General features: G+C 37.0%; 2 non-coding genes and 2 gene segments (V, D, J or C); 2 read left to right on the top strand and 2 right to left on the bottom strand.

Annotated features, from left to right (window-relative positions):
* Nucleotides 1-69: 69 nt before the first annotated feature.
* trnas-gcu (transfer RNA serine (anticodon GCU)) lies at nucleotides 70-151 on the bottom strand. The gene has a single exon. It is a non-coding gene; the product is annotated as a tRNA-Ser (tRNA).
* A 615-nt stretch (nucleotides 152-766) lies between these two features.
* On the bottom strand, nucleotides 767-848 carry trnal-uag (transfer RNA leucine (anticodon UAG)). Its single transcript has one exon. It is a non-coding gene; the product is annotated as a tRNA-Leu (tRNA).
* A 23514-nt stretch (nucleotides 849-24362) lies between these two features.
* On the top strand, nucleotides 24363-24905 carry LOC131350593 (T cell receptor alpha variable 19-like; the record flags this gene model as incomplete). The annotated part of the segment is given in 2 exon segments: nucleotides 24363-24429; nucleotides 24607-24905. Coding segments are annotated over 2 exon segments (366 nt in total), but the record flags the coding sequence as incomplete, so codon positions are not given.
* Nucleotides 24906-42604: 17699 nt separating this feature from the next.
* Nucleotides 42605-43177, top strand: LOC131350600 (T cell receptor alpha variable 12-2-like; the record flags this gene model as incomplete). The annotated part of the segment is given in 2 exon segments: nucleotides 42605-42644; nucleotides 42894-43177. Coding segments are annotated over 2 exon segments (324 nt in total), but the record flags the coding sequence as incomplete, so codon positions are not given.
* Nucleotides 43178-72089: the final 28912 nt, after the last annotated feature.

Genomic DNA, 72089 nt, shown 5'->3' with positions numbered 1-72089 from the left:
CCCCTCTAGCACTCCGAAGCATTCCGTACGCATGAGTTGTGGAAAAGACGAGGTTAAAGGGCACACAAGCGACGAGGATGGGATTCGAACCCACGCGTGCAAAGCACAATGGATTAGCAGTCCATCGCCTTAACCTCTCGGCCACCTCGTCAGACGCAGGTGTGGCACCCACGACCAAATGTCCACAGAGACCGCAACAATTCCGTAGCGGCGCGCCATAACTCAACGCGTTTAAACAAGCCTGTTCCCAAAGCAACTGGAGCCCATCCCACGTGCATTAGCAGTCTGTTTCCTTAACCTCTTGGCATCCTAGGTCACCCACATGACCTTACACCTCAGTGCACCTGGCACTTGCACTCCATTGCCCAAACCTCTTGGCCACCACTTCTTATGTCGATTTTTTATTCTTGGTTGAATTGTTGTTTTGTTGGTAGCTCGTAACCATGGTAAGGGCACGACTGATGCGGCTCACACACGCGGAAACCGTGATTTGCGTACCGTTCTGTGGTTGTTTGGACTTGCTGTTTGAAAAAGCGAGGTGTGAAACGAAGCAGCCAGCATTGACACCAGTTGCCGAAACCTGGGAGCTATTTCAGAACCTGGGTCTGGGGGCTCCGGTACCATGTGAGCTCGTTTTTTTTTTTTGCAGCCAGGCAGCCAGCTAATGGCAACTCTTAAGCACATTTGCAGAAGGCACAGGAGCCAACACCCCTGTAAAGCCTTTGGGGTGCCAGAGCCCACAACCACTGCCTTGAAAAGGCTCAGCTGGCAGCGGCGGGATTTGAACCCACGCCTCCGAAGAGACTGGAGTCTAAATCCAGCACCTTAGACCACTCGGCCACGCTACCCAAGGGCTCAGCATTTATAGACCTCTGTGGAGAGCACACTGACATACTGTCTGGGTGTGTGGTACACAGGCTGCACAGATGAGGACAGACAAACTGTGCAGAGGGTGAAAAACAGCTCAAAAAATCATCAGCTGCCCTCTGCCCTCCCTGGATGACATGTCCAGGTCCTGCTGCCTCAGCAAAATCAAGGCCATCACAGGAGACTCCTCACATCCTGCTCATCACTTGTTTGACCTGTTGCCATCTGGGTGGCACTTCAGGTCAACAAAGTCTCACACCACCAGACTTACAAACAGCTTCTTCCCCTGGGTCATTCGGACTGCAAACAATCACTGAACACACACACACACACATTCTACCTAATAAAATGTGCAATTCTACTGTGCACTTTAATCTGTCTGTGAATTGAGTACAAGTTATAACTTAATATTGGCTTTGCACAAATTAGATTTCAAGGAAATATATAATTGGGAACATTTTGTTGCAGCTTTATGAATGTTCTGCTTATATTACAGTAGCCCTTTAAAAAAGGGTACAAGTATGCATATGTATGAAAGGAGAGTCCATAACCTGAGGTACTGAGATATTGAGAAGGGTTCAGTAAATTAATTCTATTTTTACATATGTTTCTTTATTGACATGCACAACCAATTATTACAACATTATTACAACAATACTAATTCTAACAAAGTCCTGAATATGTACAATATGGCTATATTTGTGGACACCTAACCATCACACCAGTATGTGGGCATTCTCCAACCTGCTGCACAATTGTATAGGATGTGTTTATATTCTTACAAAAACATGTTCCAGCTCAATGAAGATGTTTATTACAAGTTTGGTGTGGAATAAATTGAGTGACCTGCACACAGCCCTGAACTCAAACCCACTCAACACTTTGGGATGAATTAGAATTCTGACTGCACCCCAAGCCACACATGCCTGATGTTTTAGGGCTGTATGGACACATGGACATACAGTATCTCACAAAAGTGAGTACACCCCTCACGGTTTTGTAAATATTTTATTATATCTTTTCATGTGACAACACTGAAGAAACGACACTCTGCTACAATGTAAAGTAGTGAGTGTACAGCCTGTATAACAGTGTAAATTTGCTGTCCCCTCAAAATAACTCAACACACAGCCATTAATGTCTAAACCATTAGCAACAAAAGTGAATACACCCCTAAGTGGAAATGTCCAAATTGGGCCCAAAGTGTCAATATTTTGTGTGGCCACCATTATTTTCCAGCTTTGCCTTAACCCTCTTGGGCATGGAGTTCACCAGAGCTACAGGTTGCCATATATTTACAAAAATGTGAGGGGTGTACTCACTTTTGTGAGATACTGTATATTGCCACTTACTGAACAATCATCTAATTTTTAATATTATTAGTGTATATTTTGCAACAAGTTTGAAGTAATATCTAAATAAAGCTAGTCTAAGTAGATTGATTGATAATGTTAAATTGCCCCTAGGTGTGAATGGGTGAGCAAATGGCTGTGTGTGTGTGTGTTTGTGTGTGTGAAAGAGAGAGAGAGAGAGAGAGAGAGATAAACAATTATTTTTTTTTTTCAATTATATTTCTGCACATATTTGGTAAGTTCAAAAACAATTTTTTTTGGTGTTAAGGTTTTTCTCTTCAGTGAACACAAGATGGCGCAGTCACTTATCTTAATCTTGGTCTAGAACTAGAGCACCACACAACCTGCTCACATTCTCTGAGACATAGAGTATACTTGTTCTTCTATCATACATACTGCTGATATAATATCCTAACCCCTGCCCTGGTTACTCTTAGTGCCTAAGCTAATTTCAGAGATACCATTCTGATTAAACAACACAACTGTCCACTTAACACTAAACTGTCATAAGAATAAATTCTCATCTAATGTCATTTCTTTGGCACCTGCTGTGTCAGAAACATTAAAAACTAGAAACTTATATGTGAATGTGCCTTTATTCTTCTTTCTCTTCTTCTGATGCTACTGTGAGTACAGGAAAGTTTTATTTTTCAGATTTAACTGTTAGAGCTGAGAAATAAGGGATTAATTCAACCTTAATTACCAAGGGAAAATACTCATTTCTTCCTCATTCTTAAATAAATCATATTCTCTTCCACTTAGTGTTTCTAACATTAATCTGCCTGCTGGTGTTTACACAAACTTTCTCTAATTTAGAGATATCACTAACATATGTAAAATAACATAAATACATTAATTTCCTACTTTCAGTATGTGTTTACTTAAATGTCCTCTGGACAGGTTCCCCATATGAGGCTGAATGTAAAGCCAGGATGTTTCAGTAAGAATCAACAATCTGACAACAACATTGGTGACACTGTCATGTGATGCTGTGGGGTGGAGCAATTTTGAAGCTTTATGGTGTTAACATATTAGATTACAGAAAGATCTCCACTATTTTCACTGAGCTAAGACCAGTCATCATGTTCACTGTTATATTCATGTATCTGTGGCTTTCACTAGGTGAGTTAACATTGACTTTTTGTTATTACAGAAATATTAACTATATTATATTAAATATTAGTCTGTGTGGTGATGCAGTGTGAAAATGCAGAGTGTGGGTCTGACTTAAGTATTTCCTGTTGATTATTTAAAGATTAAAAACATTATGTTCTCTTCTCTATGACAGGTGACTCCATGGCAGATTCAATAGAGCCACATTTCACTCCTGAAGCTGTAGATGAAGGTGACAATGTTACTCTGTCCTGCAAAACAAGTCGTACATCAGACTACCTGCACTGGTACAGACAATATCCAAAATCTACACCTGAGTTCCTTCTTATTGTTAACCAAAAAGGAAATCTAATTTCCAACACTGACCCAAGAATGTCTGCTAAAGTTGATGATAAAACTAAACAAGTGGATCTGATCATCTCCTCTGCTGCTGTATCAGACTCTGCTCTATACTACTGTGCTCTGACGCCCACAGTGACAGGAAATCCAGCTGCACTGTACAAAAACTTTCACACAGTTTTGTTATATTGAAAGAAGTTTTGCCAATGCTTTAGAGAAAGTTACATGTCCTTTTGGGGGATTCTCTCTTTCTCTCTACTGATCAGGGTCGTGGTTGATATGGAGTTTGTCTCACACATGAGGTAGGAAACACCCTGAATGGGATGTCAGTCCTTTGCAGAGCTCCATACACAAACCCTTTCACATACTTATTTACACATAGTGAATTTATTAGTAAATTTATTACTGTCATGTTTTTTGGAGGTGATGCAAAACTGCACACAAACTGACAGTAACCTGAACTCATCATCAAACTGGAGATCCTGAAGCTGTGATGCAGCAACACTACCTGCTGTGTCACTGTGCTATCACACTGTTAAAATCCTTCTGCTTAAAGTGTGTTCTTGTAGTGTGGTGTTGTGTCATTGTTATTATAAAGAACAATTACTTATTTTAAGTATTATGTATTTTGACAGCCCAACTTTAACAAGCCATAAACATATTTCACCAAGCAATGTTTAAATCTTTTACTTACTTTATAATCCTGCATAGGCTGTTGTCACTGAACCTTTCATACTACACAATTGTAATTGCATGTGATAAGTTTATTGGTGTAATAGGGGTGTGTTCATGAAAATGTGTGTGTGTCTGTGTGTGTGTGTGTGTGTGAAAGAGAGAGAGAGAGAGAGAGAGAGAGAGAGAGAGAGAGAGAGATTTTAAATTGCTAAATTATAAAACTATTTATTAGTGTGTTATGTTTTTCTCTTCAGTGAACACAAGATGGCGCAGTCACTTATCTTATTGTGGGTCTAGAACTAGAGCACCACACAACCTGCTCACCTTCTCTGAGATGATGTTGCTACTTTTCACAGTAAACAATTGTGACATAGAGTTTACTTGTTATTCTACTAAATAGTTTATTTATATTCTTCTTTATAATGGGCAGTTTAGCAGATTAAATTGGGCTGACCGATGAAGATGCCAACATTGTCAGAAAAGATACAGACTCTGTTATTCTAAAATGTTCATACGAGTCAGGCAGTGATTACACTGAGCTTTACTCTTCTTTTCCTTTTACCAACTTAAGAGCCATGCTTTTCTCACAAGATGGAGATATTTACACTTTTACATTCACTTCATCATCATCCTTTCACATTAACCATCATTTAACCATCAAATGTAGTAAGAGTCTAATGTTGTATTGTTTGTAGAATAAAGCCCAAATTGCACTTCACTAACAACTCCTCATACAGCTAGTTTGTTGTGTAACTGGTTATTATTGCATGGACCCAGTGGACACTGTGGATCAGAAACCCAGTAAACGCTCTGTTCTGGACATTCTTGTACCATTAAAGTTAGAATATTAATGCTACATTTGATTTATTTGGTTTATTCTAGATGGAATCTGAAAAATACATGCAAACAACATGACTATGTCAAATGGATTAGTTTTAAATGTTTGTTTTCTATAGAAACTAGTTTGGAGTTAAATGGAATATTGGTTCCAGATGTAGATGCAGACACCACTAATTTAATGTGTAATTAAATAACTTTAATTACTTTATTTACTGTAAGAGGAATAACTAATAAACTAAGGTGCAGAAATAGAAAAAAGATCAAAAAGAGAGCAAAAGGTAAATAAAATATCCAAAAATATCCAAAACAAATCACACAGAAAGTTGATCAGCAACAGTGGAATAGTTCTGTGTTGTATTAGTGACTCAGTTCACTGTCACTGATACTGTGAAGTGATGATCTGTGTAAAATTATGCTCCAACAGCATCACTTCCTGGGTGTGGCCTTCTAGAGACGTGTAAAGTTCAGCACATACAGCACTATTATACAGAATCCTCACAGAGCTGTGTTCAGAAATGGATCAACTATACAACTTACTGTACATAGTGAGATACATACCACTGATTCTCACTCTAGTTACAGGTCATTTATTTTTCATCTGTTATAATAATTATTACAATGATATTTAATCAGTTAATAAATTATATTGATTAATTACCATATTTGTATTAATCTAGTCATTTTTTTTATTTTTTATTATATGATTTGCAAAAAATACTTCACTGATATATTTCTTTATGTTCTTCTTACACCAGGCAGTTTTGCAGATAAAATTGGACCAACGGATGAAGATGCCAACATTGTCAGGAAAGAAACAGAGACTGTTACTCTGAAATGTTCATATGAGGCAAGCAGTGAATACATTTGGCTTTACTGGTACAAACAATATCCTAACAGCGCACCACAGTTTTTACTGTATAAAGGTGCAAGGTCACATAGTGCTTATGAAAGCACTCCTGATGATCATCGATTAGAGTCGAAAACCAGCAGAGACTCTACTGAACTTACTATCAGAGGTCTAAAGCTCTCAGATTCTGCACTCTATCTTTGTGCTCTTAGAGTAGCAGCACAGTGATACAGAGTCACTGAAAGGCTTTACAAAAACATAACAATGGAATATCTAAATTTATAAAGCCACAGAAGCCCCTTTACCAACATATCAGTTAACCACAGACAAACAACATTTGTGGTAACACTTGCAGCTGGTGGGGAAAAAATGAAAAGAGATTAAAATAACACCTACACAAGAATCATAGTATATTCACAAACATCATGCTATTTTAATGACAATAACAGAATTGTTTTATCAGATGTTACTGGGGCATAGTATGGGCAATTAAAAAATGTACATTTTCCTTTGCTTTAAACTATACTCTTAAATACCTCATGTTAAGTGTATATTTGTTTGTTTGCTGCATGTTTACTGTTATATTATGTCTACTATTAGTCTTATTGTCATATTCTGTTCTTCTTTATTATGGCACTATTATGTCTCATGTCTATTTTGTCTATTTTACATGCTGCTGCTGTAACAAGTTCCCTTTAGGAGATTAATAAAGTGTCATATTATCATGACCTAACACTGTGCCTGACTGTGTGCCCTGACCATGTCACTGTGTCTGGAACCATCACTATACCCTGACCTGACACTGAGCCTGGATCTGTCACTGGATTTTAGACCTCTAGCTTTCTTAGGTTTTGCATGTAGAGAGTCTCAAAAACACACAAAGAATGTACTTAGATTTAATGTTTGATTGATAAATGAAAAGGTGGCTGGTTTAATGTGATGAATACTCACTGGATGTGAACATTTCCCTGCTCAGAGGTACACTCCACTGGACTGGACAAGGCTGGATTTTCAGACACTGAAACATGTAAATGACCCTGTAACTACTGTCAGGCTGTTTATAGGTAAGAAATCATGAACATATTTAATAAATGAAGTGATCAATAATCATAAACAATTGAATTTTCATTAGGTCCATTTCATTAGGTGGTCATGGGTTTGAAAGTTCAGAGGCTGGCTCAATCTGAACTTTCACACCCATGACTACTGGCATTGCTAGCACCTTCATCTACCAGTTTGACTACAGGAACACATTTCCACTGTAATTATCTATGACATTATTACAGTCTATAATGGGGGACTCTTCTAAAGTTAATTAAAATGGAAAGAAGACTAAACTTAACCTTTAAGATTATCTCTAATGTTAGCTCACCACGTTAATTAGATGATGTTTATTCAGTTGCTTCTGCTAACATTATGAATAATAGCATATCATATTTTCTTATGCTATAGCAGTTTTCAAGATTAATGTCCTGTTAGCTTTTCATGCTAAATATAACTGAAACCATTGTTTAGCTAATGTTAACTAGTTACCATGAGGAGACAATTATACTAGCTGAGATGATAATGCTGACTAGCCAGAGCAGGTTAATGTTGGTGTACCAAAACTTTAAAACTTAGAAATTTCGTAAATGTAACATTATCTTATATTCTTGTTTTCAAATGTTCTTAAAACTTTGATGCCTTTTTCAAAAAATTGTGCTTTTTTTTGTAAGACTTCCAGTTAGCATTTTCCAGTTATTTTTGCTAGCTAGCTTGTATTCCTCAAGGCATATATTGCAACTGTTATTTAATATCTCATTTGTAACGGTAAACGTTATGTATTCATTTATTTGAGGAATTGTTTGTTCTCTGATATAACTGTGAGAATATAGCTTGCAAGCTAACATTAGCTATGTCTGTTTATAACAGTAGCTTGCAGAATCAAATGCTGCACTCATACAGTAGTTCAGAATTATCAGCTAACAAAAACACAAAACCTCTTGTTACCTATACAGCCTGAATACAAGTATAGCTTTTCTATTCCAATTTCTGAGTTAATGATCATTTATTAGGACAGTAAGCAGCTGTTTATATTATTTATAAGGTATAGTTGGTGTGATCATGCAATGTGTCTCATAGCAAACAAAAACCTAGTAAATCCTAGCAAACCTATTAACAAAAACCTGCATTATGACCAAAGCCTCTGATGCTAATTAATGAAGCTAGTGAACATGTAACACCAGCCATACAACATCATCCATGATTGTTCATTAAGTTTGACAAAAGTGGATCTGTTCATCTCCTCTGCAGCAGTGACAGACTCTAAACTGTACTACTCTGGTGCACACAGTGACAGGAAACCCAACTAGACTGTAGACAATGTACTACACATGATTCATTCATTCTGTGGAAATGCTTTCTTTATATTATGTTGGTAGATGCAGCTCAGGCTCTTTTGGTGAAAGCAGGAAAAAGAGCAGAGAGAGAAGAGGGACAGAGTGATAGCAAAGCTAACAGAGAAAAAGATTCTCCTTTCCATTTTCTTACTCATTAATATGTTAGTGCTGTGCATTTTGTATAGTACATGACCAACAAAAACTACATACTGTGCTAATGAACTGATGTTAAACAAAATAGCCTCACAGCTCTACATTTATTGAGTGTATACACCGACCAGGCATAACATTATGACCAGTGACATAACACTGATGACTCCTCATCATGGCACCTGTTAGTGGGTGGGATATATTAGACAGCAAGTGAACATTTTGTCCTTAAAGTTGATGTGTTAGAAGCAGGAAAAATGGACATGTGTAAGGATTTGAGTGAGTTTGAGAAGGGCCAGATTTTGATGGTTAGATGACTGGATCAGAGCGTCTCCAAAACTGCAGCACTTGTGGGGTGTTCCCGGTCTGCAGTGGTCAGTATCTATCAAAAGTGGTCCAGGGAAGGAACAGTGGTTGGAGCGAAGGCTGGCCCATGTGGTCCAATCTGATAAACAAGCTACAGTTGCTCAAATTGCTGAAGAAGTTAATGTGAGTTCTGATAGAAAGGTGTCAGAATACACAGTGAATGACGGGTCAGGGCCGCTTTAGCAGGGAAAGGGGGACCAACATGATATTAGGCAGGTGGTCATAATGTTATGCCTGATTAGTGTAACATTCTGCTCATTCAGCCACTCAGAATAAACTGTTTAATGAAGTCACACAGGACATCTTTAAGTAGCAAAACATAACTATTAGATAAATACAAAATGAATTTATATGAGTTTCTGGTTGTCAGTGAAATGTGGTTATAGTGAGAATGTTCTTTTAACTGAGAAAAGTTTGTGTCTCCAATCCACTTACTGTCGTGTTTTTAGAAGGTGATAGGAAACTGGATAACCTGGAGAAAACACACACAGGACTCAGGAAACTAACTGGTGCTAGTGGCTCCTTTCTTCACAAGAAGGCAAAGTCAGTTAGTTTATCATGGGCTAAGTACAATACTAGTACTAGTTCCTACTCACATACCCCAGAGATGTAGATTTATTTGATTATGAATAACACAATGATATAGGCTATACCTTTTCTTCAATCATACACACATAGTACTTTCAGATATCATGCATTGCATAAAAATAGATTGTATATGATTTGTAATTTTATTGCAGTCTTAAGCAACTAAAGAAAGCTTTCCATTATGTGTGACAGAATGAATAGAAAATGATGATATGGACACCCATAATTTTATATCATACACCAATAATCAATTCCAATCCTTCTTTTCTCTTGAGTGAACAAAGTTATCTTGTCCACCATGTAATCCTTTGGACACAGTGGTTTAAAGAGATATTTTGAGTTTAAAGTGAAATAAAAATATTTGTAAAAATATGCTTCAAGTGTCCTGTATTGATCATTTATTTTTCATATAAAACCTCAGATGGAGTGGTGAGTGAGCCTGTCGGTCACATTAGGTGTTTTCAGGGTAAAATAATGAATAAAGCCTGCTACTGCTTTCAGGTCAGCTGTGTTGAGCAAAGCTATCACCCCACTCAAAATACATGCTGCTCTTTAATCTTATTCTGTTAATACTTCTTCTAGGTATGTTCGTTTTAATAGAATAATTACATTTTTTAATATTTCATTTAGTTTTTACATTTTTCTTTTCTCTTTTTTCCACAGGGAGCACATCAATGTAAATGACTGAGCATCTTATAGCAGAAGAGCATGTCTTGGAAGATAATTATGTCATTCTGTCCTCCAATTTCACTGCTACTGCAGGTGATTATATACCAGAGTTTCGTGTCTCCATCTATGTATTTGATTCTGGAAAGCAGTCAAAGCTGAGAGATTGTGATTTTTTTTTTGACATTGATATTTTTTAAATAAATAACGTACTTGTAAACATATTCTGTATTTTAATTTTGTTATTCAGTGTAAAGAATGTAAACTCACTTTTATGCCGATGTATGCCAGGCAGCTGTGGAATTGTGTAAATAATACCTTACTTTGGATAAAATTAAAGGAAAGTTGAATAAAAGAAAACTGCAGTTTACCAATGCATGAGTTATGGTGTAGTATATGTACTACATGTGTAGCTTCTGAGAAAATCCATCAGATATTACTGTGAATAAACTCTGGAAAACACTCAAACATTATGAAAAAGATTGTGCTTGATAAAGACCCATATTAACAAATCTAGTAGTAAATGCAATCAGTCTGCCTAAAGATGTCTAAAACCTGGTTAGTTATGCTTCATTTCAGTAAAGACTTTATCCTGATCAGGGTCACGGTGGCTCCAGAATCTATCATGGACACACTAGGCACAAGGAGGAAACACACCATATCACAGGAGTGGAAAAAGTACTGAGAATCAAGCACATGGACACTAACACACATCATGAAGCCTTGTACATTGTTACTCTTTGTGTACGCCTATTTTTTATGCTGGCTACTGGAACCAGTGCTAGTCTATAGCATTAATGATGAAAAGAAACTTGTAATCAGTTATTTGTTAGCTGAATTTCTACATATTGTAAGACTTTTTCAAATTTAGATGGTGTTCATACCTTCTGAGACAAATGGGACTCATTTAGTCAAGTATTTGTTTACTCCAGCATAGTGAAACATTTTATTTAGGGAGTGCTTTATCAAGGGGAGGCTCATAGCATTAATTACATTGTGTAGCATGTAGCACTACAGAATAACTTAAATTAATTTAAATATATGGTTGAATGCAGTTATTAAATATAGACACAACATGAGATTAATAAAGGGTGTCTTATTCTAGTGAACTGCTTAAAATTATCATTAAATTTAGCAAAAATCAGCCTTAACAGATTTAAACATGACATAAAATATATTATGAAAATTCATTGCTTGTTTCAGTCAATTAACTTAAACAATGGATTTATTACATATGATACCAGAACTAACATGACTATGAGTAAAAGTGGGTGGAGCTAGATGTGGTAAGATACAGTTTAGAAAGTTTCACAGAGATCCTGCCATTTATACCTACTGCAAGAGAGACACAACAGTCATGTTACTCTTCTTTATTTTCATAGTTGTTAAAAACATTGGTAAGTCATTTATATTATACACAAACTTTAGGTGAATGCTGGAAATGAGCTGATACCTAAACATGATTAATTAACTTACACAATGAAAGTAGAAATGTTTATGTTGTTGTAATGTTTTACAGCAGGTGCTGTTGACAGCAGCATTACACCAGACCAAACCATCATATCTTCAAGTGAAGGCAGCAACATCACACTGACCTGCACATATGATGACTCAGCTAACTCTCTCCACTGGTATCGACAAAAACCTCAATCAGGACCCGAATATCTCCTGCAGATTCATAAATCCACAGATAGTGTCACTAAATCTGAACATGACCCACGACTATCCACCAAAGTTCGTAAAAAGGACAAGAAAGTAGATCTGGAGATCTTTCCTGCTGCAGTATCAGACTCTGCACTGTACTACTGCACCATGGAGCCCACAGTGACACAAAACTCAAACAGACTGTACAAAAAGTCAAGCTGCATTTGTTTTTTTTCTCAGCAGGGGGAGATGTTTACCTGTTTCATTCAAATACACTTTTCTTTCTTAATTCTCAGACTTTGACGTTCATTTGCTTGAATATCAACAATGATCGTCTTGGATATGTTGCTAATGATTATTGGTTGAATAACCAGAGAAGAATAGATCCGTTAAAAATAAATGTTAATATTTAATAAAAAAGATATTTTTGCTAATGCTCATGGTGTTATTTTGTTATTCTCCTGATGTAATAAAATATAACACAAGGTTTACTAACAATATGTATTTAAGTATTTTAAGGTGCTGATTTTTAATGTAACACTAGTGAACTGAAGACTTCACTCTTCATTATTTGGCAGATTATAAAATAGCACTTGAAATCACAAGTTGTGGTTGAAATGGAAATGGTTGCTCCACTCCAGACTCTCACTGTGCTGCCACATGTTCACTCAGTCTCCACAGCACTAAGTGCAGTTCTCATAGCCAGTGGTGGCAGCTTTATTAATATTAATTCTAAAATATGAATTCTTTGATGAACAGTTATTTCTTTGTTTATTGTGCTTGAGATCTGATGTGTTCAACATATGTTCCTGTGCAGGTTTACTTTGGTCTTGAGTCTTGAATAATAAGAATGTCCACAAGTTTGATTTCCCAGTGTGCTTTTGACATTGATTGAAATACTTCAGCACTTAATTGTTGTGGGTTTTGGGAATATGTCTGTTACCCTCTGAGACCCTGCATCTGCAGAACTTGTAAAAAAAAAAACCTGTCTGTTTAGGAAACTCAGTCAGATTTTTGTTTCAGGCCCCAAGTCACAGATGATCTTAATTATATTTGATAATAAATCTGTACTACTGTTAATAATTAGGGGTGAATCAATACTTTTCTGTGAACTGCAAAGTGCAGCTGCTGTGCCTGGATCCATCAGCTAAACTAATTTTTTCACAGTGGCTTTATTAAGCAGATGTCTATATCAATTACATTAAAATCAAAGTCAGATCAGAGTCAAATGACATTCTTAATGGCCAATTCAGTGGAGTTGAGTTTTATAGCTGCTTTCAAACATGAAAATGACAAATTCAGCAGTATTTAAAGAGAAATATATGGGGGTTATGAAGACATACTTTTGTGTGAATATTTCTTCTGTATTCTCAAATAAACCTTATTCTTTTAATGGTTCTAACAATAAGCCACCTTCTGCTGCACAAATGACACACAGAGGAAGGTAAATACACAAAACAGATTTCTACACACAAAACCAATAAATACCACTGCTAAGTACATTTAATCCAGTAAAACTGTCTTAGATAGAATTTCACAGAACAATTAGGCAATAGAACAATCTGTAAAATTAGTAATGGAAAGTAGCACTATGCAAAACACTGTGATAACCGTGTGACCCAGTGATGGGTTTAGTTTACACACCACCAAAACCAGTGTCACACAGTGCAGTCACAAACACCACCTACTAAAGAAAGGACTTTACTGAATGTCCATCTCATTTTATTAATGAGAGAGAGAGAGAGAGAGAGGCAGAGAGAGGGAGAGAGAGAGAGAGAGATCCAAAAACAAGTGATGTAACTAACAATGTCAAAATATCACAGGAAAATTGAATAAATGGTACGAGTGAATCCATGGCTTAGGACCTTAATACAAAAACATTTGTACAGATTTATATAAACAGTATACAGTATAGAACAGTTATCATGAATATACATAAATACAAGTAGGTGGAGCTAGAGGTGGAGATGTACATCAAATAGTAACACTGACATTCATTTCTAAAGCTAGAGGTTTGAACTAAACACTCAGGAAAACAATGTTGTTCCTCTTCGTGGTGTTTTTCACTCTTGCTGATGTTGGTAAGTCATATACACTGCACACAAAATATTATTTTTTCTAAATAAGAAGACACAATTTTTCATGTGAAATGTGTCATTTATGATTAAAATAATCAAAATATTGTTGTAATGTTTTTATAGCAGAGGCTGCTGACAATAACATTAAACCAGATCAAACCAATGTATTTTCAATGGAAGGCAGCAACATCTCACTGTCCTGCACATATACTGGATCAGTTAACAGACTCCACTGGTATCGACAAAAACCTGGATCAAGACCCGAGTTTCTGCTGCTGATTGATGAAAGCAGTGAATATGTCACTGAGGCTCAACCACCTCATCCACGATTGTCCATAAAACTTAACAAAGAGCAAGATAAAACGAGTAAGAAAGTGGATCTGATCATCTCCTCTGCTGCTGTATCAGACTCTGCTCTATACTACTGTGCTCTGGAGCCCACAGTGACAGGAAATCCAGCTGCACTGTACAAAAACTCTGACACAGTTTTGTTATACTGAAAGAAGTTCTCCCAATGCTTTAGAGAAAGTTACATGTCCTTTTGGGGGATTCTGTCATGGTCATGGTTGATATGGTATGAACTTTGTTCACATGAGGTAGGAAAACACCCTTTGGAGAGCTCCATATACAAACCATATACTTACCCTTTCACACACTCATTCATACAAAAGCATTATTTCTCCTAGAAAAATGTCCTACTGTCATGTTTTTGGAGATGATGTAAAACTGCACACAAACTGACAGTAACCTGAACTCCTGCTTTCAGTATGTGTTTACTTAAATGTGCTCTGGACAGGTTCCCCATATGAGGCTGAATGTAAAGCCAGGATGTTTCAGTACGAATCAACAATCTGACAACAACATTGGTGACACTGTCATGTGATGCTGTGGGGTGGAGCAATTTTGAAGCTTTATGGTGTTAACATATTAGATTACAGAAAGATCTCCACTATTTTCACTGAGCTAAGACCAGTCATCATGTTCACTGTTATATTCATGTATCTGTGCCTTTCACTAGGTGAGTTAACATTGACTTTTTATTATTACAAAATATTAACTATATTATATTAAATATTAGTCTGTGTGGTGATGCAGTGTGAAAATGCAGAGTGTGGGTCTGACTTAAGTATTTCCTGTTGATTATTTCAAGGTTAAATGCTTTATGTTCTCTTCTCTATGACAGGTGACTCCATGGCAGATTCAATAGAACCACGTTTCACTCACAAAGCTGTAGATGAAGGTGATGATGTTACTCTGTCCTGCACACACAAACCCAGCACAAGTTCAGCAAACAACTACCTCCACTGGTACAGGCAATATTCAAAATCTAAACCTGAGTTCCTTCTGTAAATTCACCAAAGAGGAACACCAATCAGTCCCAACAATCCATCAAGAATGTCTGTTAAAGTTGATGATAAACAAGTGGATCTGATCATCTCCTCTGCTGCTGTATCAGACTCTGCTCTATACTACTGTGCTCTGAGGGCCACAGTGACAGGAAATCCAGCTGAACTGTACAAAAACACTGACACAGTTTTGTTATATTGAAAGTAGATCTACTAATAATTTTGCATTACCATGGCATTTTGAGAAATTACTCCTCTGCTGGTCTGAGGTATGGGGGTGCAAATCACCTAGGATCTTTTCTGGGCCAGAAAATCCCAAAAGCGATTCAATTTCCTGCAGAGACAGAACAACAGACATCTCCCTCAGTCTCTGAGTCCCCGAGTCTCAGAGCACAAGTACCTACAGCAGAACAAAAAAACACTAGAAACATCAGGGTCTCTCTGACGTTTAAGATAAATATCGTAATGAGTAATGCAAACCTTTTAACCGGTAAACAAACCTTTCCTTTATTTTACTCAAGCTGTTTTTACTGTAAGGAACGTGACAGAATGTTAGATGTGTTATTATGAAACTGCGATGAGAAGAAGCACTTATGATGGGGCGGCGGGAGGAAATGTACAGTACATCATCTTTTTTGGAGAACAGGACATGTTTAGGCTTACATCCTGCTTCGTGTTAAGGTGTAAATTAAGTAGCCATCTAGAACACCATAAGTGAATTACAGAGATTTTTTTTGTTTTCTTTATGTTTTAACAAGATGCGGTTGGCGTACAGCTGGCCTCCGTGGCTCCGATTCGGTTCCTTGAAAGATTCGTTCATTTTGAATGAATCCGTTAATATGACTCGGGAGAGATTCATTTTTTATTGACCGCGCATGCGCAAGATCCTATCTGGTTCTGTGCGGGGAAACTTGCTCGTCACGTGACAGCCTCATAGACTTCGGCTCTGCAGTCAGTACCGTCTTCGGGTCTGGTTCGTTCGTTCGTTCATCATGTGACCACTTCCTGACTCAGTATCTGACAGTCAATATTACTAATGTAATGTTGTATGATATTTAGGAATGATCATAAAATTATCAAAACTTCCGCGGATTTCTGCAGCACTTGAAGAGCTGGACACTGGGTGAGATCGCCTGTGCTGCGGGTCTGTCAGTGTGTGTGTGTGTGTGTGTGTCTAAATAGTGCCCTTTGCACTAACCCATTTGTTTTGGGTTTTCTGTTTGTTAATGTATTAGTTATCACAGTATGCATTTGGGGCTGCTATTTTATTTTATTTCATTTTTAATTGGACGGGTTTTAAGCTGTAGCTGGGCTGGAAATCTTAGGTCCAATCCGGAAATCACTGGTTACTATGGTTACCGCGCCCTGCGGGGAGAAAGAGCTCCTTCTGACAACACTCAGCCCCTCACCTCAACATGGTGAATTTACAAAGATGGGTAAATTGTGTCCTTGAAGGGATGCTCTTGGATAGCAAAGATGCTCAAATAGGCTTTGGATTTCAAGGGGCGATTGATTTGTGTTAAGGTGCCCAGAGTCTGCTATGAACAAATTCCACACACTCTGCACCAACAAGGACTGTCTTCGCAATATATTGCCCTGATCATTATGCCACGTCTACCAGCAGGGACTGTTTTCATTGTAACAAATAATTCCCACACCAGTAGACCACCTAGACCAGTTGACACTCTTTTCATTGGGACCAAGCAGAGTGCATGTTATAGAATTTTATTGTGGCTCAGAAGGCCCCCTGGATGAATCCGTGTACCCCTGCCTGACTCCGCTGATTCAGGTATCCTTAACTGGTTAACAGTTTACAACATTAAAAGTCGTCTGGAAATGACCCAGCCTACAAATGATATCATGTATAGATAATCCCATGGCAGTAGGAAACTGCGGATTGACTTTTAATCTATGAATCCTTGGTCCAATATTAAAATGACATCCATTTAGAACACACCTGTTGTCAGTTGCTAGTGTTTACTTGTGGGGGTATAGCTCAGTGGTAGAGCATTTGACTGCAGATCAAGCGGTCCCTGGTTCAAATCCCTGTTGAGCTTGCTTTGCAGTACCTTTAACCCTCTGGGGTTTGAGACCTTTTTGAAGACCTGCAGTGAATCTGGGCTCTTCTTAAATTTGTGTAAATTTCAAATCTTTACCAATGTAGTATCTAATACATTTCAACTTTACATAGAGCACAAACTGGGCTTTCATAATATGGCGGATGTAAGTATGTTAGATTCATATGTGACTTTTAAGCTTATGTCAAATTACATATACACGAAAATAGAATTTTGAACTCTAGCAGAAAAAACAGTGAAAATGGAGAATAAACAAACCTTGCAGATTGTTTTGAACACAGGACTGAGTTCATGAAAGTCTTGGGTGTGGGCCCATAGAAAAACAGCTAAATTATAACACTCAGAAAGACCTTTTATTTGGGGTAAAGTGACTGATGTGCCTAACTTTTTTCAACAGAGCCTCTGTTTCACTGAATAATCAATGACTATTTATGAATATGTAACGGCTAGTGACACATGGCTCAGCTGACACCGGTTTCCCCAGGACTCCTATTGATGTCTCAGCTGTTTGCACCTATACATTCAGATTCCTCCTACAAAAACAGGGTACACTGAGGCCAGGTTTTGTTGAGAGAAACAAAAAATAAAGCATGGTTTCTGAAATTTTCATTGAAATGCAATTCTTTTAGAACATTTGCTAAAAGGCATATTCACAACCACATTGAAGCCATTCACACACAACTATGTTGGTTTTTCTGGGATACTATTATATTATTTGTTTTACATTTTGTCTGCTTAGCAAAAGTTTCCACTGTTTATGACTGAAATAAAGCTGTTCATATCGTGCTATTTTTTTGGGTGATCTGAGTATATGATGACTGGAATACAGCTGCTCACATCGGCGCATGCTTTCACTTTTATTTAGCATTTATTTAGCAAGTATATATTTGTGCTATGTTGTTTTTCTGTGGTACTATTATTGATTTTACATTTCGTCTGCTTAGCAAAAGTTGACTGAAATAAAGCTGTTCACATCGGTGCACGCTTTCTGACTTTCTGACAGCTTTATTTCAGTCATTATATACTCAGATCACAAAGAGTGGAAACTTTTGCAAAGCAGACGAAATGTAACATCATAATAAAATCATGGTAGGGGAGAGCAGGGACGGTTGCAACATGGGGCAGTTGCAACAAGGCTTATTTCTCCAATCAGGAATGAGCTAGAGTGACAATACTCATACTGCACATGCTCAGTGAGCCCCTCCCCCCATCTGCAAGAAATCAGCCATGTGTGACCATTCCTTCTAGAAAAAGCAAAATTCAAGGTAAAAAAGTATTTTTTTTTAATGCTCAGAATTTTTCTCATACTGTCTAAACTGTTTTTGTGAAGCATTATTCATTCATATAATTTAAATCAGTGTTTTCTTAGCTTCTAATAGGCATAGCTAGGAAGTGTCAAAGTTGTTGTGTCTAGCTAGAATAGCAAGTTTTATCATGGCTGTCAGAGTAGGGACAGTTGCAACAAGGTGTTGCAACCGTCCCAGCTTGCTGTTGCAACCAATTTCATGCAAAAGATGTGTGGAACATGGATGAAACAGGGGTAACAACTGTACAAAACCCAGAAAATATTGTTGCCAGGCGTGGCGGTAGACAGTTTGGGTCATCCACATCAGCAGAAAGAGGGACACTTGTGACCCTTGCTTGTGCAGTCAGTGCACTGGGGAATATGATCCCACCTCACTTTGTATTCCCTCGTGTCCATTTCAAAGAACATTTTATCCGTGATGGCCCACCTGGGTGGATGCTGGAAGAAGACTTTATCGTGTTTCTGAAGCATTTCCAACAATACACTAAGTCCTCAGTGGATGCTAAAGTCCTGCTTATACTGGACAACCACTCATCCCATTTGTCTCTGACAGGAATAAATTAATGTAGAGACAATGGAATTGTCTTGCTTTCCTTTCCACCTCACTGCTCTCACAAACTACAGCCACTGGATCGTACTGCTTATGGTCCTCTAAAATGAGCTGTGAACTCCTTCTGTGACTCATGGATGAAGAGCCACCCAGGGCTGACAATGTCAATTTATGACATTAATGGGATTGTTAGGTTGGCCCACCCTTTGGCAGCAACACCAGCAAATGTGCAGTCAGGTTTTAGGTGCACTGGCATTTGGCCATTTAATCGGGAGGTCTTCCAAGATGTTGACTTTTCACCATCTTTTGTGACAGACCATCCTCCTCCACCCACTGCAGCTACACCAGTTCCATCTGCCCTGCCTACACCTCCTGCAGATCCTGTCTCCAGCTGCTGTTGCTCAACCACTGCCACCTGCTGGAACTGCCCAAGAGACACCTTCCCGTATCGATTTCTCACCTGAGACCCTATGACCTCAACCTATGACCTCTGTTATTTTATTACTCTTTGTCTTTATCAGTTTAACCAATTTAACCCTGTCTGTTCACAAATAAAATAAAGAAATTGCAGTATGATGTTATATAATGTATTTTTAATTACATTTTAATGAATGTTGCAACTGTCCCTGTGGACTGTTGCAACCGTCCCCTGTTAGGGGGTCAGTTGCAAAATTTCACTTTGTCTGTTAAAGTTTATATTGTTCATATATTATTACACTTATGGATGTTACAACAATGTGGGTGAGTATCTGACAGATTTAAGTGTAATATATTAAAATTTTGGCTTTCTACTAAAAACGGTCACTGAGAAACTGAAGAAAATACAAAAAGTGTTTCAACCGTCGCCGCTCTCCCCTACTCTAGAAAAACAACATAGCACAAATACATACTCGCTATATAAACTCTGCCTTTTGCAAAGTGAAAGCATGCACCGATGTGAGCAGCTTTATTTCAGTCATAAATTCACAACCACATTCCAGATATTCACGGTCAAATAATTATTCGATGCTGGACACAAACAACGATATGGAAGATTTTTTTTTGGTTTGTTTCTTCATTCAAGCCCTTTTTTTCTGTTAGACATGGGCATGCATTAGCACATCACTCCCCCCAAACAACACAGCAATTAGCATTTACTTCCATCTGAATAGAATCGTTTACATAAATCCTGCATGTGAATGGAGCGCTAAGTGCGGGGGCGGGGCTCCGGTGAGTGTGGAGACGAGAATTTGACATACCTTTGCTTTTTATTTTTAACATTAATTTAATAACAAACATTTATTTGGCAATAACCTTTTTGGAAAGACAACCGTCTACCGTTTGTGTGCATATTTTTTCTGGGTTGCTACAATATAATTTCATTTACAAAAACACTTTCAAAGAGAAAAAAAGTGATTGGCATCGTCTTCAATGCCGTCGACCCCAGAGGGTTAAATCGCTCGACCTGTCCGTCTGACTGAGGTCAGAAAGGTGTTTTGTCAATGTATAGCAACTCACACATGCTCTGGAAGACCTCTGATTCAAAATTGGTGCCTTGGTCACTATGGAGTGTAAGTGGTGCCCCATAATGGCAGACCCATGTGCATGTGCGACACCAAAGTGAAACATCTTCTTGCATTTGGTACCAACAATACCTGGTCCACAACCGAGACAGTGTTCGCTCCACACCGAAATGTCCACCCACTGGCTCCTCGTGCATCTGGCACATTACATCTTCCCAGAAAACTCGCGGCAGGATTATCTGGGGATAAAACTCAGGGCCCTCATTCAGGTACAGTCTTTGCCATTGGCTTCAGTAAGCTTTTGTTGCTGGGCCATAGGGGGACACATTCTCCCAGGAAGGTCATTCATTGCCTTCCTCCATCCACCTCTTGATGGGAGTAATTTCTGGATTGGCTGTCTGAGCAGAACGCAGTTCGTCGGTAGTCCACCCAGAGAATGGAAGGGTACTGGCAGTAATGGCAGGTTGTACTACCCCCACTGGACAAGACTCCGGGGTAATGGCTGCAGGTTCATCATGTATAGGTTTGCCATCAAGGTCACACTGGACCGCTTGGTGACAGAGCTGAGGGCTACTCAAGGTGGGATTCTTAAGGTTACATGGGCAAGTTGAACAGCATGGCCTCAGAGAAAGCACATCAGCATTTTTGTGACAGTGCCCCGGGCGATGAACAACTTTGAAGTCATACTACCCAAGCTTCTCGAGCCAGAAGCCTCTCTGGCCAAATGTCCCTCTGGTTCTCTCATCCTCAGGAGCCAGTGTAAGGTACTATGGTCTGTGTGTACAGTGAAGGATCTGCCCAGCAGGTACTGATGAAAATGTGCTGTGAACTCCACCACAGCTAAAAGTTCTCTACGCGTTGTGCACTAATTCTGCTCAGTTGGCGTCAGACTCTGACTCCCATATGCTAGTACATGTTCTTCCCCTTGCTGTAATTGAGAAAGCACAGTTCTGATTCCGAAATTGCTAGCATCTGTGTCCAGAACAAGATCACCACTGTCCATAGGGTAGCCAAGGATGGGGGTGGTAGTGAGCAGCTTCTTTAACTCATCAAATGCCTGTTGGCTCTCAGGGGTCCAGTGAAATCGGGCATGTTTCCTCAACAGGTTGTGAAGTTGCTTTGCAACTGCAGCAAAATCTTTGACAAACCACCTGTAGTAGGATGCGAGACCCACAAACTGTGGCCATTCTCGAATTTTCTGCACCTTCTCTGGGTCGGCGGCTATACCATGCTCTGAGACGACGTGGCCAAGGTAGACTACCTGGTGGCAGAAGAGACAAAATTTGGCGGGTTTCAGCTTCAGGTTCGCTTGGCACAGCCTTTTGAAGACCTGTGCCAGCCGCTGGAGCATTTCCTTTACATTCCTGCCCAGGACGATGATGTCGTCTACGTATACCAGGCAGATTTCCCACTGCATTCCAGCCAAGACACGGTCCATTAATCACTGGAACGTCGCAGGAGCATTGCAAAGGCCAAACGGCGTGATGTTCCACTCAAACAGTTCCTTCCTGCTGTAGAATGCTGCCTGTCTCACCTGTGGGGTCAACTCCACTTGCCAGTACCCGGAAGCAAGGTCCAATGTGCTAAACCATTTTGCCGTGGACAGTGTGTCTAGTGTGTCTTGGATTCTTGGGAGTGGATAGATGTCTTTTAGAGTGCGCTCGTTTAGTGCCCTGTAGTCTACACATAGTCGGTACGTTTGATCTTTCTTTCGTACCATTACAATGGGTGAAGCCCAGCGGCTATTACTTTGGGAGGCTAAACCAGCATCTAGACTCTGTTGGATCTGCTCATCTGCACTTTGTTGTTTTTCAAATGCCATTCAATGCGGTTGCTGTTTCACAAGCGAACCAGGCTGGATTTTAATGTCATGTTGGTACATGCCATCTTCAGTGTATATTGCAATGAAAAGACTACTGATGGCTCAGTAACAATGAGGAAATCTCCAGAACTAAGGACTGAGTTTTAGGCTTTGCAGGATATAAGAATTAGACTCACATGCTTTGTCACTTCTGTTGTGATGGAGTATATCTGTGTAATTTAACACTGCATTGTTTTGTCGCTTCATTTTATATGCCATGTATACTTTCATTTGTTTGTATTAAAGCTTTACACAGGAAACCTGCTCTCCACATAACATTATCTCTACAGATGGTATAACCACTACAGACCAGTCACTAGAACTGCCTTATTTATCAGTGCATCATTTGTTTTCTGCTCTTGTGCCCAGTGTTCAGTGGGAGAAAGTTCAATTCAATTCAGTTTTCTTTATTTAATTCTCTGATATGACAGAAAGTATATCATGTGAATTGATAGATTTTTTAAATCCAATGCAGTTTAAATGTTGAGATTTATGGCTGTTTTCAACAATTGTTTCCTGTTTGGTTTTACTTTTTTTACAGTTACTATTGAATAAATTATTGCTTTTCATTTAGAAATGTTATTGTTTTTATATAAAAAATACAAAAACAACTGTGCAGCATTTCAGATAGAAATACATTGGGAATTATAAATCCATCACACACTACTGTAAATATTAGATCTAATATAAAACAATTAATACAGAACATCTGTGTGGATGTCTAGAAAATAATGAACCATGTCAAGTGTATATACATGTATACATATGAATATATTAAGGGATGTAATTTCTTTACAGTTTATATGATTTATTGTAACAAATGTTTATTTATCTATTTAGACAGTCATTATGCATGTAAACACAACTGCATGTTACTTTGCTGCATGTGAGCTAAGGCAATGTCCTTTTACAAAACACTGAGTCATGATTGAGTATGATTGTATAAACAGATGAAATGGATGAAAAAGAAAACTCTCAGTGGAATTTGCTTTCCGTTTGTTTTATGATCATATTTGACCTGATTATAATACTAGTACTCGTGCTTTATTGACAACATATTTTCATCAGCCAACATTTTTTAGGCTGCAGTTGGAGGACACTAAGCAGCTTCTTATATTGTTTATGGGGTAGAGAGGGTTTGTATGTACTTATACATGATTATACATACATAGCTATAACTGATGTTAGTAGGTCATTTATATTATTCATTACTTTATTTTCATATTAAATTAAATGTTTCTTTGCAACAGTGAATGTAGATATAAATCTGTCATTTATATAAGAGAGCTCTGAACTGACAAAACAATGCTACTTATCCACCCTGTTATAACAGCTGTTATTAATATCAATAAGTCCATATTAACATGACATACTAATTTCCATTTGAATGTTTTTAAGTGATTCATATCGTATGTGTATATTCATGTGTAAACAAGATACAGACCAATACATCTGAAATGTATTTATGTGTTTAAACAGTTTAATAAGAGAAGCTCTGTGGAAGCATACTACAGAATATATGAGCACAAGGAATTGTGTGTAATAGAGAAAATGTATTCAGTCATGGCTGTTGTGTACATTCACATTGTATTATCTGACTGCAAATGAGTGAGAAAAGATCAAAAATAACTGTGATTATTCAGCTATAGTGGAATAATGTTGTATTGTGTTGGTGTCTCAGTTCACCAGTGTTGTGTTGATCTGTATAAAGTTATGCTCCAACAGCATCACTTCCTGGGTGTGTCCTTCTAGAGACGTGTAAAGTTCAGCACATACAGCACTATTATACAGAATCCTCACAGAGCTGTGTTCAGAAATGGATCAACTATACAACTTACTGTACATAGTGAGATACATACCACTGATTCTCACTCTAGTTACAGGTAATTTTCATCAATTCATCAATTTACTATTGGAATTAACTAAATTCATGATCTATAGAATTAATGTAATTTAATGTCTTGCATTATTTTTGGGGTATGTTGGGTATTACACAAAAATATTTTTAGAATGTTTTGATATCTGTATTATATCTTTATCAATATTCTCCTGTATAACAGGCAGTTTTGCAGATAAAATTTGGCCGAAAGATGAAGATGCCAATATTGTCATGAAGGAAACAGACACTGTTACTCTGAGATGTTCATATCAATCAAGCAGTGATAACATTTGGCTTTACTGGTACAAACAATATCCCAACAGTGCACCACAGTTTTTACTGCTTAAAGGAGCGAGGTCAAGAGATAATGAAGAGCACAACCCCTCTGGCTCTCGATTCAATGCAGAAACATCCCGAGACTCTACTAAACTTACTATCAAACATCTGCAGATCTCAGATTCTGCACTCTATCACTGTGCTCTTAGAGTAGTAGCACAGTGATACAGAGTCACTGAGAGACTGTACAAAAACCTATGAAATAATTCATTTGAAGTTTAACGTTTAATATCAAAGATACTTCCTTTACCAACTTATCAGTTAACCACAGACAAAAAAGACATTTGTGGTAACATATGCAGCTGAAGAAAGAGAAAATAATAAAGAGGCACTGTGTCACTTGTTGCTGGTGTGTACTGTTTTATATTCATTGTACTTTGCTGGCCAGTTTGTCCCATGTTTCATTTAAATTATATATATTATATTTATTTACATGTATAAAAACAAACAAAGATTTGTCGTCAACAATTCACAACATTCAGAAGTGTCTAAATCAAGAGGTGTAGTATAATCTAGTGAAGAAGAATATTTTTTATATTTTAAGTTATCATAAAATAACATTGTCAATCGCTTCAGTGTGATGCAGTAATTACAACTAAAACATTACATCTAAAATAAACCCTGGTGTCCCTCTGCCCCCTGGTGAGACATATTCTGATCAACAGTGTCAGCTGCAGGAAGTGTGGAGCTCCACAGGCTATGACAGTAAACTCCTTCAGCTTTATCTTTCAGCAGATTACCATCTCTATCATGCTGCTCTTTAATCTTTTACTGTTAATGCTTCTTCTAGGTATGTTCATCTTAATATTAGTTCTTATGACCAAGTTGGGACATGAAGTGTGAGAAATAGCACAGGTTTATATACACTATATTGCCAAAAGTATTCGCTCACCCATCCAAATAATCAGAATCAGGTGTTCCAATCACTTCCATGGCCACAGGTGTATAACATCAAGCACCTAGGCATGCAGACTGTTTTACAAACATTTGTGAAAGAATGGGTCGCTCTCAGGAGCTCAGTGAATTCCAGCATGGAACTATGATAGGATGCCACCTGTGCAACAAATCCAGTCGTGAAATTTCCTCGCTCCTAAATATTCCACAGTCAACTGTCAGCTGTATTATAAGAATGTGGAAGTGTTTGGGAAAGACAGCAACTCAGCCACAAAGTGGTAGGCCACGTAAACTGACGGAGCGGGGTCAGCGGTTGCTGAGGCGCATAGTGTGAAGAGGTCGCCAACTTTCTGCAGAGTCAATCGCTACAGACCTCCAAACTTCATGTGGCCTTCAGATTAGCTCAAGAACAGTGCGCAGAGAGCTTCATGGAATGGGTTTCCATGGCCGAGCAGCTGCATCCAAGCCATACATCACCAAGTGCAATGCAAAGCGCCGGATGCAGTGGTGTAAAGCACGCCGCCACTGGACTCTAGAGCAGTGGAGACGCGTTCTCTGGAGTGACGAATTGCGCTTCTCCATCTGGCAATCTGATGGACGAAGTCTGGGTTTGGCGGTTGCCAGGAGAACGGTACTTGTCTGACTGCATTGTGCCAAGTGTAAAGTTTGGTGGAGGGGGATTATGGTGTGGGGTTGTTTTTCAGGAGCTGGGCTTGGCCCCTTAGTTCCAGTGAAAGGAACTCTGAATGCTTCAGCATCCCAAGACATTTTGGACAATTCCATGCTCCCAACTTTGTGGGGAACAGTTTGGAGCTGGCCCCTTCCTCTTCCAACATGACTGTGCACCAGTGCACAAAGCAAGGTCCATAAAGTCATGGATGACAGAGTCTGGTGTGGATGAACTTGACTGGTCTGCACAGAGTCCTGACCTCAACCCGATAGGACACCTTTTGGATGAATTAGAGCGGAGACCGAGAGGCCAGGCCTTCTCATCCAACATCAGTGTGTGACCTCACAAATGCGCTTTCTGGAAGAATGGTCAAAAATTCCCATAAACACACTCCTAAACCTTGTGGACAGCCTTCCCAGAAGAGTTGAAGCTGATATAGCTGCAAAGGGTGGACCGACATCATATTGAACCCTATGCATTAGGAATGGGATGTCACTTGGGAAGTTCATATGCGAGTCAAGGCAGGTGAGCGAATACTTTTGGCAATATAGTGTATATAGGAGGTAGAACAGAACATGTATGTGATGCCCCAGAGTTAACAGGAATGAGTCACAACACAGCAGTGAGTTAAGGTGATATATTGTGATGTAGTGATATGTACAGCACAGTGAACTGTGAAGACTTCAGGGTGGACCAAGACCAAAAATAACAAAACAGAAACAAACTGAGATTAGCTATCTGACCTAAACAAAAAGAAAAAAGAAATGAACATCTCCAACAAAAATGGCAGTCATAGCCCCTCGTGCCAGTGAATACATACAATGTCTCAATATTTACATGTGCAAAGAAAGATTATATACACAAGGAAGCAACGATTAACAAGAAGCAGATCAAACTTGTAGTCAAGGCAGGCAAAGGTCAAAATCAGAACAGTAAAACACAACACTGAATCTCTACACACACGCAAGCACAACACACCAAGTGAGCATTGAAGTTGGGGTTACTGGCTTCCATCCCAGCCTTGGCAGAAGTGTTAACTGCTGGAGCTGAAGCAGTAAGGAGGGCTAGAGTACAGAGGGGACCAACCTGAAGGACTAAACACATATAAGACAGAATATACAACACAACCTCACCGGATGTAACACTTCATATTAGTTCCAAGATGTTTTCATATTTCATTTACTTATTAAAAAAATCTTTTCTCTTTTTAGCACAGGGGAGCACATCAATTCAAATGACTGAGCATCTTATATGCATTTTGGTGAGAGGCTTCATGTGGATTAGAGCTGACCTACTGACCTATTTAGAAGATGGGACATTTAGCCAACAGAACATAATTCCCAGGCTGTGACACAAATATGTTAATATGACGAATTACAATTTGCATTAATATGTGTATCATTACATAACTCAAGTCCACAAAGGATTCATTCATTAATCTTCAGTAAACACCTGAGCAGGATCAAGGTGATGGTGATAGGGTCACTGTCACTATATTTAGTAAAAATCAGCCTTAAACAACATTCAATAAATTCTATTATGAAAATTCATGTGACAGAGCTGACATGACTATGAGTAAGTAAAAGTGGGTGGAGCTCGATGTGGTAAGATACAGTTTAGAAAGTTTCACAGAGATCCTGCCATTTATACCTACTGCAAGAGAGACACAACAGTCATGTTACTCTTCTTTATTTTCATAGTTGGTAAAAACATTGGTAAGTCATTTATATTATACACAAACTTTAGGTGAATGTTGTAGGAACCTGATACCTAAACATCATTCTTTTTAAAAAAAATTAACACCCTTAAGCAATGAAAGTAGAAATGTTTATGTTGTTGTAATGTTTTACAGCAGGTGCTGTTGACAGCAGCATTACACCAGAACAAACCATCATATCTTCAAGTGAAGGGCAGCAACATCACACTGACCTGCAAATATGATGATTCAGCTGAATATTTCCACTGGTATCGACAAAAACCTCAATCAGAACCAGAGTTTCTGCTGCTGACTTCTAAACACACAGATGGTGTCACTAAATCTAAACACGACCCAAGACTATCCACCAAAGTTCTTAAAAATGAGAAGAAAGTAGATCTGGAGATCTTTCCTGCTGCAGTATCAGACTCTGCACTGTACTACTGCACCATGGAGCCCACAGTGACACAAAACTCAAACAGACTGTACAAAAAGTCAAGCTGCATGTTTTTCCTCAGCAGGGGGAGGTGGTTACCTGTTTCATTCAAATACAGGTTTTCTTCTTATTTCTCAGACTTTGACGTTCATTTGCTTTGAATTTCAACAATGATCCTGTTACATATGTTGGAAATATTTATTGGTTGAATAATCAGATAAACAAATCCTTTAAAAATAAATATTAATCTTTAATCAAAAAGAATTATTAAGGTTCATGCTGTTATTTTCCTGATATAATAATAAGAAGGTAACAAAAATTCAATAACAATACATATTTAAATAAGTTAAGATGCTAATTTTAATGTAAGACTTCACTCTTCATTCTATGGCAGTTTATAAAATAGCACTTGATCCAGCACTGATATTAGCCAGTCAGCTTTCTCAGGCAGCTGTGTGCTCCTTCTGTCTGTTAGTGTTGGTGTTACATGTTATTTGTGATCAGACAAGAGCTGACAGCACAAGTTAGCAAGTTCATTAATTGTGTTGAACAGAAAAGACTTCTCTTGCTCTAAACCCTTTGAGCAGACAGAAAGATATTCAGCCAAAAATATCTCACTAAATCACAAGTTGTGGTTGAAATGGAAATGGTTGCTCCACTCCAGACTCTCACTGTGCTGCCACATGTTCACTCAGTCTCCACAGCACTAAGTGCAGTTTTCATAGCCAGTGGTGGCAGCTTTTAGCCCACTGACTTTAGCTAGCTTAGTAAATGACAGTGTAAAGTTCACATGTCTTTTGGTGTTAGAGTCCTGTGACACAGCCCTGACCTCTAACTCCAAAAATATGTATAATGGGTGTAGGAAAACATATTTTGAGGGTCACTCAAAAATCTATTCTAACATATAGCACTATTATACAGAATCCTCTGTATACAGAGACTCAATTTAACAACTTTTTGGTAAAACTCATTTGTGAAAACATTTGCAGCTGAAGGAAATGTGGATTACTGAGCGTTTAACACAAATACATTGTTCTTCAAATGAGAGACAAAAATTCTTTGTGCAGTTGTAAAGTTTATTGCCTCTAATATAAAGGCACTACAAAGCTATAAAAACACAAAAAAGAACATGAAGTTGATTGTTCACCTCAGAAGCATATTTGAGTTATTATAAATCCAACTATGAAAAATTGAGAAGACAGAATATAACTAGCAACATTGCTACAAAAATGTGGAAGATAATTAGCGTGCTGTCTGTTAGCTTGATGATAACATGTATTGGGAAGCGCCATAGACATGCTAACAGAAATTAGCATTGGCGTCACGACGCGAATAACACGTAAAAACCAGAGAGTGAAAATGAACCATGATTCAAAAATGAATTCAGAATGTGGTCGTACTTACAGGCATATGTTTCTATGATCTAAAAATAACTTTAAAGTCTGTAGTTGTGTACCGCTGACAGTTTATTGTGTCTTTCATTACATCTGTAACTCTTCACTGTTCACATACATTACTCAGATTCCTAACTGCTCACACTATTTCACACAACAGAAAACTATAGTATTAGCTATTATAAATCACACAAGCTGGCAAACTGTTAGAATATAACACATAGAGGACAAGTCTTTCAATGTAAAGGAGTGGAGAGAGAGAGAGAGAGAGAGAGAGAGAGAGAGAGAATAGATTATTAGGACCACAGTTTTTAATAATGAAAAAAAATTCTACAGATATATATAAACAGTATGCAGAACAGCACAGTTGTCATGAAAATCCATGAATACAAGTAGGTGGAGCTAGAGGTGGAGATGTACATCAAATAGTAACACTGACATTCATTTCTAAAGCTAGAGGTTTGAACTAAACACTCAGGAAAACAATGTTGTTCCTCTTCGTGGTGTTTTTCACTCTTGCTGATGTTGGTAAGTTCATATACACTGCACACAAAATATTATTTTTTCTAATTAAGAAGACACAATTTTCCATGTGAAATGTGTCATTTATGATTAAAATATCACAATATTGTTGTAATGTTTTTATAGCAGAGGCTGCTGACAATAACATTAAACCAGATCAAACCAATGTATTTTCAATGGAAGGCAGCAACATCTCACTGTCCTGCACATATACTGGATCAGTTAACAGTCTCCACTGGTATCGACAAAAACCTGGATCAAGACCTGAGTTTCTGCTGCTGATTCTTGAAGCCATTGAACAGGTCACTGAGGCTCAACCACCGGATCCTCGATTGTCCATAACACTTAAAAAAGAGCAAGATCAAACGAATAAGAAAGTGGATCTGATCATCTCCTCTGCTGCTGTATCAGACTCTGCTCTATACTACTGTGCTCTGAGGCCCACAGTGACAGGAAATCCAGCTGCACTGTACAAAAACTTTCACACAGTTTTGTTATACTGAAAGCAGCTTTACCAATGCTTTAGAGAAAGTTCCATGTCCTTTTGGGGATTCTATCTTTCTCTCTTGTGGTGATTGTCATGTTTTTTGGAGGTGATGCAAAACTGCACACAAACTGACAGTGACCTGAACACATCATCAAACTGGGGATCCTGAAGCTGTGATGCAGCAACACTACCTGCTGTGTCACTGTGCTATCACACTGTTAAAATCCTTCTGCTTAAAGTGTTTTCTTGTAGTGTGGGTGTTGTGTCATTGTTAATAAAGAAATATTTCTACTCTCATGGTACAATTCCATATTCACTGATAACAAGTGCACTAAAGACAAGGCTCGGCTCAATCCTCTTATTAAGTTTTATGTATTTTGATGCCCTCAACTTTAACAAGCCATAAACATATTTAACGAAAACAATGTATAATTCTTTTTATTTTCTTTATAATATTTCCTAGGCTGTTGTCACTGACCCTTTCATTCTATGTGACTTAAATTGCATGTGATTAGTTTACTGGTGTTGTAGGGGGTGTGTACACTACATGCTCACTCACAGATGATGTTCACACACTACACCATCTTTCACCTGCTGAAGTGTCTCTGACGCTTAAATCCTTCTTCTTATGAAAATAATCATGAGAGCTGTGAAAGTGAAGCTCTGATTATGCATTTGTGGTGAATGGAATGTGTTATTATCAATACTAGAATATGGTTTAAGAGAGAGAGAGAGAGAGAGAGAGAGAGAGAGAGACTTTGACTTTTGATGGTCATTTATTAAATCCAATTATTTGTTCACTTTAGCAGCACATCACACATCCACAAGGGAAAGTGAATGAATAAACAGATAAATAGATTTAATAATTAAATAAATAATTAGTCAATTTATAAAGATAGATAGATAGATAGATAGATAGATAGATAGATAGATAGATAGATAGATAGATAGATAGATAGATAGATAGATAGATAGATAGATAAACAAACAAACAAACAAACAAATAAATAAATAAATGGCACATCAAAAAACTAGTTAAAAAACTATTAAAATACACAGGAAGTTAAACAAAAAGTTCATCTGAACTCAGGTGCAAACAGCAGTTCATCATTTAAAATAGTGCACACGGCTCCCCCATAACACCACATCAGCTGGAACTTTTCAAGGTCATTCATATTTTTATAAAAGTTGAAATCAACAAAGACCCTTGTTTTGACCAGTCTCAAAACAAGGGTTACATTAAAAAATTACATTAGCATCATGTTGTGTGTTCTGTGTCACTTTTTTTTTTCTGCTGGTGTAGATGGCCAGTTTCGCCTGGCCCAGGATAAAATTGACCAGCTGACACTTGAACCTTTCTTTTCTGGTGTATTTAAAACCAAGGATAAAAACCTGTGGGGTAAAAACCGTGTTAAAACGCTCAAAAACACTCGCTAAAACACTAAAAAGTGGACGAAGTCTATAACAGTTCATAAAAGCATGAAACACTGTCTCCCTCTGTAAACAAAAAGAACACTCGTGTGACCTCTGGGTTTAAAATACAAATAAAACATTAACAGAGACAATGCCATGCAGTATTCTCCACTGCAGGTCACCTGTTCTTTTAGTTAACGGTGGTTTGTACAACGTTCGCCACTCTGGCTTTACATCATCATTCAGCCCATTGGACACTGTGCCAGGGCATGTCTGCCCTCCCGTCTAACCATCTCTTGTTGTAAACTTTGACACACAGTTTGTAGAGGCTCTTACCCAAGGCTGTGTTAAGGCCTATAGCTGTTCTTTCCCCATCTCCAAGGAGGGGACCTGAGACCTCTGACAGATTGGATACAATAGTTAGAACTGGATTGAGCTCACCCACCTCAGAGCTGACCACCCCTGTGCAGTAGTACCTGAGCTGCATGCGCTCCTCAGCTGTGAGTGCTGACCTCCACCTCTGTAAAACCTGTGCAATCATATGTACAGACTTTACTTAGCTTTGTTCCTACATCGTCTTTGTGAGCAAAGTCTGGCCCTGACAGTTGCACCAAGTGTCACAGTCCTTGTGGAGATCAACGCTCTAGTTAGGGCTGAAGAGATCCTGCTGGTGACATTCAGCCGAGTGCCATGGATGAGAGGTTCATCGAGAAGCCAGCACAGTGACGAACAGTCCTCCTTCTGCAATCTGAACTGGTTAAAAACTTTAAAAATACCTTGATAAAAAGCAGGTAATCCAGTTAAGCTTAATTGCTTTGTGTCCATTAAAAACAGTGACCTGTCCAGACCCCATCCTCCCACTGTGTGTAGTATTCCATTCGCAGCTGCTCTCCATGAGAGGTTCTCTGGGCCAGTGAGGAGCTTCTGTACATGACAAAGACGAAAAGCCACAGTCCTGCTGGATAAGTGGATAAGTCCTTATCCGCTCTCTTCCTTGGGTAGGTATAGGATGCTTTGTGGTAACCATTACAGCTTGTCCCAGAAGAAGTCCACCATCATGGCCTGCAGGTCTGCTAGCAGTTTTGGAGGGGGGTCAATACAGGCCAGTCTGTGCCATAACATTGCAGCAACTAGATTATTTACAACCAAGGTTCTACCCTTATATGACATCTTTGGAACGAGCCACTTCCATTTATTCAGACGTCCTTTTAGCTTTTCACTTATGCCCTTCCCAGTTTTTCTTAACACAGTTGCTGTCTCCCAGGTACACTCCCAAATATTTAAAACCACCTGTTCTCCAGGTCAAATTATCTGGGAGACATGGTTCCCCACCTTTCCAATCCCGACTAATATCGCTTCACTTTTGTTCCAGTTTACTTTTGCAGAAGATATCACATTAAACTTAATTATGATGTCAGTTAAAATATCAATGTCTCTTTGTTCAGTCACCATCACAACAACATCATCAGCATAGGCAGAAACACAGTATGGGGTATTAGACCTTGGTATAGACAGACCAGAAATCTTGCTTCTTATCTGACATAGTAAATGTTCTATGGCTAGAGTGTATAACATGCCAGACAGAGAGCAGTCCTGCCTAATACCCCTATACACTTTAAAAGGCACAGATAAATCACCGTTAACTTTCAGTACGCTCTCAATGTCGCTATACAGCACCTGGATCATGGCCTTGAACTCCAAGTTGAACCCAAAAAAGTCCAGTTCCCTAGCTGACTCCTCGGTTATTTTAGGAAGATTCCTGACAAAATCTTCCTCCACCTCTTGCATAGCTGCAAGCTCACTCATGTACAGCTTTGAGTAAAAGCTGACTGTCTGCTTGCGAATTTCAGTAGGATCAGTTACAAGCTCCCCTGAATCTGTACGCAAAGCATGTATAGACCTTTTCTGTCCATTTTTTTTCTCAAGACTAAAGAAGAACTTGGAAGGAACGTCCATCTCTGTTACGCTTTTAAAGCGCGAACGGACCAGCACCCCCTGTACTGTTGTGTCCAACAACTCACCCAACGCATGTTTTTTCTGTTTGAGAGCCTCAATATGGCCTCGATTTCCTGTGGACTCCACCAAATCCTGGAGTTCCACTACCTCAATCTCTAGAGCTCTCAGTGATCTGGTGATGTCCTTAGTCACATTGTGAGCGTACTGTTGACAAAACATTTGAATGTGCACTTTTGCCACATCCCACCAATCTTGCAGTGATGTAAAAGTCGGCTTCTGGAGCCTAAAAGCATCCCAAAAGAAAATGAAACTCTCTCTAAAATTAATATCATCTAAAAGACCAGCATTAAAATGCCAGTAGGCACTACGTGGCTTTACATTGCTCTTCTTAAAACTGCACTGTACCATAAAATGATCTGAAAAACCTACAGGATAAATAACACAGGACCTAAAAATATTCAGCTGATGTTTAAAAGTGTAAAAACGATCAAGCCTTGCTAGTGATAGGAGGTTATCTTTACAATGAGACCAGGTGTATTGTCTCTCTGTTTCATGGAAAGTCCTCCAAACTTCACTCAGGTCATGTGTTGTGATTAACTCACACAGGCGAGAGGAAGCATGAGGTTTTAAATGGTTCCTATCTAAAACGTCTGCAGTGCAGTTAAAATCCCCACCAATGATTAAAACTTCACTATGGCTACAGGAACCAATGACAGTGCTTAAATTGTTTAAGAACACCATTCTCTCCACACTTAGGGTGGGTGCACTAAAAGACGGTGAAAATAAAAGGGCAACACCACCGCTAAGAGAAGTATTGTGACTTAAAAACACAAGTCCCTTCCACTCACTCACCCAGTCTGAGGAGTTTCCAGGATCGCTATGAGTTTCCTGCAGGAAAACAACATCCACGCGCTTGTGTCTCACCATCTCATACACTGCTGCTCTCTTTCTGTGGTCCCACTGATGTTAAGGGTTACTGCAGTGATAGCACTCTTTATGAAATAATAAAATGTCACCCATTGTGCAATCAATCAGTTGGTAAAGCATAACAGAGCTCAGTAGTCAATAAAGAACTGTTCTTCCTAAGTTTGGTCACTATGGACTTCAGACGATAAATTTCAGTTTTTTCAAACACACCACACCGCATTAACTTTTTAACATCACAAACAAACTGTTCAGTGTCGGGGAAATATTCTTCATTATTCATTGACATTTTGCCCTTGGTGTTTTTTAAAAACGCTGATATTTCTGCTGCAGTGTAGACCGTCTCCCTTTCGTCTGACTGTGAGCACTGTGAACAACTTGAGTCTGTGGAGCCACCATCACTCTCTTCCACGTCTGACTCGTGTTTTTTAGCCTGCTTGTTGCTCTTACTTTTAGATTTTTTCTTGCGCTTAGTGGGGACTTTAAAAACAGGTTCTGCTTCCATCTCAGCATCTGTACCTCCATTATCGAGACTGTCCCATTCCTCCACCTGGCTTATCTGAAAGGGCAGCTCAGATGTTGTTTCGCCCATCTCTTTATCACTTTTCATAGGATCAGATACTCCTGCTTTGTCCCCTGTGCGTTTCGCCACAGTAGCACCAGAGTTGCCTCCGCTGAGCCCCGTCTCAACCGCAGGGGGAACGGTCACGACAGGATCCAGCATGGAGGAGACAGCAGCTACGAGCTTAACCGCAGGATGGTCAGCTGTAACAGACTCAGCCACTGGAGAAACCGATACAGAGGGCCCATCTCCCTCAGTATCACCACTTTGAACATCTGGGCTAGTCTGCTCAACCTGCCTGTCTGTTGCCCCATTCGTTTTAACCTTCTCTGGAAATGCACGAACCAAGTGTCCTGATTCACCACAGTTGAAACATTTCATGCCAGAGTCAGTAGTCACAAACACAGTGTAGTCAAAGCCATTCACGCCAAATTTCATCGCCAAGTCTAGCTCCTCCACGCCATTATTTAGCACCAGTCTCCTAATGGAAACTATCTTGAGTTCCTTAACTTTGGTGCTTTACTGCCCATGTGGATCTTTTTTATAGGAGAAACCATTTTGCCATAGCGGGAGAGCTCTTTAGCAATGGTGTCAATTTTCAAGAAAGGAGGAATGTTTGACAAAATTATTTTCTTCGATGGAGTACTGAGAGGAAGCACCGTTACCAGGGAATCATTAATGACCACTTTCTGTTTAACAATCTCATTCACTTTGTTCAAAGAGTTCAGAAAAATCACAGTGGCACTGTTCATACGGGAGGCAGCTAAAATGTTGCTGTACCCTACCACCTTCCCAACTGCCAACACACACTCCTCCACGCTAACGTTACACGCAATCCTCACACCATGCTGCCGTGTGAGAGACTCGTACACGCTATCATCCACCTTCTCCATGTTCCCGCGCAAAGTGTGCCGAAATGCCGGCTCACTCCTTACCGAGAAACACACAAACACACACTAACACACAAACACAGCTCCTCACAAAACACGCAAACCAAACAACAACAAAAAAATAAATTAATTGCCAAAAAAGACAATACAGTTTTGAAATCGCTTGCAAACTCGCTCACGATGCTCAACTCGCTCATTCACATCCGCGCATGCGCAGAGAGAGAGAGAGAGAGAGAGAGAGAGAGAAAGAAAGAAAGAAAGAAAGAAAGAAAAGAAAGAAAGAAAGAAAGAATAATCAATTAATATTTTTTGTAAATATGTAAATTTTGCTAAATTAAAAAACTATTTATTAGTGTGTTAAGGTTTTTCTCTTCAGTAAACACAAGATGGTGCAGTCACTTATCTTATTGTGGGTTAAGTTCTAGAGACACTACCACACAACCTGCTCACATTCTCTGAGATGATGGAAGCTACTTTTCACAGTAAAACCTTTGTGACATAGAGTATACTTGTTCTTCTATCATACATACTGCTGATATAATATCCTAACCCCTGCCCTGGTTACTCTTAGTGCCTAAGCTAATTTCAGAGATACCATTCTGATTAAACAACACAACTGTCCACTTAACACTAAACTGTCATAAGAATAAATAATCATCTAATGTCATTTCACTGACAAGCAAAAGTACCTGCTGTGTCAGAAACACAGAAAACTGGAAATATATTTGCAAAACTGCCTTTACTCTTCTTTCTCTTCTTCTGATGCTATTGTGAGAACAGGAAAGTTTTATTTTTTAGATTTAAAATAGAACTTTATTTCCTACTTTCAGTATGTGTTTACTTAAATGTGCTCTGGACAGGTTTCCCATATGAGGCTGAATGTAAAGCCAGGATGTTTCAGTAAGAATCAACAATCTGACAACAACATTGGTGACACTGTCATGTGATGCTGTGGGGTGGAGCAATTTTGAAGCTTTATGGTGTTAACATATTAGATTACAGAAAGATCTCCACTATTTTCACTGAGCTAAGACCAGTCATCATGTTCACTGTTATATTCATGTATCTGTGGCTTTCACTAGGTGAGTTAACATTGACTTTTTGTTATTGCAGAAATATTAACTATATTATATTAAATATTAGTCTGTGTGGTGATGCAGTGTGAAAATGCAGAGTGTGGGTCTGACTTAAGTATTTCCTGTTGATTATTTAAAGTTTATGTTCTCTTCTCTATGACAGGTGACTCCATGGCAGATTCAATAGAGCCAGATTTCCCTCATAAAGCTGTAGATGAAGGTGATGATGTTACTCTGTCCTGCAGATACAAAAAAAGTAGTACATCAGACAACCTGTACTGGTACAGACAATATCCAAAATCTAAACCTGAGTTCCTTCTTCAAATTGTTCAAAAAGGAACTACAATTTCCAACACTCAACTAAGAATGTCTGTTAAAGTTGATGATAAACAAGTGTATCTGAACATCTCCTCTGCTGCTGTATCAGACTCTGCTCTATACTACTGTGCTCTGAGACCCACAGTGACAGGAAATCCAGCTGCACTGTACAAAAACTTTCACACAGTTTTGCTACATGCCCTTTTGGGGAAGTCTCTCTATCTTTCTCAAGATTTATAAAGAGTTTATATTATTATAATATTTGATTATTAGTAGACAGTTCATTCATTCATTCATTCATTCATTCTTCTTCTATTCTTCTATAACTATTCTATTTTGTCCAGGAAACCAGATGTTACATTAGACAGAAATTTAAACAGAAAGGTACTCAGAGGGTCCAATTGGGACCATTTCTGAACTTCAGTGAAGCAGCTGAGGCTCTGTACAAGTTCAGGAGTTAAGTAAAGTAATGTTCTGAAAATTATTATTGTCATAATTTGTGAAAAAAACAAACAATCAAACAAAACCATGGCTTCTTTTTCCCAGCAGGCTTTTTTATGTGCAAATTGGGATATAGTTTTAAGATTGAGTGAAAAATAAATAAATAACTAAGTTCAAACAGAAAAGACCTTGGTGTGTTAAAGTCTCTTTCCTTTCACCACAAGATGGTGGAGGCTGTTATCTTATTGTTGGACAAGTACTAGGATTCTGTTTACATCCCCCAGAGATGCTGACATTATGATTATGAATACTTTACACAATTATAAAGACTACAGCTATTCTTCAGCCTTACATAGATAATACTTTTATATATAAAAAAGTCTAGAACCAATCAGAATGTTTTAATAATCTCTGCTTGTACAATCAAGCTAATTAGTGTCATTTTCAACACATCATCAAGCCTTGAAAGGAGTTTGCTTGAATCCAGAAAGGAAACTGAACTTGTAGTAGGGCTATACATGCAATTTCTGTAAAAATGAAATGTACATGTTCACTTGCAATGGGATGTTTGTCATGAGATAATATAAATACTACACTCTTTATTTGTACACAGTTTCATGCTTAAATGAAAAATAATGATATAAAAATCCAACAGTACAGATGATATTGATAAAAAATGATAGATTAGAGAAAGAAAAGAGGCTGGTTTGTTCCTCACCACAGTAAAATACTCCTCAACTGTTTGTAATCCTATTTAATAAACAGGTCATTAGGTCTACACACACCTAAATTTCCATTTCCCATCCTGCATTGTACCAGACTCCACTTCCCACAATGCACACTCACTTCCACATTCATTAGTTCATTTATTTTATTGAAGTATTTTTCATGCTATCAGTTTGTGTTTGTTTACCATGTGCTCAGGAAAATTTATCCATGTGGTGCTGAATGTAAAGCCAGAAAGCTTCAGTAAGAATCAACAATCTGTCAGTAACATTAGTGACACTGTCATGTGATGCTGTGGGGTGGAGCTTCATGAATGTTTATAATGTTAATATATCAGACTGCAGAAATTTTATTTTCATTTATAAGCTCATCCATCATGTTCACTGTTATATTCATGTGTCTGTGGCTTTCACTCGGTGAGTTAACATTGATTTTTGTAGATTCAGAAATTGTTTTTAATTAGATTTAATTAGTCTTATTAGTTATGTAGTATATCTGCGTAATTTAACACTGCAATGTGTGTACTTTCATTCGTTTGTGTTAAAGCTTGACACAGGAAACCTGCTCTCCACATAGCAATATCTCTACAGATGGTATAACCACTACAGAACAATTCTGGGGTTTTTTTAGCAGTGACTATAACTGCCTTATTTATTAGTGCATCATTTGTTTTCTGCTCTTGTGCACAGTATTCACAGTAAAATAAAGTCAATTCAGTTTAAGTTGAACAATGGACACTGCTACAAACAAGGAGACCACTCGCGTGCGGTGCTGCGTGTGCCGCTGTCAAACCTTTATATCCTTTTATTTAGGAATAAATATTTTACAATGATAAAATAGCATGTCTGATGCAATGGTTTGTGAAGTAACAGTGTTTTTGTTCTGTGTTGTACTGGTTACTCAGTTCACTCTCACTGATATTGTTAAGTAATAATCTGTAAAAAGTTATACTACAACTGCATCACTTCCTGGGTGTGGCCTTCTAGAGACGTGTAAAGTTCAGCACATACAGCACTATTATACAGAATCCTCACAGAGCTGTGTTCAGAAATGGATCAACTATACAACTTACTGTACATAGTGAGATACATACCACTGATTCTCACTCTAGTTACAGGTAATTTTCAATCAGTTATTAATTATTACAATGATATTTAATCAGTTAGATAATTGCATTAATTAATAAGCATGTTTGTATTAATCTAGTAATTTCTTGATTCCTTAAGTCAATATTGGAATTACAAAAAATACTTCACTGACATGTTTCTTTATGTTTTTGTCACACCAGGTAGCTTTGCAGATAAAATTGAGCCAACAGATGCAAACATTGTCAGGAAAGAAGCAGAGACTGTTATTCTGAAATGTTCATATGAGGCAAGCAGTGATCGTATTTATCTTTACTGGTACAAACAATATCCTAACAGCGCACCACAGTTTTTACTGTATAAAGGTGCAAGGTCAAATGCAGGTGTTGATAGCACTCCTGATGATCCTCGACTTGATTCGAAAACAAGCAGAGACTCTACTGAACTTACTATCAGAGGTCTAAAGCTCTCAGATTCTGCACTCTATCATTGTGCTCTTAGAGTAGCAGCACAGTGATACAGAGTCACTGAAAGGCTTTACAAAAACATCAACATGGTATATTAAGTTTCTAAAACCACAGAAGATGAAAGAGACTCACTTTACCAACTTATCAGTTAACCACAGACACAAACAACATTTGTGAAAACATTTGCAGCTGGAGCTAATAGCCTAAAAAGAAACATGAGGGATTAACACAACAATACTTTAATTCATAAATCTACATCTACATTCATTTATTAAATGTTTATTCTGCATGTTCATTTGAACAGATGTGAGTTTGATCATACAGATATAAAAAAATAATAAAAAATTAGTGAAAAGGTTTGATTGCACATAAGGGTAATGTCTATAATCTTAAACATAATTATTTGATGGAGGGATGATGACTCTAGCCTTTTGAGCTTGTCCTCTGTTTTCTTATTTGTACTGTGATGTAAACGTTCCAACTTAAGGTGGACTGCTGACACTAAATTTCCCCTAAGTCTGAATGAGTGTGTGAATGTGTCTGTGCATTTTGTCCTGCATTAGACTGCTGTATCATCCAGGGTGTATTCCTGCATCATCCCTAGTGTTGCTGGGAGAAGCTCCAGATTCACCTGCCCAGGACAAAGCATGAATGAATGAATGAAGGTGTGTATATATAATGTATATAGACAGTTGTGGAAGTGTGACGAGGATAAAGTAGTTACTAAAAATAAACTCTGATTGAATGACCATTCATTAGGTTGCAGCTGCAGCTTATGGATCTGGGGCTTGGTTTTACTGTAGTTTTAGCATACTAAGATTTGCTAATTGTCTAGTAGATGAGAAAGAGTTGCTGTGTGAGGTAAAGCAGAGTTGTCATGAATATGAATAAATATGATGTTTATTTCAAAAGATAAACACAAACTAACTAAACACTCAGGATAACAATGTTATTATGCCCACTTGGTTTTCTTCACTATTGCTGATATTGCTAAGTCCTTTAGTTTGCAAGTTACAAACCAAAAGAACAAGTATTTTAATTAAGTTGCTTAATAATAATTTGTTGTAAAGGTTTCTGTTCCTCTGCAGCTCTTTTTCTCTATAGACAATATTCTGTTTGTGAGACCTGTATGATTGTAATTAACACCAGTGCAATCATAGCTCCAGTTTTGTTCTTTGGTCACTACACTTAATTAACCCTACTGAATAAAATCAGATGGAAAAATATTTGAAGTGAACTGGAACAGCGATTTAGTCCAGGAACTCTATGGAACTCTGTATGGGAAGGCTATACAAAGAAATGCAAAAAATACTAAATATATACATTATATAATATTAATTATAGTTCAGAAGTTTATTTATTAATGTCATTAATAAATAAATTACCTTCAATTACCTTAAAAACCAAGTCTTTCTTATTTCTCCACAAGATGGTGTAGTGAGTTATCTTATTGTGGGTCAGGTGCTAGGACTCTGCTCACATCCTCCAAAGATGTAGACTCTGTTATAAATACTTCTTTGCAGAATAATATGAACTCTAATAAACATGCTTCATCACAACAAACAAATAAATGCCACAAGTCAAGACACTACTTATAAAATATAAAAACTAAAATATTTACTAATTTTAATTGTTAGTAAATTTGTATAAAATTGAATAAATACAATAATAGAATAATTTCTTTGTTTACTATGTAAACAGTTTCAGTAGAGTTTCCCAAACAAGGCAGAATGTTTCAGTAAAGATCAACAATCTGTCAGTAACACTGGAGACACTGTCATGTGATGCTGGGGGGTGGAGCTTCGTGAACATTTATCATGTTAATATTTCAGAGTACAAAAAGACTTCAGAAGCTTTTAGCTTTCATTCAGCTAAAATCATTCATCATGTTCACTGTTATATTCATGTGTCTGTGGCTTTCACTAGGTGAGTTAACATTGACCTTTTGTTAGTTTATATATTATGTGTTGTTTATTAATTGTGTGCTGTTAGAAATCATGATTTCTGTATGTAATTCTGGCTTGATTCTGGCATAAAGTTTTGAATTTTTCTTATTATTAAAATTTGTGTTGATTTCGTGATTAATTAGTCCAAGGCAAAATATGAGTCTGACTTTTGCAGTTTAGGCTTTATTATGTAAAGTTTAAAAACATTATGTTCTCTTCTCCATGACAGGTGACTCCATGGCAGATTCAATAAAGCCACTTTTCCCTCATAAAGTTGTAGATGAAGGTGATGATGATACTCTGTCCTGCAGCTACAAAGACTTCAGTGGTACTGTAGAGAATCTGCAGTGGTACAGGCAATATCCAAAATCTAAACCTGAGTTCCTTCTTTATATTTATCAAAATGGAGATCTAAGTCCCAACACTCCCCCAAGAATGTCTGTTAAAGTTCATGATGATAAACAAGTGGATCTGATCATCTCCTCTGCTGCTGTATCAGACTCTGCTCTATACTACTGTACTTTATGATTACACTTTACACTTTATCTGTTGTAAATACAAACTGCACATACCTCTCTATGCACACTCTGACATAGCCTTATTTATTGTTGTACATATTTACATATTTATCTGCAACTGTTCTGGTAGATGCTAAACAGCATTTTGTCACTATGTACCTGTACTTTGCAATGACAATAAAGTTTTATCTATCTATCTATCTATCTATCTATCTATCTATCTATCTATCTATCTATCTATCTATCTATCTATCTATCTATCTATCTATCTATCTATCTATCTATCTATCTATCTATCTATCTATCTGCAGATGTTAAAGGACGCCAGCCTTCTAAGGAAGTCCAGGTGGCTCTGTCCTCTCCTGCACAGAGTGTCTGTGTTGGCAGTCCAGTCCATTTTATCATCCAGCTGTACTCCAAGGTATCTGTAGGTCTTGACAAACTCCACACAGTCACCGTTGATGGTCACAGGCTCCGGTTGAGGCCTGGGCCTCCTGAAGTCCACCACCATCTCCATGGTCTTTGTTGTGTTGAGGTGCAGATGGTTACAGTCACACCATGCAACGAAGTCCTGTATCAGTTTTCTGTCCTCCTCCTCCTCATAGCAAGGTTGGGGATTTTTCAGGGTGGATCTGGGGCTTGGTTCCACAAGGTTTAAAGCTGTAGTTTTTTTTCATACTAGGCTGTGCTAATGGTGTAGTAGATGAGTGAAATATTACATTGCAGTATGTAGTAAATATGAATAAATATGAGTTGGCAGAGCTACATTTGGAGACATCTGAGACAGAAAATCAAATATTATTATGGTTAATGTAACTGTGTGAAGTGAAATATTGGAGCTGAAATTAATGAATGGATATGAGATTAAAGTGCAGACTTTCAGTTTACTCTCACTTTACTAAACACACTCTAAGTGAAAACCAATGCACTAGAGATGTTAGAAGATGGTGTAGTGAGTTATCTTATTGTGGGCCAAATACTAGAACCCTGCTCACATGCCCAAATATGTAGACTTCTGTGATTATACATAATTCTTTGCAAAATAATATAGACTCTATCTGTTGTTCAATCCTACATACATAGTGCTAGACCTATATGTAGAATTTGCAGTTATTACATACAATATCATTAAAAATGTTTGTCTTATATTTGTAATATATTTGTCTCCAGCAAGGACAAGCACATTACAGCTGCATTGAATAAAATGGGCTCTGGACAGATTCTCTCATCATAGGATAAGAAACTTTACCCTTTCTTTATAAACACAGTTTCATGTTTAAATGACCAATCAGCAGATATGAGATCAAGTCAACTAGTTTTACACAGCGGTTTTATTAAGCAATGAGTTAAATGACAATAAAGAATAATAGATAACAGAAAGAAAAGAGCCTGGTTTGTTCCTCACATAATAAAATACCACCTCATGAAAATGTAATTCTATTTAATAAACATGCTTTCAAATACCTTATTGTCCAGACACCACTTATAAAAAATAAAAAAATAATAAAATCAAATATTTACTCGTTTTAATTATTAGTATTATTTTTTCCTGCTGTCAGTTTTGTTTTGTTTTTTGTTTACTATGTAAAGAGTTTCAGCACAGTTTCCCAAACAAGGCTTAATGTAAAGCCAGGATGTTTCACTGTCATCAACACTGGAGACACTGTCATGTGATGCTGGGGGGTGGAGCTTCCTGAACATTTATCATGGTAATATATTAGAGTACAGAAAGAGCTTTTTCATTCAGCTAAAACCAGTCATCATGTTCACTGTTATATTCATGTGTCTGTGGCTTTCACTAGGTGAGTTAACACCTTTTGTTAGTTTAGATATTATGTATTGTTTATTAATTGTCTGGTGTTATAGAAAGCATGATTTCTGTGTGTAATTCTGGCTTGATTGTGTTAAACTTTATGTTCTCTTCTCTATGACAGGTGACTCCATGGCAGATTCAGTAAAGCCACTTTCCACTCAGAATGTTGTAGATGAAGGTGATGATGTTACTCTGTCCTGTGAATATGAAACAAGTGCTACAGGATTCTACCTGCACTGGTACAGACAATATCCAAAATCTAAACCTGAGTTCCTTCTTTATATTCACCAATATGGAGATCTAAGTGCTAACATTCCCCCAAGAATGAATGCTACACTTAAAGATAAGAAAGTGGATCTGATCATCTCCTCTGCTGCTGTATCAGACTCTGCACTATATTACTGTGCTCTGGCGCCCACAGTGACAGGAAATCCAGCTGCACTGTACAAAAACATTGACACTGTTTTCTTTCTCTCTCAAAATGTATATTTTTAATTTAGTTTATATTACTGGTAAATGTTGTATTATTTAGAGACAGCTCCTTTCTTGATGGGATGCCAGTCTTTCACAGTGCATCATGCACACACATTCACAATCTCCTTCACTCTTAGGGGCAATTTCTAATTAAATTAGAAGTGCACTAAAGACAAGCTATGGCTCCAGATATATAACATTGAACTATATATAGCATCTAGGATAATTCACTCAGACCAGTGATGAGGTAATGAGGAAATCTCCAGAACTAAGGAATGAGTTTGAGGCTTTGCAGGATATAAGAATTAGACCTCTCATGCTTTGTTGCTTCTGTTGGGATGGAGTATATCTGTGTAATTTAACACTGCAGTGTTTTGTCAATTCATTTCATATGTTGTGTGTACTTTAATCTGTTTGTGTTAAAGCATTACACAGGAAACCTGCACTTCACATAGAATTATCTCTTCAGATGGTATAACCACTACAGACCAATTCCTGGTATTTTTACACAAGTGACTAGAACTGCCTTTATTTATTAGTCCATCATTTTTTTTCTCTTGTGCACAGTGTCCAGTTTGAGTTCAGTTCAATTCAATTCAGTTTTAACTCTGAACACTGTTACAAACCCAGAGACCACAGATTATTAGGTATGCTCTTGTCATGTAATGTTTCTGAAACAACCAATACAGTTTAGTTATTGAGGTTTATCACTGTTTTCAACAACTCTTTAAAACAATAACATGCCCAAATACAAACTCAGCAACATTTAACATAGAAATACATTGGGAGTTATAAATCCATCACACTACCCAGTGCTGTAAATGCAATTTTATATGATCTAATATAAAATTATTAATAGAGAAGATCTGGATGACGTGGATGACCAGAAAAAAATGAACCATGTCAAGCATGTCATATAAACATACATACATATATAAATATGTATAGGGATGTAGTTTCTTTACAGTTTATATGATTCATTGTAACAAATGTTTATTCATCTATTCAGACAGTCATTATGCATGTACACACAACTGCATGTTACTTTGCTGCATTTAAGCTAAGACAATGTCCTGATAATATTTGACCTGATTATAATACTAGTACTCATGCTTTACTGACAACATATTTTCATCCGCTAACATTTTTAAGCTGCAGTTGCAGGACAGTAAGCAGCTGCTTATATTGTTTATGAGGTAGAGAGGGTTTGTATGCACTTATCATGTATGTATACATGATTACACCTACATAACTATAACTGCTGTTGGTAGTGTCAGGAATCACTGGGACAGTTCCACTGGAGAGGTGCTGACAGGTGGATCGGCAGAGCCTGCTTTTCTGTTTGTTTTCCCTTGCACTTTGTGTCACACCCTTCCTATTGTTCTGTCTTCCCACCTTGTCACTGTCAAATGTTACTTATCCACCCTGTTATACCAGCTGTTTTTAATATCAATAAATCTATATTAACATGATGTACTAATTTCTATTTGAATGTTTTGAAGTGATTCATATTGTATGTGTATATTCATGTGTAAACAAGATTCAGACAAATTCATCTGAAATGCATTTAAATACAAATAGTTTAATAAGAGAAGCTCTGAAGAAGCAAACTACAGAATATATGAGCAAAGAATTGTGTTTAATAGAGAAAATGTATTCAGTCATAGCTTTATTAACTGCTGTTTATATTCTTATTGTATTATCTGACTGCAAATGAAAGAGAAAAGAACAATAATTCCCGACTGTGGTTATTCAGCTGTAGTGGAATAATGTTGTATTGTGTTGGAGACAGTTCAGTGAAACTGTGTGAAGTGGTGATCTGTATACAGTTACAGCACAACAGTGTCACTTCCTGGGTGTGTCCTTCTAGAGACGTGTAAAGTTCAGCACATACAGCACTATTATACAGAATCCTCACAGAGCTGTGTTCAGAAATGGATCAACTATACAACTTACTGTACATAGTGAGATACATACCACTGATTCTCACTCTAGTTACAGGTAATTTTCATCAGTTCATCAATTAATTAATGGAATTAACTAATATTCATAGAATTAATTCATTTATTTTTAATGTCAGTGTTTTTGGTGTTACACAAAAAAAGATTTTTAGAATGTTTCGATATTTGTATTATGTCTTTATTAATCATTTTTCAATACAACAGGCAGTTCTGCTGATAAAATTTGGCCGAAGGACAAAGATGTCAACATTGTGGGGAAGGAAACAGACACTGTTACTCTGAGATGTTCATATGAATCAAGCAGTGATAGCATTCTGCTTTACTGGTACAGACAATATCCTAACAGCGCACCACAGTTTTTACTGTATAAAGGTGCAAAGTCAGCAAGTTCAGCTCAGCACAACCCCTCTGGCTCTCGATTCAATACAGAAACATCCCCAGACTCTACTGAACTCACTATCAAACATCTGCAGATCTCAGATTCTGCACTCTATCACTGTGCTCTTACAGTAGTAGCACAGTGATACAGAGTCACTGAGAGACTGTACAAAAACCTATGAAATAATTCATTTGAAGTTCAATATTTAATATCAAAGATACTTCCTTTAGCAACTTATCAGTTAACCACAGACACAAAAGACATTTGTGGAAACATATGCAGCTGAAGAAAGAGAATAAAATAAAGAGGCACTGGGTCACTTGTTGCTGGTGTGTACTGTTTAATATTTAATTCATTGTACTTTGCTGCAGTTTTTCCCCATGATTAATTCGAATGAATTTTCATTCATGTATATGTACAAACACAAATTAGGATTTGTCATGTATTCTAAGAGGCACAATATTGTACAACTTGTTTGGGGATTCACAACATTCAGAAGTGTCTAATTTAAGAGGTGTAGTATAATCTAGGGAAGGAGAATAATATTTTCAAAGGTGTCCCAAAGTAACATTGTCAACCTTGCAGAAAATATCCCAATGGCATTTTCCCCATTGTTCTCTTAAAGGTTTTGTGGAGGACAGGGGAGTCAGGGAATCAAACCTGAGGTAAATTTTATGCAATGTGCTTGATGATGATGATACTTATGTATTTTGATTTCAAAAAAGCACTTGTCTGGTGCCTCTATTGTCTTGGACTTCCAAATGTCATCAAAATGCAGACAAAAGCCATAAATATCATTAAAATAAGTTCAGGTGCTCTAACTGGCAGACTGTTACAGATTTGCAGTTGCAGGTCACCATGTCAACATGACAGATGAAGAATATCAATATTGTATTTATACTACACACTTATACTGATCAATGCGTACTGTATCAGTGGCCGAGCAGAAGATACTGAATCAGAAGCAGTAGGTACTGATAAAGTCATTGAAAAGTAAGGAACAGGTGTGCAGCGGTGGGGCGGTAGGGTGCATACAACGTTAACAAAAACACATGGGAACATAATTAAACCCTGCCAGACCGCCCTCTGGTGTCCTGACAGGGAACTGTCCAGCAGTCCATGACAGTAAATGCAGTCAGTCTGCCTAAAGATTTCTAAAACCTGGTTAGTTATGCTGCATTTCTCATTCTATAAATGTCACACTTTGATCAGTTTAATTATGTCTGTGATGGACCTGTACTGCCAGAGAGAAGAGCTTACACACTCTGTACAGATGGCAGTGGATAAAGTGTTAAAATGTTTTACTGACCTAAACAGAAGACGGGAAATTTTGCCAACAGAGCATAATTCCCAGGCTGTAACACAAACATGTTAATATGACTAATTATGTATTTACATGTGTATCATTACATAACTGAATTCCACAATGGGTTCATTCATTAATCTTCCTAATCAGAGTCACGGTGGCTCCAGAATCTATCATGGACACACTAGGCATAAGGAGGGAATACACCAGTGGTGGGCCGTCAGTGCCAGCAAGGCCTTCTCTGCTGGCCTAAACAGCAGTGATCTGAATCACTGACTTGCATTTTAATATATTTAATATATTTTTCCATGAAAGTGTACTAAATTATTCCCAATTGTCTATTCTCTACATTTCATAGCTTTTCTCTTGGTTGCGCTGCTTCCAATAGTGTATATTTATGATAAGAGTATTTATCCAATCATATTTCAGTCACTGGCTGACATCATGTGTTGCCAGGGTGAAAGAAATCTGCCTTAAGGCCTTCAGAATCAATAGTGCAGGCGCCCATAGCTTAAAATAAATGGCAATGGAATTGTTAAATTAACCAATCAGATTTCGAGTTGGCGTCACTGGGGCCATCTATCAGGCATACAATTACGTCAGCAATTTCCTTTAATTGGATAATCAGAGAATATATACTTTGCTATTTAAAGGTTGATTAGTATCTATTGTCGTGGCGTCATAATGATGGTATAGAGGAGGATTAATTCAGGAAGGACACCAGTGAAGGCCTAGGTGTGAAATTCACAGCCCACCACTGGAATACACCATATCACAGGTGTGGAAAAAGTACTGAGATTGTACATGTACATGAAGCTTTGCACATTGTCACTATTTGTGTAAGTATTTTCATCTCTACTGAAACCAGTGCTACTTAATGAAAAGAAACCAATTTGTATTTAGTTAATGTTGATTGTTTGCATGAAATGAACCAAGGTCCTGCCACTTAATATTGGCTTCCTTTCATTCCTTTCTGTTCTTTGGGCACATCCCCAAGAACACTGCTTGTTGATGTCTCCTTTCCAACAGAATGGAGTTAGTGAAATTATTACAATAGTCGTCAACTGAAAGTTTAGCATGAGCCCATAGAACAGGAAGATGTACATTTGCAGGGTACAATGAAATTGCATCAGTGCACAACTTCCCTGTCCAGGGCAATCTGGCTCATTGGTCTAGAGTTATGATTCTCGCTATGGGTGTGAGAGATCTCAGATGAGCCCTTCCTATATTGTTAACATGTTACATGGAATAGCCTGAGTGGGACAAAACTAATGGAAACTTGGAGTGCCGGCTGCTTGGTTCTCATTTGGAAGCTTGTTTATCGAGAGGTCCAAGGAGGTGCAAATCCCTTGGTGTATTTCACCAAATAACCTCTGAAAATCAAAGCTCCAACCGTGAGCCTATCCCAGGAATGCTGGGAGTAGGGTGGGTCCTTGGATTGAAGCATCTTACAGGACACCATGCTAAAACACTCATTCACACCTAGGGGCAATCTAGATATATCAGCTATTGGCATGTCTTGTGGCCATGGAGAGAGCATCCAAAACTCCACATAGTGAGTAATCTGTGGCTCAGAATCAAAGCAGGGATGCTGAAGCTATGTCAAGGTGCTACTTATCTACTTATCTACTTGACTAACTAGCTGCTGTAGCTCACTAGTGTGTGTATTATTTTATGCAAATTTTAACAAAATATAGATGATTCAGAACTTAGCCAACTGCTTGCTATCGGGTTGCAGACGTAATCTGGTGACTTCACACGACTTCATGTCACAGCTAAACAGCACAGCAGGACCTTCATCAAACTGGGCAAAAGAGACATGCTTTTACTTGGACCAAAGTCTGCAGTGAATTGTCGTATTGCATCCGTCTAAAATGTGCACATAATAAAAAATACCAGCATAAATGTATGCCAAAAATGATTCACTGTAAAAAAAAATGATTCACTGTAAAAATTAAAATATGTAGCAGGTAAGCAAATGTTCACTAGTGATAGAGATTAAGGAGCACATTAATGCTAGTCTGTTTATCACAGAGGATGTAAGACTTGTTCAAATTTAGATGGTGTTCATACCTTCAGAAACAAATGGGACTCATTTTGTCAAGTATTTGTTTACACCAGCATAGTGAATCATTTTATATGGGTGTGTTAGGGAGGCTCATTCAGGGTAGATACTGACGTCTGGCTTTAGACACAAACAGATAACTATGGCATTAATGACACTGTGTAGCATGTAGCATTACAGAATATATAAAATTAATCTGAATATATGATTGAATGCAGTTACTATACTACAGACACAATATGGAAACAATTAGTAAAGAGATTCTCATTCTAGTGAACTGCTTAATATTATCACTAAATCTATCAAAATTTAGCCTTAACAGACTTAAACAAGCAATAAAATATATTATGAACATTCACTGCTTGTTGTTTAAACAATGAATTTAGCATATATAATGCCAGAACTGACAAAATATTATTACTAAGTAAAAGTGGGTGGAGCTAGATGTGGTAAGATACAGTTTAGAAAGTTTCACAGAGATCCTGCCATTTATACCTACTGCAAGAGAGACACAACAGTCATGTTACTCTTCTTTATTTTCATAGTTGTTAAAAACATTGGTAAGTCATTTATATTATACACAAACTTTAGGTGAATGCTGGAAATGAGCTGATACCTAAACATGATTAATTAACTTACACAATGAAAGTAGAAATGTTTATGTTGTTGTAATGTTTTACAGCAGGTGCTGTTGACAGCAGCATTACACCAGAACAAACCATCATATCTTCAAGTGAAGGCAGCAACATCACACTGACCTGCACATATGATGATTCAGCTTACTATCTCCACTGGTATCGACAAAAACCTCAATCAGAACCAGAGTTTCTGCTGCTAATTCCTAAATCCTCAGATAGTGTCACTAAAGCTGAACATGACCCACGACTATCCACCAAACTTCGTAAAACGAACAAGAAAGTAGATCTGGAGATCTTTCCTGCTGCAGTATCAGACTCTGCACTGTACTACTGCACCATGGAGCCCACAGTGACACAAAACTCAAACAGACTGTACAAAAAGACAAGCTGCATTTTTTTCTCAGCAGGGGGAGATGTTTACCTGTTTCATTCATACACTTTTCTTTCTTAATTCTCAGACTCTGGTGTTGATTTGCTTTGAATATCAACAATGACCCTCTTACATATGTTGGTAATGCTTATTGGTTGAACAATCAGAGAAGAAATCCTTTAAAAATAAATGTTAATCTTTAATCAAAAAAATGAATTTGTTATTCCCCTGATGTAATAAAAATGTAACACAAAGTTCAATAACAATATGTATTTAAATAATTTAGGATGCTGATTTTTCATTTAACACTGAACTAAATACTTCACTCTTCATTATTTGGCAGATTATAAAATAGCACTTGAAATCACAAGTTGTGGTTGAAATGGAAATGGTTGCTCCACTCCAGACTCTCACTGTGCTGCCACATGTTCACTCAGTCTCCACAGCACTAAGTGCAGTTCTCATAGCCAGTGGTGGCAGCTTTTAGCCCACTGACTTTAGGTAGCTTAGTAAATGACAGTGTAAAGTTCACATGTTAGAAATACCACAAAATGCTATACTATTACAGGTATAATGATAATAAATGCTAATTCTTTGATGAACAGTTATTTCTTTGTTTATTGTGCTTGAGATCTGACGTGTTTAACATATGTTTCTGTGCAGGTTTACTTTGGTCTTGAGTCTTGAATAATAAGAATGTCCACTAGTTTGATTTCCCAGTGTGTTTTTGACATTGATTGAATACTTCAGCACTTAATTGCTGTGGGTTTTGGGAATATGTCTGTTACCCTCTGAGACCCTGCATCTGTGGAACCTGTAAAAGAAAGCAAGATTGTTTAGGAAACTTCTAAGTGAGATTTTTGTTTCAGGTCCCAAGATACAGATGATCCTAATTATATCTGATAATAAATCTGTACTACTGTTAATAATTAGGGGTGAATCAATACTAATCTGTGAACTGCAAAGTGTTTTTGATGATGCCTAATGTTTTCACAGTGGCTTTATTAAGCAGATGGCTTTATCAATTATATTAAAATCAAATGGGTGATGACAAAGTAAAATAGACAAAGACAGAAAAGAGGCTGGTTTGTTCATCACCTCAGTGAAATACCCTCCAAACTGTCCTATTTATAATCACAACAAACAAATAAGCAAACAAACAATGCCCTAATGTGTGTATATTATTTTTTTCAACCACAATATATAGTAATTTAATGATGATTTAATGTTTATAGAATAGATTGATTGTTTTCATTATTAAAAATGACATGCTGTCAGTATTTGTTTACTATGTGCTTAGGATAGGTTCCTCATTCAAGGTTGACTAGAACTCATTCATTAGTGCACTGATTTTTTCTAATGTTTTGTCATAGAATCATTTCATGAAAGTATTTTGGTTTCAAATATTATCTTGTGATTAATAATCAAGTATTTAAGTAAATTTAAGGTCATATTGTGTGTTTACTCCCCTGTTAGGACATGATGTAGGACTTTCTTTATGACCAATTCAGTAGAGTTGAGTTTTATGACTGCTTTCAACATCCTTGTGGGAAAAAAAATACGAAAAGAGAAATATATGGGGGTTATGAAGACATCACAACTATCTAAATATATTAAATTATTAAACCACAGCATATGTAAGTGGCAATCTAGGAGAACATGACATATGTTGCTGTGGCAATCTCCATTAAAATATTCTTATTTTATTAATGAGAGAAAGAGAGAGAGAGAGAGAGAGAGAGAGAGAGAGAGAGAGAGATCCAAACTCATAATGTCAAAATGTTGAGTATAGAACAGTTGTCATGAATATGCATGAATACAAGTAGGTGGAGCTAGAGGTGGAGATGTACATCAAATAGTAACACTGACATTCATTTCTAAAGCTAGAGGTTTGAACTAAACACTCAGGAAAACAATGTTGTTCCTCTTCGTGGTGTTTTTCACTCTTGCTGATGTTGGTAAGTCATATACACTGCACACAAAATATTATGTTTTCTAATTAAGAAGACACAATTTTCCATGTGAAATGTGTCATTTATGATTAAAATATCACAATATTGTTGTTGTTTTTATAGCAGAGGCTGCTGACAATAACATTAAACCAGATCAAACCAATGTATTTTCAATGGAAGGCAGCAACATCTCACTGTCCTGCACATATACTGGATCAGTTGAGAGTCTCCACTGGTATCGACAAAAACCTGGATCAAGACCTGAGTTTCTGCTGCTAACTGATGAAAGCGGTAGTTATGTCATTGAGGCTCAAGCACCTCATCCACGATTGTCCATAAAACCAGATAAAACGAGTAATAAAGTGTATCTGATCATCTCCTCTGCTGCTGTATCAGACTCTGCTCTATACTACTGTGCTCTGGTGCCCACAGTGACAGGAAATCCAGCTGCACTGTACAAAAACTTTCACACAGTTTTGTTATATTGAAAGAAGTTTTGCCAATGCTTTAGAGAAAGTTACATGTCCTTTTGGGGGATTCTCTCTTTCTCTCTACTGATCAGGGTCATGGTTGATATGGAGTCTGTCCCACACATGAGGTAGGAAACACCCTGAATGGGATGTCAGTCCTTTGCAGAGCTCCATACACAAACCCTTTCACATACTTATTTACACATAGTGAATTTATTAGTAAATTTATTACTGTCATGTTTTTTGGAGGTGATGCAAAACTGCACACAAACTGACAGTAACCTGAACTCATCATCAAACTGGGGATCCTGAAGCTGTGATGCAGCAACACTACCTGCTGTGTCACTGTGCTATCACACTGTTAAAATCCTTCTGCTTAAAGTGTTTTCTTGTAGTGTGGTGTTGTGTCATTGTTATTATAAAGAACAATTACTTATTTTAAGTATTATGTATTTTGACAGCCCAACTTTAACAAGCCATGAACATATTTCACCAAGCAATGTTTAAATCTTTTATTTACTTTATAATCTTGCATAGGCTGTTGTCACTGAACCTTTCATTCTACAAAATTGTAATTGCATGTGATAAGTTTATTGGTGTAATAGGGGTGTGTTCACTACATGCTCACTCACAGATAATGTTCACACACTACACTATCTTTTACCTGCTGAAGTGTGTCTCACCCTTAAAATTTTCATGAATGTGTGTGTGTGAGTGTGTGTGTGAAAGAGAGAGAGAGAGAGAGAGAGAGAGACAGAGAGAGAGAAGGAGAAATTTTAAATTGATAAATTATAAAACTATTTATTAGTGTGTTAAGGTTTTTCTCTTCAGTGAACACAAGATGGCGCAGTCACTTATCTTATTGTGGGTCTAGAACTAGAGCACCACACAACCTGCTCACATTCTCTGAGATGATGGAAGCTACTTTTCACAGTAAACAATTGTGACATAGAGTTTACTTGTTATTCTACTAAATAGTTTATTTATATTCTTCTTTATAATGGGCAGTTTAGCAGATTAAATTGGGCTGACCGATGAAGATGCCAACATTTTCAGAAAAGGAACAGACTCTGTTATTCTAAAATGTTCATACGAGTCAAGCAGTGATTACACTGAGCTTTACTCTTCTTTTCCTTTTACCAACTTAAGAGTCATGCTTTTCTCACAAGATGGAGATATTTACACTTTTACATTCACTTCATCATCAACCTGTAACATTAACCATCATTTAACCATCAAATGTAATATTTTAATGGACACAATATTAGAGGTTAACTAATGTTGTATTGTTTGTAGAATAAAGCCCAAATTGCACTTCACTAACAACTCCTCATACAGCTAGTTTGTTGTGTAACTGGTTATTATTGCATGGAACCAGTGGACACTGTGGATCAGAAACCCAGTAAACGCTCTGTTCTGGACATTCTTGTACCATTAAAGTTAGAATATTAATGCTACATTTGATTTATTTGGTTTATTCTAGATGGAATCTGAAAAATACATGCAAACAACATGACTATGTCAAATGGATTAGTTTTAAATGTTTGCTTACTATAGAAACTAGTTTGGAGTTAAATGGAATATTGGTTCCAGATGTAGATGCAGACACCACTAATTTAATGTGTAATTAAATAACTTTAATTACTTTATTTACTGTAAGAGGAATAACTAATAAACTAAGGTGCAGAAATAGACAAAAGATCAAAAAGAGAGCAAAAGGTAAATAAAACATCCAAAAATATCCAAACCAAATCACACAGAAAGTTGATCAGCAACAGTGGAATAGTTCTGTGTTGTATTAGTGACTCAGTTCATTGTCACTGATACTGTGAAGTGATGATCTGTGTAAAATTATGCTCCAACAGCATCACTTCCTGGGTGTGTCCTTCTAGAGACGTGTAAAGTTCAGCACATACAGCACTATTATACAGAATCCTCACAGAGCTGTGTTCAGAAATGGATCAACTATACAACTTACTGTACATAGTGAGATACATACCACTGATTCTCACTCTAGTTACAGGTCATTTATTTTTCATCTGTTATAATAATTATTACAATGATATTTAATCAGTTAATAAATTATATTGATTAATTACCATATTTGTATTAATCTAGTCATTTTTTTTATTTTTTATTATATGATTTGCAAAAAATACTTCACTGATATATTTCTTTATGTTCTTCTTACACCAGGCAGTTTTGCAGATAAAATTGGACCAACGGATGAAGATGCCAACATTGTCAGGAAAGAAACAGAGACTGTTACTCTGAAATGTTCATATGAGGCAAGCAGTGAATACATTTGGCTTTACTGGTACAAACAATATCCTAACAGCGCACCACAGTTTTTACTGTATAAAGGCGCAAGGTCAAGAGCAGGTTATGAAAGCACTCCTGATGATCATCGATTAGAGTCGAAAACCAGCAGAGACTCTACTGAACTTACTATCAGAGGTCTAAAGCTCTCAGATTCTGCACTCTATCTTTGTGCTCTTAGAGTAGCAGCACAGTGATACAGAGTCACTGAAAGGCTTTACAAAAACATAACAATGGAATATCTAAATTTATAAAGCCACAGAAGCCCCTTTACCAACATATCAGTTAACCACAGACAAACAACATTTGTGGTAACACATGCAGCTGGTGGGGAAAAAATGAAAAGAGATTAACATAACACCTACACAAGAATCATAGTATATTCACAAACATCATGCTATTTTAATGACAATAACAGAATTGTTTTATCAGATGTTACTGGGGCATAGTATGGGCAATTAAAAAATGTACATTTTCCTTTGCTTTAAACTATACTCTTAAATACCTCATGTTAAGTGTATATTTGTTTGTTTGCTGCATGTTTACTGTTATATTATGTCTACTATTAGTCTTATTGTCATATTCTGTTCATCTTTATTATGGCACTATTATGTCTCATGTCTATTTTGTCTATTTTACATGCTGCTGCTGTAACAAGTTCCCTTTAGGAGATTAATAAAGTGTCATATTATCATGACCTAACACTGTGCCTGACTGTGTGCCCTGACCATGTCACTGTGTCTGGAACCATCACTATACCCTGACCTGACACTGAGCCTGGATCTGTCACTGGATTTTAGACCTCTAGCTTTCTTAGGTTTTGCATGTAGAGAGTCTCAAAAACACACAAAGAATGTACTTAGATTTAATGTTTGATTGATAAATGAAAAGGTGGCTGGTTTAATGTGATGAATACTCACTGGATGTGAACATTTCCCTGCTCAGAGGTACACTCCACTGGACTGGACAAGGCTGGATTTTCAGACACTGAAACATGTAAATGACCCTGTAACTACTGTCAGGCTGTTTATAGTTAAGAAATCATGAACATATTTAATAAATGAAGTGATCGATAATCATAAACAATTGAATTTTCATTAGGTCCATTTCATTAGGTGGTCATGGGTTTGAAAGTTCAGAGGCTGGCTCAATCTGAACTTTCACACCCATGACTACTGGCATTGCTAGCACCTTCATCTACCAGTTTGACTACAGGAACACATTTCCACTGTAATTATCTATGACATTATTACAGTCTATAATGGGGGACTCTTCTAAAGTTAATTAAAATGGAAAGAAGGCTAAACTTAACCTTTAAGATTATCTCTAATGTTAGCTCACCATGTTAATTAGATGATGTTTATTCAGTTGCTTCTGCTAACATTATGAATAATAGCATATCATATTTTCTTATGCTATAGTTGTTTTCAAGAGTAATGTTCTGTTAGCTTTTCATGCTAAGTATAACTGAAACCATTGTTTAGCTAATGTTAGCTAGTTACCATGAGGAGATAATTATACTAGCTGAGATGATAATGCTGACTAGCCAGAGCAGGTTAATGTTGGTCTACAAAAAAGTTAAAATTTAGAAATTTCGTAAATGTAACATTATCTTGTTTTCAAATGTTCTTAAAACTTTAATGCCTTTAAAGCCATTAAAAAAATTGTGCTTTTTACAAACAACCAAAAAGTTTCTATGTAAGACTTCCAGTTAGCATTTTCCAGTTATTTTTGCTAGCTAGCTTGAATTCCTCAAGGCATATATTGCAACTGTTATTTAATCTCATTTGTAACGGTAAAAGTTATGTATTCATTTATTTCAGGATTTGTTTGTTCTCTGATATAACTGTGAGAATATAGCTTGCAAGCTAACATTAGCTATGTCTGTTTATAACAGTAGCTTGCAGAGTCAAATGCTGCACTCATACAGTAGTTCAGAATTATCAGCTAACAAAAACACAAAACCTCTTGTTACCTATACAGCCTGAATACAGGTATAGCTTTTCTATTACAATTTCTACTTGAAATAAAGTAGAAAAATACTTGAAAATGTATTTAGTTTTTAAAAAGTTAGTATGAAAGGTTAAAGTATTGTGAGTTCAAAAGTCCAAAAGATGTGTTTAAGAGGTGAAGTCAGATGCAGTGGGTTGATCAGCAACAGTGGAATAGTTCTGTGTTGTATTAGTGACTCAGTTCACTGTCACTGATACTGTGAAGTGATGATCTGTGTAAAATTATGCTCCAACAGCATCACTTCCTGGGTGTGGCCTTCTAGAGACGTGTAAAGTTCAGCACATACAGCACTATTATACAGAATCCTCACAGAGCTGTGTTCAGAAATGGATCAACTATACAACTTACTGTACATAGTGAGATACATACCACTGATTCTCACTCTAGTTACAGGTCATTTTCATCAATTCATCAATTTACTATTGGAATTAACTATTGTAATTCATGTTCTATAGAATTAATGTAATTTAATGTCTTACATTATTTTTGGGGTATGTTGGGTATTACACAAAAATATTTTTAGAATGTTTTGATATCTGTATCATATCTTTATCAATATTCTCCTGTATAACAGGCAGTTTCGCAGATAAAATTTGGCCGAAAGATGAAGATGCCAATATTGTCATGAAGGAAACAGACACTGTTACTCTGAACTGTTCATATCAATCAAGCAGTGATGACATTTGGCTTTACTGGTACAGACAATATCCCAACAGCGCACCACAGTTTTTACTGTATAAAGGCGCGAGGTCAAGAGGTGATGATGATTACAACCCCTCTGGCTCTCGATTCAATGCAGAAACATCCCCAGACTCTACTGAACTTACTATCAAAGATCTGCAGATCTCAGATTCTGCACTCTATCACTGTGCTCTTAGAGTAGTAGCACAGTGATACAGAGTCACTGAGAGACTGTACAAAAACCTATGAAATAATTCATTTGAAGTTCAACGTTTAATATCAAAGATACTTCCTTTACCAACTTATCAGTTAACCACAGACACAAAAGACATTTGTGGTAACATATGCAGCTGAAGAAAGAGAAAATAATAAAGAGGCACTGGGTCACTTGTTGCTGGTGTGAACTGTTTTATATTCATTGTACTTTGCTGGCCAGTTTTTCCCATGATTCATTTAAATTATATATATATTATATTCATTTACATGTATAAAAACAAACTAAGATTTGTCGTCAACAATTCACAACATTCAGAAGTGTCTAAATCAAGAGGTGTAGTATAATCTAGTGAAGAAAAATATTTTCTAAGCTATCATAAAATAACATTTTGTCAATCGCTCAGTGTGATGCAGTAATTACAACTAAAACGTTACATCTAAAAAACCCTGGCATCACTCTGCCCCCTGGTGAGACATATTCTGATCAACAGGGTCAGCTGCAGGAAGTGTGGAGCTCCACAGGCTATGACAGTAAACTCCTTCAGCTTTATCTTTCAGCAGATTACCATCTCTATCATGCTGATCTTTAATCTTTTACTGTTAATGCTTCTACTAGGTATGTTCATCTTAATATTAGTTCTTATGACCAAGTTGGGACATGAAGTGTGAGAAATAGCACAGGGTTATATATATAGGAGGTAGAACAGAACATGTATGTGATGCCACAGCAGTGAGTTAAGGTGATATATTGTGATGTAGTGATATGTACAGACAAAACCAAAACAAACCTAAACAAAAAAAAGCCCTCGTGCCAGTGAATACATACAATGTCTCAATATTTACATGTGCAAAGAAAGATTATATACACAAGGCAGCAACGATTAACAAGAAGCAGATCAAACTTGTAGTCAAGGCAGGCAAAGGTCAAAATCAGAACAGTAAAACACAACACTGAATCTCAACACACACACAAGCACAACACACCAAGTGAGCATTGAAGTTGGGGTTACTGGCTTCCATCCCAGCCTTGGCAGAAGTGTTAACTGCTGGAGCTGAAGCAGTAAGGAGGGCTAGAGTACAGAGGGGACCAACCTGAAGGACTAAACACATATAAGACAGAATATACAACACAACCTCACAGGATGTAACACTTCATATTAGTTCCAAGATGTTTTCATATTTCATTTACTTCATTTCTCTTTTTAGCACAGGGAGCACATCAATTCAAATGACTGAGCATCTTATATGCATTTTGGTGAGAGGCTTCATGTGGTTTAGAGCTGACCTATTGACCTATTTAGAAGATGGGACATTTAGCCAACAGAACATAATTCCCAGGCTGTGACACAAATATGTTAATATGACTAATTACAATTTGCATTAATATGTGTATCATTGCATAACTAAAGTCCACAAAGGATTCATTCATTAATCTTCAGTAAACACCTGACCAGGATCAAGGTGATGGTGATAGGGTCACTGTCACTATATTTAGTAAAAATCAGCCTTAAACAACATTCAATAAATTCTATTATGAAAATTCATCTGACAGAGCTGACATGACTATGAGTAAGTAAAAGTGGGTGGAGCTAGATGTGGTAAGATACAGTTTAGAAAGTTTCACAGAGATCCTGCCATTTATACCTACTGCAAGAGAGACACAACAGTCATGTTACTCTTCTTTATTTTCATAGTTGTTAAAAACATTGGTAAGTCATTTATATTATACACAAACTTTAGGTGAATGTTGTAGGAACCTGATACCTAAACATCATTCTTTTTAAAAAAAATTAACACCCTTAAGCAATGAAAGTAGAAATGTTTATGTTGTTGTAATGTTTTACAGCAGGTGCTGTTGACAGCAGCATTACACCAGAACAAACCATCATATCTTCAAGTGAAGGCAGCAACATCACACTGACCTGCAAATATGATGATTCAGCTGAATATTTCCACTGGTATCGACAAAAACCTCAATCAGAACCAGAGTTTCTGCTGCTGACTTCTAAATACACAGATGGTGTCACTAAATCTAAACACGACCCAAGAATATCCACCAAAGTTCTTAAAAATGAGAAGAAAGTAGATCTGGAGATCTTTCCTGCTGCAGTATCAGACTCTGCACTGTACTACTGCGCCATGAAGCCCACAGTGACACAAAACTCAAACACACTGTACAAAAAGTCAAGCTGCATGTTTTTCCTCAGCAGGGGGAGATGTTTACCTGTTTCATTCAAATACAGGTTTCTTTCTTATTTCTCAGACTTTGACATTCATTTGCTTTGAATTTCAACAATGATCCTGTTACATATGTTGGAAATATTTATTGGTTGAATAATCAGATAAACAAATCCTTTAAAAATAAATATTAATCTTTAATCAAAAAGAATTATTAAGGTTCATGCTGTTATTTTCCTGATATAATAATCAGAAGGTAACAAAAATTCAATAACAATACATATTTAAATAAGTTAAGATGCTAATTTTAATGTAAGACTTCACTCTTCATTATTTGGCAGCTTATAAAATAGCACTTGATCCAGCACTGATATTAGCCAGTCAGCTTTCTCAGGCAGCTGTGTGCTCCTTCTGTCTGTTAGTGTTGGTGTTACATGTTATTTGTGATCAGTCAAGAGCTGACAGCACAAGTTAGCAAGTTCATTAATTGTGTTGAACAGAAAAGACTTCTCTGCTCTAAACCCTTTGAGTTGACAGAAAGATATTCAGCCAAAAATATCTCACTAAATCACAAGTTGTGGTTGAAATGGAAATGGTTGCTCCACTCCAGACTCTCACTGTGCTGCCACATGTTCACTCAGTCTCCACAGCACTAAGTGCAGTTCTCATAGCCAGTGGTGGCAGCTTTTAGCCCACTGACTTTAGCTAGCTTAGTACATGACAGTGTAAAGTTCACATGTCTTTTGGTGTTAGAGTCCTGTGACACAGCCCTGACCTCTAACTCCAAAAATATGTATAATGGGTGTAGGAAAACATATTTTGAGGTCACTCAAAAATCTATTCTAACATATAGCACTATTATACAGAATCCTCTGTATACAGAGACTCAATTTAACAACTTTTTGTTAAAACTCATTTGTGAAAACATTTGCAGCTGAAGGAAATGTGGATTACTGAGCGTTTAACACAAATACATTGTTCTTCAAATGAGAGACAAAAATTCTTTGTGCAGTTGTAAAGTTTATTGCCTCTAATATAAAGGCACTACAAAGCTATAAAAACACACAAAAAAAGAACATGAAGTTGATTGTTCACCTCAGAAGCATATTTGAGTTATTATAAATCCAACTATGAAAAATTGAGAAGACAGAATATAACTAGCAACATTGATACAAAAATGTGGAAGATAATTAGCGTGCTGTCTGTTAGCTTGATGATAACATGTATTGGGAAGCGCCATAGACATGCTAACAGAAATTAGCATTGGCGTCACGACCGAATAACACGTAAAAACCAGAGAGTGAAAATGAACCATGATTCAAAAATGAATTCAGAATGTGGTCGTACTTACAGGCATATGTTTCTATGATCTAAAATAACTTTAAAGTCTGTAGTTGTGTACCGCTGACAGTTTATTGTGTCTTTCATTACAACTGTAACTCTTCACTGTTCACATATATTACTCAGATTCCTAACTGCTCACACTATTTCACACAACAGAAAATTATAGTATTAGCTATTATAAATCACACAAGCTGGCAAACTGTTAGAATATAACACATAGAGGACAAGTATTTCAAGGCAAAGGAATGGAGAGAGAGAGAGAGAGAGAGAGAGAGAGAAAGAAAGAAAGAAAGAAAGAAAGAAAGAAAGAAAGAAAGAAAGAAAGAAAGAAAGATCAATTAATATTTTTTATAAATATAAAATTTGCTAATTTATTAGTGTTACTTTTTTAACAACTATTTATTATAAGTTACTTTTCACAGAAAAACCTTTGTGACAGAGTATACTTGTTCTTCTATCATACATACTGCTGATATAATATCCTAACCCCTGCCCTGGTTACTCTTAGTGCCTAAGATAATTTCAGAGATATCATTCTGATTAAACAACACAACTGTCCACTTAACACTAAACTGTCATAAGAATAAATACTCATCTAATGTCATTTCTGTGACAAACAAAAGCACCTGCTGTGTCAGAAACACTGAAAACTGGAAACTTATCTGCAAAACTGCCTTTACTCTTCTTTCTCTTCTTCTAATGCTATTGTGAGAACAGGAAAGTTTTATTTTTTAGATTTAAAATAGAGCTTTATTTCCTACTTTCAGTATGTGTTTACTTAAATGTGCTCTGGACAGGTTTCCCATATGAGGCTGAATGTAAAGCCAGGATGTTTCAGTAAGAATCAACAATCTGACAACAACATTGGTGACACTGTCATGTGATGCTGTGGGGTGGAGCAATTTTGAAGCTTTATGGTGTTAACATATTAGATTACAGAAAGATCTCCACTATTTTCACTGAGCTAAGACCAGTCATCATGTTCACTGTTATATTCATGTATCTGTGGCTTTCACTAGGTGAGTTAACATTGACTTTTTGTTATTGCAGAAATATTAACTATATTATATTAAATATTAGTCTATGTGGTGATGCAGTGTGAAAATGCAGAGTGTGGGTCTGACTTAAGTATTTCCTGTTGATTATTTAAACATTATGTTCTCTTCTCTATGACAGGTGACTCCATGGCAGATTCAATAGAGACAGATTTCCCTCATAAAGCTGTAGATGAAGGTGATGATGTTACTCTGTCCTGCAGCTACAAAAAAAGTAGTGCATCAGACTACCTGTACTGGTACAGACAATATCCAAAATCTAAACCTGAGTTCCTTCTTCAGATTGTTCAAAGAGAAACTACAACTTCCAACACTCAACTAAGAATGTCTGCTGAATTTGATGATAAACAAGTGTATCTGAACATCTCCTCTGCTGCTGTATCAGACTCTGCTCTATACTACTGTGCTCTGAGGCCCACAGTGACAGGAAATCCAGCTTCACTGTACAAAAACTTTCACACAGTTTTGCTACATGCCCTTTTGGGGAAGTCTCTCTTTCTTTCTCAAGATTTATAAAGAGTTTATATTATTATAATATTTGATTATTAGTAGACAGCTCATTCATTCATTCATTCATTCATTCATTCTTCTTCTATTCTTCTATAACTATTCTATTTTGGCCAGGAAACCAGAAGTTACATTAGACAGAAAGTTAAACAGAAAGGTACTCAGAGGGTCCAATTGGGACCATTTCTGAACTTCAGTGAAGCAGCTGAGGCTCTGTACAAGTTCAGGAGTTGAATAAAGAAATGTTCTGAAAATTATTATTGCCATAATTTGTGAAAAAAAACCAACAATCAAACAAAACCATGGCTTCTTTTTTCCCAGCAGGCTTTTTTATGTGCAAATTGGGATATAGTTTTATGATTGAGTAAAAAATAAATAAATAACTAAGTTCAAACAGAAAAGACCTTGGTGTGTTAAAGTCTCTTTCCTTTCACCACAAGATGGTGGAGGCTGTTATCTTATTGTTGGACAAGTACTAGGATTCTGCTTACATCTCCCAGAGATGCTGACATTATGATTATGAATACTTTACACAATTATAAAGACTACAGCTATTCTTCAGCCTTACATAGATAATACTTTTATATATAATAAAGTCTAGAACCAATCAGAATGTTTTAATAATCTCTGCTTGTACAATCAAGCTAATTAGTGTCATTTTCAACACATCATCAAGCCTTGAAAGGAGTTTGCTTGAATCCAGAAAGGAAACTGAAGTTGTAGTAGGGCTATACATGCAATTTCTGTAAAAATGAAATGTACATGTTCACTTGCAATGGGATGTTTGTCATGAGATAATATAAATACTACACTCTTTATTTGTACACAGTTTCATGCTTAAATGAAAAATAATGATATAAAACAATACAGATGATATTGATAAAAAATGATAGATTAGAGAAAGAAAAGAGGCTGGTTTGTTCCTCACCACAGTAAAATACTCCTCAACTGTTTGTAATCCTATTTAATAAACAGGTCATTAGGTCTACACACACCTAAATTTCCATTTCCCATCCTGCATTGTACCAGACTCCACTTCCCACAATGCACACTCACTTCCACATTCATTAGTTCATTTATTTTATTGAAGTATTTTTCATGCTATCAGTTTGTGTTTGTTTACCATGTGCTCAGGAAAATTTATCCATGTGGTGCTGAATGTAAAGCCAGAAAGCTTCAGTAAGAATCAACAATCTGTCAGTAACATTAGTGACACTGTCATGTGATGCTGGGGGGTGGAGCTTCATGAATGTTTATAATGTTAATATATCAGACTGCAGAAATTTTATTTTCATTTATAAGCTCATCCATCATGTTCACTGTTATATTCATGTGTCTGTGGCTTTCACTCAGTGAGTTAACATTGATTTTTGTAGATTCAGAAATTGTTTTTAATTAGATTACTTAGTCTTATTAGTTATGTAGTATATCTGCGTAATTTAACACTGCAATGTGTGTACTTTCATTCGTTTGTGTTAAAGCTTGACACAGGAAACCTGCTCTCCACATAGCAATATCTCTACAGATGGTATAACCACTACAGAACAATTCTGGGGTTTTTAGCAGTGACTATAACTGCCTTATTTATTAGTGCATCATTTGTTTTCTGCTCTTGTGCACAGTATTCACAGTAAAATAAAGTCAATTCAGTTGAAGTTGAACAATGGATACTGCTACAAACAAGGAGACCACTCGCGTGCGGTGCTGCGTGTGCCGCTGTCAAACCTTTATATCCTTTTATTTAGGAATAAATATTTTACAATGATAAAATAGCATGTCTGATGCAATGGTTTGTGAAGTAACAGTGTTTTTGTTCTGTGTTGTACTGGTTACTCAGTTCACTCTCACTGATATTGTTAAGTAATAATCTGTAAAAAGTTATACTACAACTGCATCACTTCCTGGGTGTGTCCTTCTAGAGACGTGTAAAGTTCAGCACATACAGCACTATTATACAGAATCCTCACAGAGCTGTGTTCAGAAATGGATCAACTATACAACTTACTGTACATAGTGAGATACATACCACTGATTCTCACTCTAGTTACAGGTAATTTTCAATCAGTTATTAATTATTACAATGATATTTAATCAGTTAAATAATAGCATTAATTAATAAGCATGTTTGTATTAATCTAGTAATTTCTTGATTCCTTAAGTCAATATTGGAATTACAAAAAATACTTCACTGACATGTTTCTTTATATTTTTGTCACACCAGGTAGCTTTGCAGATAAAATTGAGCCAACAGATGCAAACATTGTCAGGAAAGAAACAGAGACTGTTATTCTGAAATGTTCATATGAGGCAAGCAGTGAAGACATTTATCTTTACTGGTACAAACAATATCCTAACAGCGCACCACAGTTTTTACTGTATAAAGGTGCAAGGTCAAATGAAGGTTATGATAGCACTCCTGATGATCGTCGACTAGAGTCGAAAACAAGCAGAGACTCTACTGAACTTACTATCAGAGGTCTAAAGCTCTCAGATTCTGCACTCTATCATTGTGCTCTTACAGTAGTGACACAGTGATACAGAGTCACTGAAAGGCTTTACAAAAACATCAACATGGTATATTAAGTTTCTAAAACCACAGAAGATGAAAGAGACTCACTTTACCAACTTATCAGTTAACCACAGACACAAACAACATTTGTGAAAACATTTGCAGCTGGAGCTAATAGCCTAAAAAGAAAAATGAGGGATTAACACAACTATACTTTAATTCATAAATCTACATCTACATTCATTTATTAAATCTTTCATTTGTTCATGTGTTTATTCTGCATTTTCATTTAAACAGATGTGAGTTTGATCATACAAATAAAAAAAATAATAATAAAAAATTAGTGACAAGGTTTGATTGCACATAAGGGTAATGTCTATAATCTTAAACATAATTATTTGATGGAGGGATGATGACTCTAGCCTTTTGAGCTTGTCCTCTGTTTTCTTATTTGTACTGTGATGTAAACGTTCCAACTTAAGGTGGACTGCTGACACTAAATTTCCCCTAAGTCTGAATGAGTGTGTGAATGTGTCTGTGCATTTTGTCCTGCATTAGACTGCTGTATCATCCAGGGTGTATTCCTGCATCATCCCTAGTGTTTCTGGGAGAAGCTCCAGATTCACCTGCCCAGGACAAAGCATGAATGAATGAATGAAGGTGTGTATATATAATGTATATAGACAGTTGTGGAAGTGTGACCAGGATAAAGTAGGTACTAAAAATAAACTCTGATTGAATGACCATTCATTAGGTTGCAGCTGCAGCTTATGGATCTGGGGCTTGGTTTTACTGTAGTTTTAGCATACTACGATTTGCTAATTGTCTAGTAGATGAGAAAGAGTTGCTGTGTGAGGTAAAGCAGAGTTGTCATGAATATGAATAAATATGATGTTTTTTTCAAAAGATAAACACAAATTAACTAAACACTCAGGATAACAATGTTATTATGCCCACTTGGTTTTCTTCACTATTGCTGATATTGCTAAGTCCTTTAGTTCGCAAGTTACAAACCAAAAGAACAAGTATTTTTAAAAAGTTGCTTAATAATAAATTGTTGTCAATAAATTCAAATAAATTGGTGTATTTATAGTAAAGGCTGTTGACAACAATTCATCCACCCAGAATACACTGTTTAATGTAATCACAATCATCTTTAAGTAACCAAACATAACTATAAAATAAATACATATCAGTTTCTGATTGCCAGTGAAATGTAGTTAGAGTGAGAATGTTCTTTTAGCTGATTGTTTATAACAGACGTGTTCTTGAACATTAATGAGGAAAGGCTCAGGTGCACAGTTTATTCTCCTCTTGATCAATAGATGAAGAAAATTGTTGGAGGAAAAGTTTCTGTTCCTCTGCAGCTCCTTTTCTCTATAGACAATATTCTGTTTGTGAGACCTGTATGATTGTAATTAACACCAGTGCAATCATAGCTCCAGTTTTGTTCTTTGGTCACTACACTTAATTAACCCTACTGAATAAAATCAGATGGAAAAATATTTGAAGTGAACTGGAACAGCGATTTAGTCCAGGAACTCTATGGAACTCTGTATGGGAAGGCTATACAAAGAAATGCAAAAAATACTAAATATATACATTATATAATATTAATTATAGTTCAGAAGTTTGTTTATTAATGTCATTAATAAATAAATTACCTTCAATTACCTTAAAAACGAAAAAGAAGAGCAAAAAGATGGTTTAGTGAGTTATCTTATTGTGGGTCAGGTGCTAGGACTCTGCTCACACTTGTAGATGAAGGTGATGATGTTAATCTGATAAAATCGGTCCGTAGGATGAAGATGATAACATTGTCAGTAAGGAAACAGACACTTTCTTATGAGTGAAGCAGTCATTGTGTTTGGCTTTAATTGTACAAACAATATCCTAACATTTTATTTCGGGGGCCCCTCTGTGCCACCAATATCACTAATTATAACTAATTATTGTCATTTTGTATAATAATCATTGTCCATTGACAGATATAAAAAAAAAGACGATGTCATTTCATGTACTCTTGGGGGCCCCTGGTGGCCACGGGGCCCTAAGCAGCCGCTTAGTTCGCTTATGCCTTGGGCATAACCACTTCCTGACTCAGTATCTGACAGTCAATATTACTAATGTAATGTTGTATAATATTTAGGAATGATCATAAAATTATCAAAACTTCCGCGGATTTCTGCAGGACTTGAAGAGCTGGACACTGGGTGAGATCGCCTGTGCTGCGGGTCTGTCAGTGTGTGTGTGTGTGTGTGTGTGTGTCTAAATAGTGCCCTTTGCACTTACCCATTTGTTTTGGGTTTTCTGTTTGTTAATGTATTAGTTATCACAGTATGCATTTGGGGCTGCTATTTTATTTTATTTCATTTTTAAATGGACGGGTTTTTTTAAGCTGTAGCTGGGCTGGAAATCTTAGGTCCAATCCAGAAATCACTGGTTACTATGGTTACCGCGTCCTGCGGGGAGAAAGAGCTCCTTCTGACGACACTCAGCCCCTCACGGTAGGACGATCTTTATCCTTTAATGTCACACTGATTTTACAATAAATATACAATAAACAATACATATACAATATAATATAACATAATATACAATACAATGTAATATTTACCCCAGTAGTAGGACACCTTTAAGAACCCTGGCTACTGTTTAAAACTTAAACATGCTAAGTCTTGTGATTGGGCAGCTTGCTAGCTAGTGTAAATAATAAATTATAGATTAATGTTATCTACTGAGAGAGCTTGTCTGTTTGTTGTAATTATTACACAATTGTTTGGGTCAGTTGATGTAAATATAATATTTAGTTAGCCTGCTAGCAAACTTGCCTACTGGTGCTAATGCTAAACTCCTGAACCAAGCTGATGAGCTCGGCTAACGAGAATTTATTTCCACATTATAATATTTACCCCATCAAACAGATCACTTTTCCCAACCCTGAGTACTGGTTTCACACTAAATCATGATTAGACTAGTGATTATCCAGTTAGCGCCCCAAAGGACTTGGTTACAGATGTATGTTATCTAGCTAGCGAACCTCGCTAATCATTTCATTTACACAATATCATATAGAGTGTAAAGCTTGCTGAACTCGGGTGAAGGTTTTAATAATTATTCCGTATAATATTTAGATAGATTTCGGATGATGGACTGGGACAGGAGGTTTTTGAGACTTTAATCAGTCACCATGTACGGTGAATTTACACAAGCTAATGCTAATGCTAGATAATGCTAACTAATGCTAATATTTGTCTGTTTATTCTCAGCTTAACTAGTTTACAAACTCACAGGTTCATTAACGTTTCGGCGTTAAAAAAGAAATTTTTGTATTTTTACGTCTCCCTTTTTTTTTAAAATATCAAAATCCTCTATTTCTGGGTGTGGGTGAAAAAAACACTGGTTTATCTACACTGTTAGCAAGCCTGGATAATTAACTTGGTAGCATCATTAAGATAAATATCGTAATGAGTAATGCAAACCTTTTAACCGGTAAACAAACCTTTCCTTTATTTTACTCAAGCTGTTTTTACTGTAAGGAACGTGACAGAATGTTAGATGTGTTATTATGAAACTGCGATGAGAAGAAGCACTTATGATGGGGCGGCGGGAGGAAATGTACAGTACATCATCTTTTTTGGAGAACAGGACATGTTTAGGCTTACATCCTGCTTCGTGTTAAGGTGTAAATTAAGTAGCCATCTAGAACACCATAAGTGAATTACAGAGATTTTTTTGTTTTTTACGTTTTAACAGGATGCAGTTGGCGTACAGCTGGCCTCCGTGGCTCCGATTCGGTTCCGTGAAAGATTCGTTCATTTTGAATGAATCCGTAATATGACTCAGGAGAGATTCGTTCATTTCGTATTGACCGCGCATGCGCAAGATCCTATCTGGTTCTGTGATTCATTCAAGTTAATTCATGATAAAGGCACATGGTTACTTTTTGTTTATTCAGTACACTGTTACTCTGAAATGTTCATATAAGTGAAGCAGAGATAACATTCTGCTTTATTGGTACAAACAATATCCTATAATTATATATCCTGTAATTTATTTTCCATTCATACATTTATTTATTCTTTCATGTGTTTATTATTCCTGTGTGTATAAATGTATGTTACTTTACCAAATGTGAACTAAGATCCAGAACAAAATGTGAGCACTCCAGACCATAATTCCATTGTATAGTTACAAGAAGTTAAAATGGATGAATAAGGAAAGTGTTAGTCAAATTTGCTTTCCTTTTATTGATCATAATGAAATTCATCAAGATTGAGTGAAAATGAAATGAAAATGGAAATTGTGTATTAACATTTGTATTTTCAGTTAAATGGATGTACAATGTCTGCCAAATTTTAAATGGATCAGCAAAAATCCATTCACAGTTGCATTTCCCAGGTCTTAAGTGTTACGACCCTGACCTGTGGAAACAGCACTTACTCTTCACTTAAGCACTTAAGAAGCCCTTTCTCTACAAAAAAATAAGGCAGCATCTTAACAAATTTGGGAACAATATTTTTTTGGACTGATGGTTAATCATTATTCATAGTTTCATGTTTGGTGAAGGTCAAACAGAGTTTATCACAACAAACACCTCATACCAAGTGTCATGTTGGTGGAGGGGTGAGGATTCGGTTGTTTTGCAGCCACAGGC

Source organism: Hemibagrus wyckioides, unplaced genomic scaffold (genome assembly GCF_019097595.1).
Source record: "Hemibagrus wyckioides isolate EC202008001 unplaced genomic scaffold, SWU_Hwy_1.0 Contig5, whole genome shotgun sequence".
NCBI lineage: Eukaryota > Metazoa > Chordata > Actinopteri > Siluriformes > Bagridae > Hemibagrus > Hemibagrus wyckioides.
This window is presented reverse-complemented; position numbering and strand designations above follow the sequence as displayed.